A 71,586-nucleotide genomic window follows, 5' to 3' on the forward strand; every position below is an offset into this window, starting at 1 on the left:
CTCGACTAACCAGTGCGTGCCGGTTAACCTAACCCCACAGGCCTATTAAGTCTCAGCACTTCCAGGACTTGTAGATTTTTAATCAGATAGATGAGAATGACAGTCATGCACTCCGGGGGGGGGGGATGAGCATTCATGGATGAAGAGCAAGGTACCGGATTGTTCTAGCAGATTTATTAGAAAGAGCTCTGTGTGATACCGAACATTAAGCAATTAAACAACATAAGGAACTATTTTCCTGCAGGTCTGGGGTGGTTTCCTCCTTCTCCTTCCTTTGCACCAGGCACTGAGGAGCGGCCTGGGCTTGGGAGGTAAAGAAGGGCCTGTCTCTGCTTCGGGGGATGGGGTGGGGGTGGGGCGGGGGGTGGGGAGGGGCTCAGAGGCTGGAAACGCTCATTAGGAGGGGCACACAGTGAGGGCTGAAGTCCAGGCCGGAGGGACAGGGAGGCTCATGAAAACAGAAGCAGGTGCCAAGGCACGCACACACACTGGGAAGCTGGAGCGGTAGGGAGGTGTGCCACCGCAGGGCTCTGCGTGACCTGAGCTCAGGGTTCAGGATGGTGGCCGACAACCCACGTTCTGGAGCGGGGCGGCCAGGGTCTGACCTGGACCTGCCGCCTGCTGCGTGTGACCCTGAGCTAGACGCTCACTCCCTTGTGCCAGGTGAGTCTCTGCTCTCCAGCCTCCGCCTGCCGGGAGGGAGCCCCCACCCACCCTGAGCACAAATGCTTGATGCCACTAGATCTTCAGTTCTCAGAATTCCCAAGTTCTGACTCCAACTGCCCTCGACAACTTTCTGATGATAATTGGGGCCTGGCTTTAGGGCAGACTGGTTTTTATAGAGACTTGTTTCTCACTTTAACGTAATACAACCACTGGCATTTGGTTTTATACATCAGTCTCTGATGTTTGGCTAATGTGAGTTGTGTCCTAGGGACACACCACTACCCGTGTTTCTGGACATGCCAGACTCCAGGTCTGATCAGTTTCCTAAGGAGTCAAGGGCTTGCCAGGAGGCCCCCCACTGGTTCCACACTGTCCTGACTTTGCAGCCCTGCAACCTAAAACAGGAGGCCACAGGACTTTCCTCACCTATGTCTAAGTCTCCAGCTACCCCTCCCCACCAGAGGCCTCGCTGAAGGTAAAGACCCCAGGGCAGTTCAGCTGCAGGGACGGGTCTGACCTCTCGGGAGCCAGGCTGCAAACTTGAGTGTTCCCCAGTGTGGGTCCCTGGCCGGGCTTGTTCAGATATGATTATTGCCCTGCCTCGGGGTTCTGACTCAGTAGTTCTGGGGTGGGTGGAGTTTGAATATTTGCATTGTGAATGAGTTTTGCTCTGATTCTTCTAGGATTCATTCAAGGCAGGTAATTAGAAGTGATATGTAAGCCACTTACTGTCGCCTTCCCATATACTCTAACTGTGGACACAAGCTGGGTTTGTAAAAGGCAGGACTAATAAAAGTCACAAATGCCCTATTTGGGAAAAGCATCTTAGGGACTTTTTTGCAAATTAGTTTATTTTTAGAAGATAGCCACACTCATCTACAGATTCTGTGATTTCCGCTGTAACAGTTCCAGCCTCCAGCCAACCCTACTCTCTTCTGTCTGGCCCCCACAATCCGAACTGGCGTGGGCCAATCTATCCTGTTACTGTTTGTTCTGAATTCAGTGGGTTTCTGGTACACCGACAGACTCCCTTGGTTCTTCTGAAGTCTGAAGTCAAATGAGCAACCGAGGACCTCTGCACAGTCCTGAATGGCGGGGTTTTGCTCCCAGTTCCTGAGCTTGTCGCCATATTTTTGCTCCAAAGTGTATCGCTATCCCACCCCCTAGATTGTCCAGCTGGTAAATATAGTGTGCAGTGTCAAACACATTGAATCCTTAAAGCTGTTTGTCTATTTCATCTTCATTTCAAAAATCAAAATACAGAGAAAAAAAATAAAAAACATGAGGCTAGCATATACTTGTACTCTTGGTGAAATTTAAATGTTAATAAAATAGCATAACCATTAAAAAAAAGTCAATGTTGAACTTGACGTTCTGCTCCCTAATCTGAGGGACAAGAAACCCAAGCTTGAAAGGAGGTGGGGGTCCTGATTTGGAGAAACAGGTGTGGGGGTGATGAAATAAAAATTCATATATTAGGACAAAACAAGGAAAATTTAAATGCAAAATTTTTCTCTGCCTACCTGGGCCTCCTTTCCCCACTCCCGTTCCCCGACGATGCACTGTGCATCTACCTTACCCTTTAACCAGAAATACCTGCCCAACCATAAAGACCAATTTACCTTCTTCTGGCACCAGAAGGTAACATTCCTTTCTCAGTCCTGTAAGGAGTCAAAATGACCCACCGCTCACCTTGAACATGCAGACAGCTTTGGTGAACTTTATGTCCAAAGTCAATACATCACTGCCCTGAAAGAGAACAGGCTGGTCAGGTGACCTGGGGAGACACTGGACCACACCTCATCGAGGTTCCCAGCTTAAATGCTATTCATGACCTTATTAGTGTTACTGGCTATGTTACTTGCAGTCTGTCTGTTTGACATTTCTTGCATTACCAAATGTGTGACTGACCCTCAGATAGAATTAATAATGTTTAGGCAACTTAAGGACTTCCCTGGTAGCTCAGACAATAAAGAATCTGCCTGCAATGCAGGAGACCCGGGTTTGATCTCTGGGTTGGGAAGATCCCCTGGAGGAAGAAATGGCCACCCACTCCAATATCCTTGGCTGGAAAATCCCATGGACAGAGGAGCCTGGCGGGCTACAGTTCATGTGGTCACAAAGAGCTGGGCATGACTGAGGGACTAAAACGATTGATCAAATACATCATTCGAAAAGGTCGATGACTGTCATCGTGCAACTCCAGTTATAGAAGAAACAAGAGGAGCCATGCCCTGGACCAGAACAGACTAGTGGGACAGCCTGTCTAGAAGCCTTTGATTCCTGTTAACAAAACTAGTCCAGTAACAGCACATCAACAAAATCCTCACCTGACCTGGGATCAAGCTTTCCTCAACCTTTGGGACAAATTGGTCACAAAATGCATCCTAAACCTTACTTGAAATTGAGCCCAAAAGGGTAGGGGGTGTAAAATAAAGAATGTTGCCCATCATCCAGTTCTACAAGAATCAGGCCATTACCACAGTGGTTGCTAACCTTCAAAACACCTGGAAGGAATTCAGGATGAAGATCAGGACAAGGGATTTTGTGCTCCAGGAAAACTGATGAGACTGGTCCTCAGATGACTATAAATCCCTCAGATTCCTTAGGGAGAAGATTTTATGAACTCAGTGTCTTGCATCATCCCATACTTCAGTTCAGTTCAGTCTCTCAGTCGTGTCCAACTCTTTGCAACCCCATGAACCGAAGCACGCCAGGCCTCCCTGTCCATCATCAACTCCTGGAGTTTACTCAGACTCATGTCCGTTGAGTTGGTGATGCCATCCAACCATCTCATCCTCTGTCGTCCCCTTCTCCTCCTGCCCTCAATCTTTCCCAGCATCAGGGTCTTTTCCAATGAGTCAGCTCTTTGTATCAGGTGACCAAAGTATTGGAGTTTCAGCTTCAACATCAGTCCTTCCAATGAACACCCAGGACTGATCTCCTTTAGGATGGACTGATTGGATCTCCTTGCAGTCCAAGGGACTCTCAAGAGTCTTCTCCAACACCATAGTTCAAAAGAATCAATTCTTCAGTGCTCAGCTTTCTTCACAGTCCAACTCTCACATCCATACATGACCACTGGAAAAACCATAGCCTTGACTAGATGGACCTTTGTTGGCAAAGTAATGTCTCTGCTTTTTAAAATGCTATCTAGGTTGGTCATAACTTTCCTTTCAAGGAGTAAGCATCTTTTAATTTCATGGTTGCAATCACCATCTGCAGTGATTTTGGAGCCCAAAAAAATAAAGTCAGCCACTGTTTCCACTGTTTCCCCATCTATTTGCCATAAAGTGATGGGACTGGATGCCATGATCTTAGTTTTCTGAATGTTGAGCTTTAAGCCAACTTTTTCACTCTCCTCTTTCACTTTCATCAAGAGGCTCTTTAGTTCTTCTTCACTTTCTGCCATAAGGGTGGTGTCATCTGCATATCTGAGGTTATTGATATTTCTCCTGGCAATCTTGATTCCAGCTTGTGCTCCCTCCAGCCCAGCGTTTCTCATGATGTACTCTGCATATAAGCTAAACAAGCAGGGTGACAATATACAGCCTTGACGTACTCCTTTTCCTATTTGGAACCAGTCTGTTGTTCCATGTCCAGTTCTCACTGTTGCTTCCTGACCTGCATACAGGTTTCTCAAGAGGCAGGTCAGGTGGTCTGGTATTCCCATCTCTTTCAAAATTTCCACAGTTTACTGTGATCCACACAGTCAAAGGCTTTGGCATAGTCAATAAAGCAGAAATAGATGTTTTTCTGGAACTTTCTTGCTTTTTTGATGATCCAGCGGATGTTGGCAATTTGATCTCTGGTTCCTCTGCCTTTTCTAAAACCAGCTTGAACATCTGGAAGTTCACGGTTCATGTATTGCTGAAGCCTGGCTTGGAGAATTTTAAGCATCACTTTACTAGCGTGTGAGATGAGTGCAATTGTGTGGTAGTCTGAGCATTCTTTGGCATTGCCTTTCTTTGGGGTTGGAATGAAAACTGACCTTTTCCAGTCCTGTGGCCACTGCTGAGTTTTCCAAATTTCCTGGCATATTGAGTACAGCACTTTCACAGCATCATCTTTCAGGATTTGAAATAGCTCAACTGGAATTCCATCACCTCCACTAGCTTTGTTCGTAGTGATGCTTCCTAAGGCCCACTTGACTTCACATTCCAGGATGTCTGGCTCTAGGTGAGTGATCACACCATCCTGATTATCTGGGTCGTGAAGATCTTTTTTGCACAGTTCTTCTGTGTATTCTTGCCACCTCTTCTTAATATCTTCTGCTTCTGTTAGGTCCCTACCGTTTCTGTCCTTTATTGAACCCATCTTTGCATGAAATGGTCCCTTGGTATCTCTAATTTTCTTGAAAAGATCACTAGTCTTTCCAATCCTATTGTTTTCCTCCATTTCTTTGCATTGATCACTGAGGAAGGCTTTCTTATCTCTCCTTGCTATTCTTTAGAACTCTGCATTCAAATGGGAATATCTTTCCTTTTCTCCTTTGCTTTTCACTTTCCTTCTTTTCACAGCTATTTGTAAGGCCTCCTCAGACAGCCATTTTGCCTTTTTGCATTTCTTTTTCTTGGGGATGGTCTTGATCCCTGTCTCCTGTACAATGTCACAAACCTCCGTCCATAGTTCATCAGGCACTCTGTCTATCAGACCTAGTCCCTTAAATCTATTTCTCACTTCCACTGTATAATCATAAGGAATTTGATTTAGGTCATACCTGAATGTTCTAGTGGTTTTCTCCACTTTCTTCGATTTCAGCCTGAATTTGGCAATAAGAAGTTCATGATCTGAGCCACAGTCAGCTTCCAGTCTTGTTTTTGCTGGCTGTATAGAGCTTCTCCATCTTTGGCTGCAAAGAATATAATCAATCTGATTTTGGTGTCGACTAGAAAAGCACTAAAACCATTGACCAAAATGTCTGTTTCCTGTGAATAGCAGTGACTTTTTACCAAGTTGAGGGCTTGTTCATAGGTACCCCAAACACCCCAGAATCACCCATACACTGACCTCCCCACCTCTTCAGAATGGTTCTCAGACCTCTCTGAGAAACTCTCTTGGGTTATTATCTTTCCGTTGGCTCAAATAGAAGTTTCCATTTTTTGTTAGATTGACCTTTGGTTGTTTTTGCTTTTATCTATCTTTTGTGGATGGGGTTGGAGGAAAAGCTGAGCACACTCATGGAGAAGGGGAGCTTGGGAGCTAGACAACCGCCGATTCCTGGCTTTGCATGATCTCAAGCAAGTCTTAACCTCGGCCGCTATAAAGTGGGGCCACTGCCACTGTTAAGGGCTGAACTGTGTTCTCCAAAATCCCGTGTGGAAGCCATAACCTCCTCTGTGACTGCGTCTGGAGATGAAGCCTTTGGGGTGACAATTCAGGTTAAAGGAGGTCACAGGGTGAGGGACAGTGCTAAGAAGTAACAAACAGCAGAGCATTCTCTGAACGCACAATGCTTCCCAGGTGGCGCTAGTGGTAAAGAATCGTCTTGCCAATCAATGTGGGAGATGCAAGAGACAGGGGTTTGATCCCTGGATTGCAAAGACTCCCCTGGAGAAGGAAATGGCAGCCCACTCCCGTATTCTTGCAGAGGAGCCTGGTGGGCTACAGTCCACCGGGTCATAACGAGTCAGACACGACTTAGCGACTAAAGGAAGGCAAGCTTCTCTGAATGAGCACAGAAGAAAGGCCATGGGCACAGGCCAGGAGGAAACACTCTGTGCCAGACAGAAGAAGAGGGTTCACCTGGACCCACGCTGACGGCATCTTGATCTGCCAGCCTCAGAGCTGGGTGTAGCCTGGTCCGAGGTCCTTTGTGCTGGCCGCCTGAGCTGACTGAGAAGCCACGAGCTCTGCAGTCCTGCCGTCCGGCTTGGACAGCTTCACTGCCTTCTAGGAGCTCAGCTCATCACAGTCAGCACAGCAGGTGCTTAGGGACACGGATGGGACTGCACACGCGGCCCGCAGTCACCATGGTGATCTGGGAACCAGAAGTGATCCAGGAAGATCCCCTGGAGGAGGAAATGGCAACCCACTCCAGCATTCTTGCCTGGAAAGTCCCATGGACACACATCACTTCTTTCCCTCCAACTTCTCCATACAGCCCCCTCCCACTCGCAGAAGTTGTGTGTAGAAATTCAAGCCACAAAATCACAGCCGGCTCTCAGGATGGTGTCCAATCCCAGGCGTGGCCACTGGGGGGCACCCCACACGCGGCTCGCGGCTCTGAGAGCCAGCCTGGACCGAGGCCAGCAAGGCAGAAGCCAATTCTGCCTTTTCATCAATTCAGCTTGAAAGATGGAAACGGCATGAGTTATTTTCTAGTTAATGCACCTCTATTGTTCTGGTAGGACTGCATTTCTCTTTAATGGTTGAAAATTTAGTATCGGAATTGAGGTGCGCTGTAGTTGTAAAACACATACCAGTTTTGAAGACTTAACACCCATAATATGTGAACTAGTATTGGTTCATTTTTATATTGACTAAAGGATATTTGGTTACACTGGATTACATAGTGAAAGAAAGTGAAAGTGTTATTTGCTCAGTCACGTAGGACTCTTCACGACCCTATGAACAGGGGAGCACGCTGGTCTTCTCTGGCCCTAGAATCCTCTAAGCAAGAAGACTGGACTGAAAGTTTTGCCATTTCCCCCTCCAGGGGATCTTCCCGATCCAGGGATCAAACCCAGATGTCCTGCATTGCAGGCATATTCTTTACCCACTGAACCACCAGGGAAGACCTGGATTACATAAGATGTTGGTTATTTCCCCTGTTTCTTGTGATTCCTTCCGTATGGTTACCAGCTCATTCAAATTACATGTGCAGCCCACAGCGCATTTCTGTGGGAGCCAGACCTGGGGCTGCCCGGGACCCTGGGAGCGGGCTGTGGGTAGCAGCAAAGGCCTGATCCCCAGGTGGAGACTCCACTTGAGGTGATATGCCCTGTCTGGGAAGTCATATATTCCATAGGATGTTACAGAAAAACCCAAATGAACTTTTTGCCCAACCCTGTCTCTAAATATCTATAGATTACATATATACATATATATGTATATATGTGTGTGTGTGTGTGTGTGTGTACAGAGAGAGAGAGGCAGAGAGATTTATCTTAAGGAATTGGCTCAGATGATTGTGGAGTTGACAATTCTGAAATCTGGAGGCTGGAAATCCGGGAAAAGAGTTGATACTGCAGCTTGAGTCTGAAGGCTGTCTGGAGGCAGAACTTCCCCCTCTTAGGGAACCTCACCCTTTTCCTTTTACGACCTTCAGCTGATTGGATGAGGCCCGTCCACATTATGGGAGGCAATCTGCTTTAGTCAAAACTCTATTGATTTAAACGTTAACCTCATCTAAAATGGGCTTCCCAGGTGGCCCAGTGGTAAAGAACCTGCCAGTACAGAAGGGGTGGATTTGACCCCTGGGTCGGGAAGATCCCCAGAGAAGAAAATGGCAACCCACTCCAGGATTCTTGCCTGGAGAACCCCATGGAGACAGGAGCCTGGTGGGCTACAGTCCATGGGATCGCAGAGTCAGACACGACTCAGAGACTGAACATCAAGCACAACATCTAAAACACACTTTCCCAGCAACATCTGAACTGGTGTTTAACCAATTATCTGGCACTGTGGCTGAGCCAAGCTGATACATGGAATTCACCATCGTGTCACCCTGACATCCAGGAGACCCAGAGCCAACACCAGTTGCCTCAGGCTGCAGGTGAGCACTTTCTGGTTGACGGTCTCTCTTTCTTCATATCTTTCTCTCTAGATAGACAGATAGACAGATAGGTAGATAGATATCATTTGCATCTCTACTGATTTAAAATACCCACAACTTAGCAAGTAATGTCACAGAGTCTGAGGCCCCAGTCCGTCGTCAGAGCAAGTCAGATGCAGGTGCAGCCTGGGATGACTGAGGATCTGGGCTCAGCGACAAGACAGGTGGGGAGGCGCATCCTCTGAGAAAGCCGGCTGCAGGGTGCTCCCCTGCTATTAACTTAGTTGATCACACACGCCCCTGAGAGCAGAAACCACAGTCAGACCTTAATTAACCTCTGGGCCGTACACTTAGAGAGCGTCTCACTAACGCAAGTGAACCAGCAAGACGGGCCAGCAGGTCGGCACAGACAGCACCAGAGTCAGCCAGGCCGCTCGCGATGGGCTGGATCCTTGCAGCCCAGGAGGGGAAGGATAACCAGCTCAGGTAAGTGACGGCTGTCAGCCCAGATGGAAGGCCCTGTCACTGGGGACTCTGTCCTGGGCCCTGACGTGGCCAGAATCTCATCGATAAGCTGGTAAGTTAATAAAATTGTCAAGTTTAACAAAGCTTGGAGAGAAGCCTCAACTAGGCGGAGACCCCAAAAGTGGAGATTTGCGGGGACAAATGCGAGTTCTCTGTGTGGGTGCAGAACCCCTCTAGACTTGCCTCAACAAAGCTCCTGGGGTTGCTTTCCTGACCCCTCACCTATAAACCGGCCAGTTTAGCAGAAAGCCAAGCCGGGGCTGCAGACGCGGCTGTCTCACGCACCCGCGCTCTCTGACATGGCGTGGGTTTCACCCCACGTGTCACCTGCACCAGCCAGTCTGATCAAGCCTAAAACCAGTGGACAAGGCGGCAGAGATGTTATTGAACACACTCTACAGGTGCGGCTCAGAGAGGCCACCTGACTGCCCAGTACTAGCAGAGCTGGGGTTGGAACCCAGGTGTTTCTCCCCCAAATCCCGATTTCCTCTCGCTTTGGCTGGAGTCCCAGGAGGAACAGGACACGCCCAGCTGGGGATTAGACGGAGCTGCCCCCTGGCCAGGCTGGCGCCCTCGTGGATAATGTGCCCTGTGGAGTTTCATGCCAAGGGAAAGTGCTGTAGACATCCAGACAGAAGACAAGGGAAGGGAAGCCAGGCTTCCTCACTTCAGGGCACATCCTCGCTTTGCACATGGGCCATGGTCCCCGCCACCATCTGCTGGTCACGGGGCAGCTCTGGCCACCGCAGGACGAGATCCCACAAGGGAGGAAGACCGCCAGGCGAAGGGCTCGGGAGCCCTGGCGGAGGCTGACCGTGCAGGTGGGTCAGGAGGCAGGCCCGCCTCTGCAGTTACCGTCGAGAGATTCACCCAGAGTTCAGCAAAGGCATACCCCGCCTCCACCCAAAAGGCTGCAGCCTCAGTCTCAATATGGGACAAGGTAGTTTTTCAGCCAAAACACGTGCAGTGAGGTCAAGCAAAGGCGCTTTGAGCCCATGAGCATCATAATTTATAATAAAGGTGTAGTAGCTGTGAATATTCTTACCCTAAATATTGTAAAGTTTTCAAAGAGCAGCCATTGCCGAAGACACAAGGGAAACAGGAGGGAACACGGGATCTGTAGGAGCGTTTGTTTCTCCTGGCTGTGTTCCCCTTTGCCTGCTTCCTTTGAGTTCTCTGAATGCTTTCTGGTGTTTCATTTTAAGAGCGCCAACGTCTTCTTGCCTCTTTTTGTGTTATTCTATCAGCAGTGGCTCCGGGGATCACAGTAGGCTTACCTACCATCTCACACCTGCATTCAGGTAATGTTTATAAGCCTCCCAACCATACCGCTTCCTTTCCTCTCCCCCGATACGTTTCCATGTCATGTGTATCCCGCCTCCAGAGTTAATAAACCCAGAAGATGTCATCATCTTGCCTTCAACACACATTTTAAACAATTTAAGAGGAGGGAAAGAGCCTATCATGGTGTCCCAGGTTTTATTATTCACAAAACTGGGAAAGTTATAAACCACAATATAATTTTAATTAATTTCAAAAGGGAGAAATAATGCAGAAAATGTTTTTAAGTATAGTGAAATAAAACTAGAGGTTGACAAAAATCACAAAATCAAAACAGGCCTTCACCCAGAAAATTTTTAAAATCCCTATTAATCAATGTTTGAGTCAGAGGGAAATGCAAAGTGAAATTGCAGAATTACTGGGAAACAACGATGAAAATACTAGATGGAATGTATGGACCACAAATAGAGCATATTCACCAACTTGAATATTTACATCGGTAAAAAGAAAATAAATCCGTTATCTCACTTAGAAAGTTGGAAGAAGAAGAATAAAATAAGCCGAAGCAAAGCAGAAAAAGACTCAGTAAGGATAACAGAAAAAAAAAAAAATGAGTTATAGAATAACAGATGGATTTATGAATAAACGTAAAAAGCTGGTTAGTTCCTAATCAAAGAAAAAAGGAGAAAATGTAGGACCACAGAGGGAGAAGCTACACAGGTCCGATGACCCCAGGCCCTGAGCTAAGTGCTCGCCACGTGCTATTGCACCGGCTCTGACAACAGGCCCATCACAGTAGCTGTTAGCATCATCATTATTATATTTACCCCATTTACGGGTGAGACCCTGAGGCCCTGCGAGGCCCTATGACTCACTGGGTGGGGCCGGAATCCCGCCCCCGCTGGCGCCGGGATGCTGCTCTGGCCCTGATGGTGCCGACCGGTTGGGCGTAGGAGCGCATGCGGACCATTCTAGCGTTGGCCCCGCCTCTCTGTGAGGTCACCGCGGCAATTCCCTCTCTGGGACTGGACCCCTTTAACCTGAGAGTGCTCACAGCGTCAGGAGCAAGACAGCTACTAATAGTTCAAGGTCCCAAACACCTGCCTCTTTCTTAGGCAGGAAAGTGGTTTGCAAGAAGGAAGCTGAAAAGGAGGACATGATACCCAATATTCCATTTTTCTCTTACTGGACTGAGCTAGAGAAGAGGAAACTGGGGATTAGGAAAAAAATGAATGCACGAATGCCCTTTGATCTTTGTTGCCAGTCACCCGCTGAGACTGTGGCAGGACGTCAGCCTGACTGACAGCCCTTCCCGCCCCTCCGAGTCCCTTCGAAGCTGACGGTGATTCTAACTCAGAGCTCCCCTGGGCTCCAGGCCCACACCCCTCCCTGGGGAAGACGACAGGAAGACAACAGACAGGAGAGAGGCAGGCCTCCATCAGCCCACCCACTTTGCAGAAGAGGACACATATAGCGCTGGTGGCCGGGCAGTGGTTCTCTGCTCCATGGTTTTTCTTCAGATCACTATTTCCAGATTGTCCAGGCTGAACGCGGTAACTTTGTGTCAGATAGGGCTGCCCCGAACGTGCCAGTTACATGTTTATCTCCTTCCTTGAGTGTGGGAAGCTGGTCATGCTCCCGCTGTGCCCAGAGCAGGGCAGTGGGCCGTGGATGCGAGCTGAAGTCACTTCTCTCCCCAAAGCCCGCCCCCACCCAAGTCCTTCCCCAGTGCGGGCCCGGGGAGCCCTTGAGATTTACCCCCCTGCCTCCCCCAAAAGCTGTTACAGGACCAGGAATGGCTTTGACCTCAGCCCGGCCGGTGGCTGGGTCTCCAGGTAGGGCAGTGTGGGGCGGGAGAGTTACAGGGGGCTGCCTGACCCTTACTCCTTGCTCCGGCCCCAGGAGGAGACTTCCTGACCCGGGGTGAACGTGCCCCCGGGGACATTCCATAACCCTGGGAACGTTTTTCGTTGTGACTCCTGGAGGGCAGTTTGCTCCAGACGGCAGAGGCCAGCTGTTGACATCCAGCCGTGCGCAGGCAGGCCCAGGACAGACCCACCCGGCGCAGACTTGCAACAGTGCTGAGGCTGGGGCCATGCGTCCACCTGCCAGGCCCACACGCCCAGATTCGCCAGCTCCGGCGGGGCTCACACGGATGAACAAACTTGCAAGGGAAGAGCTGTGTCGGCTTTCCCATCCCCCGAGAATTGAAGAGGAAAAGCTAAAACTTTACAGCACCTCCTGCTCCCTTGGCCTCTGCAGCTCAGCTTGCTCCTTGCCAAGTCTGCATCACATTGGTCTCAGAAAGCGGGGACTCGCAATAGTAGGAACCGGAGCTTATCTCACGCACCCTTGTCCTGCTCCTTGCAATCACCCCGCCCCTGCAAACCCGCAAACCCGCTTCATCATGCCCGTCCGTGGGACAGAAACTGTGACCCCTTTGTGCGGCGCTCAGAGCTTGGCGGTTAGCCCCTCCGGGCCGCCGGCGCAATCAGCCTGAGTGCTCCAGCTCTCCCAGTGCGCTGCTTGGGTTCTCGAGTACTGGCGTCTGCAACAGCACGAGATGAGAACGCTGACCCCACAGGCCTGCTGTGAGGGCCGAGGTCGCGGAAACCCGCCCTGAGCCGAGCTCCTCCAGGGTGCCGCACCCGGGGTCTCTCTGCAGCCTGGAGACACCTGCATCTCTGGGTCCGGTGCGGTGGTCCCCAAGAGCAGTGTCCGGATCCTCCCCCCGCCCTTCAGGGGTGATTGCATCTGGCAACAGATGACCGCCTCCATCTGTGCTGCCCAGGGAGGCTTCCCATCCTCCTGGCGGGCTGCTGGCTTCGGGGCCTCCATGGTCCTTATGCTTCCAGATTGGCATCCAGGCGTGTGAGCCTCAGCCTCAGCTCACCCCATCCCCAAAGACCCAAAAATGCCGCAGGAGGAAACAGCTCAAGCATTTAGGTGTAACCTCCCCTGCTCAGCCCTTTGGCTGCCCTGGGGGTCCCAGCAGGCCTGTGAACCACAGGCTGCAGACGTGAGCTGTGGTCCAGAAGGCTGACCAGCACCACTGATGGTGATGCTGTTCCGTCACCCCTTCTAACTTAGAGTAGCCAGCCCATTGCGTTACTCCAAAGCAGAGACTCCAGACCACCTTTCAGGCCCTCAGACGGGAAGTCGTGAGAAGGTGCCAATCTGCAAGCCAGGGTGAGGGCCCTCACCAGAAACCAAAGCAGCCAGGACCACGATCTTGAGCTTCAGACTGCAGGGCCGGAAGAAGATAAGTTTCTATTGTTCAAACGGCCCGTGCAGGCATGCTTAGTCACTTCAGTCGTGTCTGACTCTTTGTGACCCCATGGACTGCAGCCCGCCAGGCTCCTCCTCTGTCCACGGGATTCTCCAGGCAAGAATACTGGAGTGGGTTGCCATGCCCTCCTCTGGGGGATCTTCCCGACCCAGGGATAGAACCTGGATCTCCTCCACTGCAGACGGATTCCTTATCTACTGAACCACGGGGAAGCCCTCAAACCACTGGTCTGGGGTATTTTGCTCCATGGCCTGAGCTGAGACAGCTTCCATCTCACCTGGAGTGGATCCACAGGCTGTTCCGTCCGCAGTCGCCTCCCCAGCTCCCGTCACACCACCATCCTGTATTCCAGGATGGTCCTTGTGGTCCTCACGCCGGCTGGCTCATTCCTGCCCCCTGCTCCTGCCTCTGCCCGCAGCCTCTTCCCACAGCTGACCTCCCAACATCGACACGCACAGCCCCTCCTCACCACTGACTGAAATCTTTCTCCTGCCGCCGTTGTTGTCCTCTGCTGGCTCTGTCACCTCCTGGAGTCACACTGTAGGTCCGCTTCATCACCCATTCCCAGAGGAAAGCTCTGGGTGGACACTGCCGTCAGCCCTGGGCCCTGATGCCAGGGACGAAGTCGGAGCTCAAAATTGCACGTCAGGTAGGTTCCTTAAAAGCCAAGCGACACGGAATTGACACAGAGAATTCTCACTCGATGCCTGTGACATCCTTACTGTGCGGTCGTGACCCAGGGGCTTCCAGGTCTCCTCGGGACCCGTGAGGTCAAAGCCACTGTCCTGAGACAAAGATGTTACGTGTCCTCTCCACCCTCCTTTGCTCTTGAGTGCCCAGTGGAGCTTCCGGGCACCTCCACAGTGTGCAAAGTCCCGGCAGATGGAACGCAGGGCAGATAGGAGAACGCAGACACGAGGGTGATTTGCAACGATATAAAACAATACCACTCGCCTTGCTGAGTTTGTTTTGGAATACAGTTCATTTTCCTACAAGTGTGTTATTTACATGAATGTGTCATGTGTCTGATTTGACTTTTAAATGGATGAATGTATTTTAGTTTCCCAGCTTTAGCTTCCATTATGATAAATAGCAGCAGTGTCATCCACATTCAACAATATATTTCTGGGGTCCTCAGTGGTGTTCAACAGTGAGCCGAGGTCCCCAAACTAAAAGTTTGAGAAGTGCTGCCACGGAATCTTCTGCAGCAATGAGCAGGATTGGGTAGATTGCTCTGCTTCATTAATCTGAAAGCTCTTATGTCAGCTTGTTACATAAAAGGACAAGTTACAGACCCCTAGTCAAAGCTATGTACTCATGTATGGATGTGAGAGTCGGACTGTGAAGAAAGCTGAGCGCCAAATAATCGATGCTTTTGAACTGTGGTGTTGGAGAAGACTCTTGAGAGTCCCTTGGACTGCAAGGAGATCCAACCAGTCCATCCTGAAGGAGATAAGTCCTGGGTGTTCATTGGAAGGACTGATGCTGAAGCTGAAACTCCAATACTTTGGCCACCTCATGCGAAGAGTTGACTCATTAGAAAAGACCCTGATGCTGGGAGGGATTGAAGGCAGGAGGAGAAGGGGATGACAGAGGATGAGATGGCTGGATGGCATCACCGACTCAATGGGCATGAGTTTGAGTAGACTCCAGGAGTTGGTGATAGACAGGGAGGCCTGGCATGCTGCAGTTCTTGGGGTCGCAAAGAGTCAGACACCACTGAGCAACTGAACTCAACTGAACGATAGACTCCTGTCTATGGCCTGACACCATTTATATAAAATCAGAGAAACCATAATCATGATTTGTTTAGCTGTAATGATACATGCAGGTATCTTCACAGCAAAACGTCTGGTGGGAAAACTGGCCGTAGATCATGGTGGCCACGCTGGGGAGGAGAGCAGATGGAAGGCATGGAAGAAGGGCTTTTATTTTTTCTTACGTGTATTTTATGAATTTTTGTACAATGAGATTTGTTCATTTATTAACACGGGCTTTTTAAATTAGAGGATGGAGGGGAAGAAGAAGCCTGGAGAGACTGGGCTGGTCAGCAGAAGGAGCCTCATGGGGAGGCGGGAGGCCTTACAGACAGAGGGGAGCCTGGGGTCATGGGGTCGGCCACCAGGAGCTCGGGGGGCCTCCCGCCTGGGAGCCTGACAGTCGACGCACAGGTGGCTCAAAAGCTGAGCTGCAGCTGGAGACGCGGGCTTGGTGGGCAGGGGCCCGGTGTCTGGACACGGCAGCTCCAAGGGCCTCCGCTGTGTGGTCACGCCCGAGCCCCGGGCACGGCTGGGGTCTGGGAGCGCGAGCCGGTCCTGGGGGAAGCCTCCAACATGCCGGGGATGGCTGTAGTGACTGCGTCCTTCCACCTCCCGTCACCAGGGCAGCCTCTCTGAACAAGCCTCGTGCCTCGGTTATTGATAGTGTCTTCTGCCTCTTTTGACTTCCCTGGTGGCCCAGACGGTAAAAGTGTCTCCCTACAATGCGGGAGACCCGGGTTCCATCCCTATTGGGAAGATCCCCTGGAGGAGGAAATGGCAACCCACTCCAGTATTCTCGCCTGGAGAGTCCCATGGACAGAGTAGCCTGGTGGGCTACAGTCCATGGGGTCACAAAGAGTTGGACACGACTGAATGACTTCACTTTCACTTTCTGCCTCTTTATAATGAACTTCTGAAGGCAGAATGTGCCAGAACTCACTCACTGACGAGGAAACGTGGGCTCAGACGCTGGGGGGCCCCGGGGAGGACCAGGGCCCAGCCAGGGCCTCCAGTGGGCAAGCGGCATTGGGCTGCTCTCAGGAGGGGCAAGATCTCAGGGGGCAGGGCCCCTCCTGGGATGAGAGCCTTGGTGGCAAGTGGTCAGCAGTGGGCATGTAGCCTGGGGTGGCGGCTTTGGGTGAAAACATGCTGAACTTGGAGCAGGAAGCTGTGACCTTGAGGACAGGGGATCTTCTGGCCCTCTGGATGGTTCTCTGTCTGGTGAAGGGTGGGGAGATGGAGCTGGGTGGGCAGACACACAGCCAGGATGGGTGGCGTGGACAGGTGGGCTCAGGACCACCCCCCTTCAAAAGGGACCAACGTCAACCTTTCCCGGGAACACCACAGCTGGGGGCGGGGTCATTAACAGGTAGAGTCACCCAACCTGAACACTTGGCTTCTTTCCCCGGATAATCCTGTTGTCATCGTCTACACCTGCCGCGGCTTCTCTTTCGAAGACAACAGTCCACACCAGTCCCGCCCAGAGCAGAGAAGCCGGGAGAGGGGAGACGCCCGGCGATGACATGCCATGCAGGTGCCCGCGACAAGGCCAGGCTGGCGGGCGGGTCCTTGGTGCATTTCTGGCGGGAACCATCATCTCCTCTCGGGCGAACCTCCCCCAGAATGTGCCGGGCGGTCTCTGCTCTGCTCTGGGGGTGCCGCCTCGGCCCCCAGCACCGTAGGATCAGTGGTCAGTGCTCCCTCCTGACTTAGGGCTCCCGCCGGCACTAGAGCCTGCTGCCTCCGGAAACGGACCGACACCACGTCTTCAGGTTTTCCGGGGCTGTGGGGATGGCCCGTACGCCTGCTGTGGACATGGGTGGGTTTAAGCACATGAATCCCAACTGCACTTTCAGGCTGGGTTGTCCCTAGAGGTGAAGATTGATGTGGTATTGAAGTGCCGTCAATATTTACCTCTTAGGTCAATAAACTTGATGTTTATCTCAATTGACGATGATATCTGCGGAGAGTTTGTTCTGCTTCCTGACCTTTCATCAAGCAGCCAGTGGGGAGAGCGGGGCGGCTTGGACGGAAGGATCCAGACCTCTGCCTTTACTTCTCCGGGCCCCATCCCCCGGTGGCTGGGGGGCCCTTCCCCTAGCACAGAGGCACCTCACTGCAGTTAGTAGTCCTGTGAGTGGCAAAGCCTGGGAACAGAAGAGAAGGTGGAGAAGCCCGGTTCTCCGTTTGGATGGACTATAGAGATGTCAGCACTGATTTCAGCTGGGGCTTCTTGGAAGCAAATTTCTGGGGAAAGTTACCAAAACAAGCAGATGGCCTAGAAACTGGGACCATGGATGGAAGGATTCTGGTTGCCACGGGCGGTACCCGATGGAGAGTGAGGGCCTGCCTCTCGGCTGGAAGGAGCCAGTGGTCAGGGAGGTCCTGCTCGCCGGGTCGGGAAGAGGGCAGGCCGACGGGCTGGCCCAGGCCCCACCACTCACTGAGACCGGGCCGCCTCCACCGAGGGAGGTGTTTGATTTCACACTTGAGCTTGGCTGGATGGCGGGCGCCCGGACACTTGGATGGTATGCTGGGTGTGTCGGTGAGGGTGTTCCCGGGTGAACACTTGAATCTGTAGCCTGACTACAGCAGACAGTCCTCCCCACGTGGGGGGGCCTCGTCCAACCTGCTGGAGGCCGGGACAGAGCAAAAGCGGGGTGAGGGAGACCCCCCTCCCTGCATCTATTTGCAGCGGGGACCTGGGTTCCCCTCTGCACCCAGCCTGCGTCTCCCACCCACGTGTCCCTGGCAGACGGCCGATCAGGGGACCCCACAGCCTCCGCACTCAAGGGAACCAGTTCCTTACCATGAAGGCATAAACCTGCGCGGTGATCTCTGTTACTGGTCCTCTCGGCAGACTCTGGCTCCCCTCTGTACTTACTGCTCTGAAGCTTGCAGCTCCCATGGCCTCCTGACCCCGCTCGGCGAGGATGCGACAATGACCGCCTGGCCAGTGAAGGGGCCGGTCAGCGTGACCCTGGGGGCCCCAGGACGCTGGCCGCCTCCGGGAAGCCCGCATGGACAGCAGGCTTGACACAGCGGGTCTTAGCCTCAGCATGGACTGAGCCCCCAGGCCTGGAAGCGGCAAGGAAGGCCAGACACGCCTGGGGTCCTGCTCACACAGGTCAGTGGGGTCTCAGCACGCTGCTGCCGCTGCCGGGGACACTAAGGGACTTGCCTAAGGGGGCAGGTGCCCGGCGGGGGGGGGGGCAGGTGTGGAGTCAGGTCACCCGGACTGAATCGCTGTTCCCTCTGGACAGCTGGGAGCCTGGTGTGGGGCCAGCTCCAGGGAGGGGGAGCTCTGGGGACCCGGGGCTCAGGGAGGGGGTGCTCGGGGGTCCTGGGGGCCCCCTGGACAGCTGCGCCGTGGCCCTGTGTGAGCCCATAGCCCCCACCTCTGCCCCACCATCCTCTGCGAAGCTGCCCGTGGAGCTTCCCTAGGTCGGGTGGAGGCGCCCCAGGTGGTGCAGCGCTCCGCCGGCACACACAGCTGCCTCGCCTTGCCCTCCTGGGCCTCTAGCCCTCCCCTGCCAGGGCCCCGTTGGGTTCCCCGGTGGAACCTCCCAGAACAGCCCCACGGCCCCAGTCAGAGCCTGCCGGCAACGGAGCTATTTTGACTGAAGGTCGGGGAGCCGCCCCTGCCGCTGCCTTACCGCCTCAGGCTCTGCGGAGCACCTTGGAACCTCAACCCGGGCCCAGACAGCCTCCAGGGGGCCCGCAGCCCTTCCGGGCCCCAGCGGATGTCCGCAGCTCTTAAGATCTGCACCTCCTCCTCCAAAGTAACACGTCAGGGCAGATGGACTGCAGAAGCAGGCAGGAAAGAACCCAGCGTCTTCTATTAAGCCAGACGGGAAAGAGGTTTGCAAAACTGCAACTATTGCTGTTTGTCATAAAATATTTATGTTAAAATATAAAGGGTTTATGATTATTATTTTTAAATAAATGAAGAAGTGTTTTAAAATGTTCTCAGTTTAATTTTGTAATATGGTGAAACTCTGATTGGTAGTTTCTAGTATGATAGATATCACGGGATACCACTCACATACACGGATGCCCTCTGGGGCCCTCGGGCACTTCTGAGTGTGAAGAGGTCCCGAGACCGAGCACTTGAGGACAGAGCCGAGGACCCTGATCCGCACCCCACCCCCACCCCCAGCAAGCCAGCGTCCTGTGTGCTCATCACCTGAGCCTCTCAGGTGAGATGAGGACAGTAAACACACCCCGCTTCCCATTCTCCAGGCGCTCTTCTAAGTCCTTTGCAAATATTAACTGACTTTTTATAATGCTAAGAAGCGAGCATTGTCATTAACCCTGCTTACAGAGGAGTTCAGGACACTTGCTCCCGGACACGCAGCTGGCCAGGGACAGGGTCAGGGTCCAGTCCAGGCAGGCAGGCTGCGGAATTCAGGCTCAGCCTACGGGCCGTGCTGCTCACACAACCAAAGGCCCAGAGGGACTACGGCAACCTCCCGGGCCCACATCTGCTCTGAACCCCACGTGCCGTTTAAGAACAGTCTGCCACGTCCTGGCCCCGTGGTTTCCAGTCACAGAAGTTACTGTCTCCCATGGCTTATAGATGCCTGGCTTGTGTGTGTGTGTATGTGAGTGTGTGTGTGTGTGTGTGTGCATGTGTGTGAGAGTGTGGGGGGGGTTGTGTGTATGTGAGTATGTGTGTGTGAGAGTGTGTGGGGGTTGTGTGTGTGTATATGAGTGGGTGTACATGTGTGTGCATGTGTGTATGAGTGTGTGTGAGTGTGTGTACGTGTGTGTGTGTGCATGTGTGCGAGAGTGTGGGGGGGTTGTGTGTATGTGACTGTGTGTGTGTGAGTGTGTGTACATGTGTGTGCATGTGTATGAGTATGTGTGAGTGTGTATGTGTGTGTGAGTGTATATGTATGTGTGAGTGTGTGCATGTGTGTGAGTGTGGGGGGGTTGTGTATATGTGAGTGTGTGTGTGAGTGTGGGGGGTTGTGTGTGTGTGTGTGAGTGTGTGTACATGTGTGTATGAGTGTGTGTGAGTGTGTGTGTGAGTGTGAGTTTGCTAGGGCTGCTGTAACACACCATGACTCAGTGGCTTACTCACAGAAATGTGTTTTCTCACATTTCTAGAGGTGAGAAGTCCAAGAACGAGGCATGGGCAGAGCTGATTCCTCCCAAGGCGTCTCTCATTGCTGCGTAGATGCCTCTCCTCCCGTGTCCTCCCGTGGCCGTCCCTCTGTTTGACAGTGTCCTGATCCCTCTTCTTATCAGGACACTGGTGAGAACAGATCAGGGCCCACCCATGAATCCTCATTTGCCTTAATCACCTCTTGAAGCCACATCCCGAGGCACTTGATACTTGACTGTGAAATTCTCACCTTATTCAAAACCTCAGATGCTTGTCCTCTTGGGCTGAGCCCTTCTTTGCCTCCTGGGGAAACAGAGGAGCAGCCGGTCTCCTGACACTTGCCTCTCTTTCTTGATCCAGCATCTTTCCCTCTGCAGGGTCATCTGTGTAAGTGACCAGCAGACTTTCTGGGTTAGCTGGTTAGAGCCACAGGCAGGGGCCGCTACTCAGATGAGGAGGCGGGGATGAACCCCCCAGGTAAGCAGAAGCACTGACCGGGGCTCAGAACCAGAAGCCCGTGATTCAGAAGTTTTGCTTTAAGAGAAAACTCTGAGAAAACCCTGGGAGAGGGGAGGTGGGAGGGAGAGAGACAAGACAGAGATGGGAGAGGCAGGGGGCGGGGACAGCGGGCCTTTCCACTTTGGGAAGGGAGCATGTAGGGAAACAGCTTTTCCAGGAAGCACCTCCCGGCTTTTGCTCTGCTTCTCCATAAGTTCAGTTCAGTTCAGTTCAGTTGCTCAGTTATGTCCGACTCTGCGACCCCACGGACCGCAGCACGCCAGGTCTCCCTGTCCATCACCAACTCCCGGAGCTTACTCAAACTCATGTCCATCGAGTCAGCGATACCATCCAATCATCTCATCTTCTGTCGTCCCCTTCTCCTCCTGCCTTCAATCTTTCCCAGCATCAGGGTCTTTTCCATTGAGTCAGTTCTTCGCATCAGGTAGACAAAGGATTGGAGTTTCAGCATCAGTCCTTCTAATGAATATTCAGGACTGATTTCCTTTAGGATGGGCTGGTTGGATCTCCTTGCAGTCCAAGGGACTCTCAAGAGTCTTCTCCAACACCACAGTTCAAAAGCACCAATTCTTTGGCACTCAACTTTCTTTATGGTCCAAGTCTCATATCCATACATGACTACTGGAAAAACCATAGCTTTGACTAGATGGACCTTTGTTGGCAAAGTAATGTCTCTGCTTGCTTTTTAATATGGTCTCTAGTTTGGTCATAACTTTTCTTCCAAGGAGCATGCCTCTTTTAATTTCATGGCTGCAGTTACCATCTGCAGTGATGTTGGAGCCCAAGAAAATAGACTAGAAATCTTTTCCAGGAAGCACCTCCCCACTTTCACTCTGCTTCTCCATAAGTAAATACTTCAAAACCCAAGGTCAAGATGTTAGTACAGCTCTAGCGGTCATGGCTGGCTTACTTAATCAGAGCCATGATTTCAGGCAGCTGGCCACCAGGAGAACATGAGATCTCAGGCCGGCTGCCCCTCAACCCCACGTGAGGGGGACTCACTCACTCCCGACCCTGGAGGCTATTTTTATCTACTTGATGTGGTGTGATTAGTAAAGGCAATTAAGCAGTCAGATCAAAGCTGAGGGCCGCAGCCTTTTAGATTCTCTGTAACAACCCTGGAAAGGTTTGCAGAGATGAGCCTGGGGGAATCGAGCGTGCCATGAATAAACATCACCTGAGAGGATCAGGATGCCCTCATCCCACCCCTGGAAGAATGCTCGGGAAGGCAAAAGCAGAAGTGCCTCGGGGAGGGGAGGGCCAGCCAGGAGGGAAGGTGGACGTCCCGCCTTGTTTGCCCGTGCCTTGCCCAAGTAGCATGGGGCACAAGCTACCAGGGGAGGAGTGAACCCTTGAGAGCCAGGGGCACACCTGATCTGCTGTCCGAGTCCAGTGAGAGGTGCCACTTCCTGCTTTTCTGCAGCATAAACTGAAGGCAGATGCAGAGGGGCCTCTGAGGCCCACCCTGTATTTAGTTGGGGTTTTATATACATAAGGGGCTTCCCAGGTGGCGGTAAAGAATCTGCCTGCTAATGCCAGAGACGCAAGAGACGCAGGTTCGATCCCTGAGTCAGGAAAATCCCCTGGAGCGGGAAATGGCAACCCAGCCCAGTATTCTTGCCTGGAAAATTCCATGGACAGGGGAGCCTGGCGGGCCACAAAGACCCTCCGGTCCTGTCCTGCACAGGGGAGTGTAAGTGCGAGCGCTGGACGAGCGAACAGCATTGGAGAATCTCCACCCCTTTCAACACGGGAGCCACTGAGGCCCTGCGGGCGGCCAGGCCCGCGGAGGGAGAGGAAGGAGCAGCACACAGAAGCGGGGAGAGCTCTGACCGTCGCCAAGGGCCGCAGAGGGTGACCTCAGCCGTCTGCTGAGTGGGTGCCAGGAGCCACGCCGGCCAGGCCACTAAGCAGCCCGGGGCAGACACCTGGGCGGGCCAGGCACCTCCTGGAGACCTTCCTGGGGGTGGTGGGGGGAAGGTCAGGGCAGGTTCAGGCTGTGAAGACCCCACGGGGAAGCCCCCAGGGGGCAAGGGGTCACTGACCAGAGGAAGCAGGCATGCAGAGCGCCCAAGGAGTCAGAGAAGCAGAGGGGAGCAGAGACAGAGAGAGAGAGGCAGAGACAAGGGGTGCCCGAGGCAGGGAGAGGAGGAGGGGAGAGGTGGGTGCTGGGGGGAGGCGGGGTGCGGGGGCTGCTCTGGCTTCTGTGGTTCCTAGGCCCCCGGGCACGGTGGTGCCTACCACCCCGGTCCCTGAGGCCCTTTCCCTGGCACGGAGTCACCCAAGCTCTCGGGAAGGGAGTGGCTTCATTTTAGCCAAAGGTCCTGGTTCAAGGTGGAAGGTCAAACTGCAGAAACTGTCCGCTTTGAGATGAAGGGAGCCCTTTCTGGGTACAGGCAGGTGGACGCAGGACGGGGTCACTCTGTGCAAGGGGGTGAGGGGCACGGGGGATGAGGCCCCGGGAAGGGGGGGCACTCGAGTGGGAGCCAGCCGGTGTCTCTCTCACATCGGCCCCAGCAGCCTCTGGCCCAGCGCCAGGCGTGCCTCTACCGAGACAGCAGGGACACCGCTGGGGAGGGGGTCTAGGGGCCGGTTTTAAGGTGCACACGTCCTAAGATGTGTGTACAGCGTGGCGACCGCAGTTCGGACATGGGGCTGCATATTCAAAAGCTGCTAAGAGAGTAGGACAACCTAGACAGCATATTAAAAGGCAGAGACATTACTTTGCCAACAAAGGTCCATCTAGTCAAGGCTATGGTTTTTCCAGTAGTCGTTTATGAACGTGAGAGTTGGACTATAAAGAAAGCTGAGCACCGAAGAATTGATGCTTTTGAACTGTGGTGTTGGAGAAGACTCTCGAGAGTCCCTTGGACTGCAAGGAGATCCAACCAGTCCATCCTAAAGGAAATCAGTCCTGAATATTCGTTAGAAGGACTGATGCTGAAGCTGAAACTCCAATACTTTGGCCACCTGATGCAGAGAGCTGACTCATTTGAAAAGACCCTGATGCTGGGAAAGACTGAATGCGGGAGGAGAAGGGGACAACAGAGGATGAGTTGGTTGGATGGCATCACTGACTCCATGGGCATGAGTTTGAGTAAGCTCTGGGAGTCGGTGATGGATAGGGAGGCCTGGCGTGCTGCAGTCCATGGGGTTGCAAAGAGTCAGACAGGACTAAGCGACTGAACTGAACTGAAAAGAGTAGGTCTTAAAGGCCTCATCACAAGGAAAACAGAGTCTGTATCTGTGTGAGGAGACGGTGTCAACTAGACTTATGCTGGTGATCATTTCACAATACAGAAAAATCTCAACTCAGCTCACCCTGTAGACCGGAGATGGACTCGACATCATATGTCAGCTTGACCTCAACTGAAATTTTTAATTTTAAAGAAGAAGAAGAGGAACAGTGAGCATCACACACTCAAACACTTATCTCCTGGGGAAGTGAAGCAGGGCTGAACCTCAAGGCGCCAACTGGCCGTGAGCTCTGATCCTGGCCAGACGAAAAAGCAGAGAAAAGCCTAAAATGCTGGCCGTCTGGTCCCCCCGCCCCACCTCCTGACATTCGGCTGTCAGACTCCGGAATGCCATCTCCCCAGGACTGACGCTCTGTCTGTCCACTCAGCAACTTCTCCAGCACACTGCGTGGTGATTGGCTGAGGGGGAGTGGAGGTGGGGGGTGTCCGGCCAATGAGCTGTCTGATCCTGTACCCACGGAGGCATACTTTGTGGGGTCAATGAGACTGATGTTCATGAAAATGTCTAAACTCTGGTTATCTTGGCAATTCTACATGACACACCCTAAACAACATCAGTCTAGGCAAAAGGGAATGAATTCCCTGTTAGGCAACCCAGCAGGCTCTACCACCAACTGTCATGTCCATGTGTGTCAACAAAAGCCTTGGTCAAGAAGAATATGTCACTCAACTAAAGACCCAACAAAAGGGATGTTTAGATCAATGATGACTCATTCATACAATGGCGTAGTCTGCACTCCTTATGAGTTATGTTCGGGGCGGGTTTTTATTGGCACAGGCAATGCCCATGAATCTTAATGTGAAAAAGATTAGAAAAAAATTGTCTCTACAAACAAAAGAAAGAAACACATTGACACCACAAAAATATTTAGGTAGAAGGAAGTTCTTGCATGTGGCCAATTCCTTCATGACTCCAACAATGACTAATTCTACCCCAAACCCTCATGATAAAACTACATGGAGGGTCCATTTTCTGCAATACACCATGGATCACCACACACCTTTGCTTCTTAAACTGGCTCCAGATTAACCTCAATCCAAGGTTCAGGAATTTGTGAGTGTCACCCTCACCTTTTCCTGACAAAGGTCCATCTAGTCAAAGCTACTGTTTTTCCAGTAGTCATGTATGGATGTGAGAGTTGGACCATAAAGAAGGTTGAGCACCGAAGAATTGATGCTTTTGAACTATGGTGCTAGAGAAGACTCTTGAGAGTCCCTTGGGCTGCAAGGAGATCCAACCAGTCAATTCCAAAGGAAATCCACCCTGAATATTCATTGGAAGGACAGATGCTGTAGCCAAAGCTCCAACCCTTTGGCCACCTGGTGCGAAGAGCTAACTCATTGGTAAAGATCCTGATGCTGGGAAAGATTGAAGGCAGGAGGAGAAGGGGATGACAGAGGATGAGATGGTTGGATGGCATCACTGACATGAGTTTGAGCAAATTCCAAGAGATGCTGAAGGACAGGGAGGCCTGGTGTGCTGCAGTCTGTGGGGTCACAAAGAGTCAGACACGACTTAGCAACTACACGACAAAAACCCTCGCCTTGATCCCTGTTATGCTAGCGGAAGAGGATGAAATAGCCCGTTGAACATCCCTGTTGAAGGGCGTGGCCCAGTACAGCCTCCTGGGCCTTCTCTGCTCGTGTTCGACTGGACTGTCCGCCTGGCTACCTTGCCGGGGGGCTCTGTCCATATGCTGAGGCTCCTAAACTCCCTTGTGCATAAGAATCACACAGAAAGGTGGCAGACTGCATCTTCCCAGCCCCACGGAGCACAGACCCTGACTCTGCAGGGCTGGGGGGCGGGTAGGGGGCAGGGCTGTACCTGTTAACCCAGCACCCCTGGGGATTCAGACACTGGGGCCTGTGCACACCCCAGGGCACCACACAAGATTTAACAGGATGCCCCAGGCTGCAGTCTGGATGCCACTCCGTCTGCGTGTGTTTCTGCACCTGGAGTCTGTCTTCTGGAGGATCAGCACCCTGGCTCTGGCTCAGCACCACGGAGACCGAGGGCATTGACTCCGATGAGGGCCGGAGCAAAGATGAACGGGCCTCAGCCACTGCAAAGCATGGGATTCCTCAAGATTTAACAAGAAGCAAGTCATGGGGACAGCGCTTACCAGGTGGCGTGGCGGTAAAGAATCCGCCTGCCAGTGCAGGAGACACACGAGACTCGGGTTTGATCCCTGGGTCAGGAAGATTCCCCTGGAGTAGAAAATGGCAACCAGCTCCAATATTCTTGCCTGGAAAATTCCACAGACAGAGGAGCCTGGTGGGCTACAGTCCATGGGGTCACAAAGAGTCGGACGTGACTGAGTATAGCACAACACACAGAAGTCATGGGGCCAACTCCAGAGCGAGGAGTTAACTGCTGGCCCAGAGCCCAAAGTGAGGGGCGGACACGGTCATCCCTGGCTGGCCACGATGGCTGCTTTGGCAAGGCCACCTGGTCTTTGCATCTTAACCAGCAGAAACCCAAACTGCATCATCCGAGTTTGGTCCAGTGGTTGGCTGAATAATGACCCTCAAAGGGTCCATGTCCTGCTCCCCAGAACCTGTATCTGAGGTTGCATGGGAAAAGAAAATTAATGATGCAGATGAATTCAGGGTGCCAGTCAGATGACCTTAAGTAGGGAGAGTCTCCAGGGCCCTGAGGAGGGGAAAAGGGAAGCAGGAGGAAAGTCAGAGGGAGACCCTGCGGCAGGAGCCAGGGCAGGAGCAAGGACCACAAGCCAAGGAACGTGGGCGGTGGGCCCTAGAAGCTGAAGAGGGCCAGGAGGCAGTCCTCCACTACAGTTTCCACCGGCAGCCAGCTCTCCAACGCCTTCCTTTTAGCCCAATGGGGACTGAACTAGACTTGTGGATGACAGAAGCGTGAGATAATTTGTTTATGTTTGAAGCCGTGGGATTTGTGATAATTTGTTAAAGCAGCAAAACTCACAGAGCCCCCCTCACTCACCCCAGGACCGTGGTACCAGGGTGCAGAGAAGTGATGGCGGGGACAGGAGGCTGTACCTGATGGGTCTGTCCCGCTTTCCGGCCTAACGTTGGGCTGTTTTCTGTTCATCCCTACGCTTGGCCATCTATTTGTTTCTTGCTGGCTTTATATCAACACAGCCCAGTAACACCATTAATATCACTGACAGCAGAAATTGGCGATGCCCTTTGCGCGTTTCCCCAAAGCAGACAAACAGAGTCCTGGGTGGTGGAGTTGAAGCAGAGGCGGAAGCTTGAAAGGTTTATTACGGAGCCTTGATGGTGTTCAGGGCTGAGAGTGCCTTTGAAGTAACTACCCTCCCATCTGACAGGTGAGTAAACAGCTCCAAGGGATCAAGGCCAGAGGGCGAGCAAGAGACAGCTCCCGGACTCAACTCTCACACTTGATTGTGCCTTAGCCACGGCCTTGGGCCTCTAATCAACTAGCATTTCAGGTCAGACATTGAAAAATTGCTTGTAAAGGACTTGAAAACACATTGCCGAATAATTTAGATATTTGCTGGCGAATCTTAGACCATCGACAGTGATGAAGTTAACTTTAGGCCAACTGGTATCTCGTCCTGCGTCACTTCCATCCTGTCTGACTCTTTGTGACCCCATGGACAGTAGTCCCCAGGCTCTTCTGTCCATGGAATTTTCCAGGCAAGAACACTGGAGTGGGTTGCTATTTCCTTCTCCAGGGGAATCTTCCCAACCCAGGAATCGAACCCACATCTCCGGCGTCTCCCGCTTGGCAGGTAGGTTCTTTACCACCAGTGCCACCTGGGAAGCCAGAGGTATTGGTATCTGAATTACCTCAAATTCTGAACCTGGTTAAGTGTAATAAAAATCATTCCAGCCGTGTTTCCAGAAGACTTGTCTGGGATGTTCTGGCCTGAAGGACTTTGCAACAATCGAATGCAAGTTCTTTCCTACTAGAATGTTAAGTGTTTTCCTGTTAAGCAAACACTTGTCTGATATTTCACCAATTGCAAAAATAAAAAAAGCTTTCTTCAGGTAACTTTGGACTTGACACTGGTCAGACCCGAGCTTGTTGGCTTCTGCTGGGGCCTGTCCCTGGTATTACCATTCAGTGACTTACCCGCCGAGGGTATTTATGCTCTTACAAAGGACCAAGAAAATAAGAGATGTCAGCCAGGGTCGTGGGTCAGGCAAGGAAGGCAGGGCCTTCCTTGATCTGGACAGAACCCCAGATCAAGTTTAGCAAACAGCAGGCCCTGTCGGTGTGAGCTGGGCTTCCTTGAGGAATGAGGGTGGTGCTGGGTCACAGGCAGTTGGAGGGAACTGCCCACCCAGGAATGAGGCCAGGAAGCCCAGGTGTGGGGCAACAGGTTTCTCGGCCTCGGTGACCTCTCCGCCTGTTGTTTTCTTGGAGCGACAGGCCTCGACCTGGGTCAGCTGCTCAACCTCTTACTCATCAGAGAATTGCACTTTCAGCCCAACGCAGTGCCTCCACGCTCCTACCAGGGCACCGTGCTACCTCCTTGTCGCAAACTAGATCATCCAAGAAAAGGCAGACACGAGAAAGCACAGCCACACTCAAAAACACTGAAATGATAATCATGGAAAACGAGTCCTCAACGGGACTGCGTCTTAGCAAAGCGCGGACTTGGGCATCCGGCGCCTCGTCTGACTTCTGTGATGACCCCTGAGATCGCTGTGGCGTGGACACCCCCTGCTCCACCTGAGGGCACCTGTGGGCCAGGGACCTGGGCTCAACCCTGCACCTTTTCAGCAGCGTAAGTGTAAGGAGAAAACCTAGAGAAACTGGTGGGAAGCATCAGTTCGGTCTCAACCTCCAGATTCCACTTCCGGTCGTCAGATCCCTGTCTGTCTACAGCAGATGTGGCTGTGGGACATGGTTCTTTCTCAAACTTTACTACCGGCTTGTTTCAAATAAGACATTCCAGACCCTGCACCCAGAGGTTCTGCTGGCTGGATCTGAGCTATAGTCACCGTTGGTTTCGTTGTGTATTTGCTCGGTTGTGTCCAACCCTCTGCGACCCCATGGACTGTAGCCCACCAGGCTCCTCTGTCTGGGATTCTCCAGGCAAGAATACTGGAGTGAGTTGCCATACCCTCCTCTAGGGGATCTTCCTGACCCAGGGACTGAACCCCTGTCTCCTGTACTGCAGTGAAGTGAAAATCACTCAGTCGTGTCAGACCTTTTGCGACCCCATGGACTGTAGCCTGCCAGACTCCTCTGTCCATGAGGTTCCCCAGGCAAGGATACTGGAGTGGGTAGCCTGTCCCTTCTCCAGGGGATCTCCCCAACCCAGGGATCGAACCCAGGTCTCCCGCATTACAGGTGGATTCTTTACCAGCTGAGCCACCAGGGAAGCCCCCCTGCCTGCCTTGCAGGCGGATTCTCTACTATCTGAGCTGGAAACCAGACACCTTCATTTCCTGTAAGACTCCCAGACGCTTCTGGTGCCGGCGGTCACTGTCCACACCAGCACTCTCCAGAGAGCAACAGTGATGTGCTTGGTAAGCACGCTGGGAGAGCAGCTTATGCGGGGACTGGGCTGAGCCAGCGGGGGCAAGGTCCCACGGAGGCGGCCCACACTCAGGGACGCATTCTCTGGAGTGTCCCTGGAGGAATAGCACTGGCCGCCCCATCAGGATTCTGACTCACGCCCGTCATAAACACCAGAACAGGGTTTATGGTCAGCTGTGGATAGAAATGCAGACCAGATATCAGAGTGCCATCCTTCTTCCCCATGCCTGGGAATTATTTTCCAGTATTGGCTCAAGATAGACTCATTCTTTCAAGGGTCAAAGTTCATCAGCATCTCTTTTTTTTTTTATTATCATTATCACCCACTCTGTTTCCAAAAAGCATTTCAAGCAACAGCAAATTTTAGTCATCTGTTATCATTCCAAGACGCCATTCTTTCCAGTCTCTGTTGGGCCACTGTATGCATTCTGTCTGTCTGCCTCCGTAAGGGAGCACCCGATTCTTGACCCTATCTGGGGCCACCTGGAAGAAAGAGTCCATCTCTCAGGTTCTCAAGCGTGAATTGTGTCTGTGTCCAAGGTCAGGTCAGTGAGATGGAGATAGACTTGCCCTGCAGATCTTCCAGGAAATGTACTTAAAGGTAATATCTTCCTCGCCCTCTCTTCCTTCTGGCTGGAACATGAACCTAACAGCTGGTGCTCTGGCAGCTCTATTGGGCAATAAACTAAACTTGGGACTGGAATAGTAGCTTAGAAGGAATGGAGTTCCCTAAACCCAGAGGCACCCTTCTAGCCGTGGACCCTATGTTTCCAGGTTTCTTGACTATGAGAGAATCTTCAATCTTTCTCATGCTGTTATTAGTTGGAGTTCTCCTTTACTTGACTGCATAGCTAATTCTAACAGATTTAGAATTTTGCGTTTTTCCTCCTGTCTCAAGCAATGTTGGGGTGTGGTAAATTGCTTCAGTCTTTGTGACCCCACGGACTGTAGCCCGCCAGGCTCCTCTGTCCATGGGATTCCCCAGGCGAGAACACAGGAGTGGGTTGCTATTCCCTCCTCCAGCAGATCTTTCTGACCCAGGGATTGAACTCACGTCTCCTGAGGCCCCTGAATAGCAGGCAGACTCTTGAAAATTGAGGTTCTATAATGCTGAGGGTACCGGGACATAGAGGGGTAGTGAGGGGGTAAGATCTGCAGGTGGCGTGCTTAGAAATCCTTCTTTATTTCCTTTGACTCGATTCAACACTTCCTAGGTATCTTTGATATAAGTGTGATAACTTGAGACTAAAGCACTTAATGAACAAAAAGCTTTTTCAAAGATGTCTCATCTGATTCTGCCCGTGGCTCTGAGCAGGGGATGCAGCTGTGGCTTTGAACCCATGATGGTTGAGGAAACCAGTTCCCAGAAGGCGGCCTATGCTCTTCGCGGGGCTCCTGCACTTTCTGCACCACCCCGCCGTCGTGGGAAGCACAAGAGGCCTCATTAGTGAAGCGGACAGTCTCCAGCATCTACTTTTGCCCCCTCCAGCGATGCAAGACTACGGCCGGGTCTGTAACAGGCCTGGCTTCTGTGGTCCACCCAGGCCTGTAATCTCCATGAACCGCCCCCTCCCTGAAGTCATCCATCCTGACTTCCGCCTCCGCAGAGCAACCTCTCTGTTTACAAGCTCCCAGCAGTCCTGCAGCCCCCATGCCACTTCCCAGCTTAGCGCCCTCCACCCCGACATCTCCATAGCGTTCCTCAAAAAATTATGGTCCAGCATCCCATGTCTAGGCTTACTCCTGAAGAAACTGAAAGCAGGGTCTCAAGGAGATATCTGTGAGCCACACTCTTTATTCACAACAGCCAAGAGAGGGAAACAACCAGTGTCCATGGATGAATGAATGGATACGCGAAATGTGGCCCATCCAGACAGTGGGATATTTATGCAGACTTTAACAGTAAGGACATTCTGACACCTGCTACCTCCCGCCAGTGAAGGAAAATGTAAGAGACCTGGGTTCGATCCCTGGGTCAAAAAGATCCCCTGGAGGAGGGCATGGCAACCCACTCCACTATTCTTGCCCATGGAAAGAGGAGCCTGGCGGGCTACAGTCCATGGGTTGGCAAAGTCAGACATGACTGAAGCGACTTAGCAGGCACACACACACACAACATGCATGGACTCAGAGGATAGGCTGCTTAGTGAAACAAGCCGTCATCAAAGGACAGATACTATGTGATTCCAGTTACACGAGGTCCCTAGTGTCGTCAGAGTCACAGATAAGAAAATAGATGGTCGGGGCCAAGGACTGGGGGAGGGGGAGTTAGCTTCACGGGGACAGCTTCGGGTGAGGAACGTGGCAACGTCTGGAGAGGAGTGCTGGTGAGAACCGCACAGAGCGCCCGCGGGTCAAACCACAGAATCCTGCGCTGGAAGGTGGCTGGTTGCTAGGTGCTACGTGGTGTGTATTCTATCACCACTGAAAACAAAACCCTGAGCTCGTCTCTCCCCCAGCCTCGCTCCCTGCCTGCATTTCTGACCCACTGGACGGCATCACAGTGCTCCTGCTTGCTCGAGTCAGGGGTCGCAGATGCAAGCCTCACCCGCACCCCGCAGGTCCCCGGGTGCCGCACCCCCCGCCCGTGGGGCGGCCTGCGCCTCCCCTCACCCAGACCACTCGGAGCCTCTGAGCTGCTCTCCGGAGCCCCATTGGCTGCCCTGGGTCCACTAGCCGCACTGTCGTCTGTGATTCCTGCTTCCAGCCCTCCTGTGACTCTTCCCTAAGTGCTGTCCCCTCCCGCGTCCAGCACCTGCTCAGCATCGGTCCCCAAAGCACCCCCGGAGCTCCCCGCCATCCTCCCCGAGGCGAGTAAGCCAGCCTGGCCCAGGTCCTGGCTTCCTCGGTCACCTTCCTACCACCTGGAAAGGACGCAGTGGCCCCAACACGCACCGGTTAAAGCACTGAGCTGGTGGAGATATGCTGACAGCCACTCTCCAGCCTTCCTGTCCTCCTCCTGCGCGGTGAGTTCCAGACCAGCATGGCAAACCTCGGGGCCGAGGGGGGCCATGCGGGCGCTTCCTCAGGAGTATGGACCTTTCTCAGATGACTGCAAAGAAATTCATTAGCTTCAGAGACCCAGGGTGCTCTTAAAACTTAAAAGCAATCCTGATCATGAGTGTTGAGAAAGCACATTCATGTATACAAAACCAAAGGTGGCAGCTTGGATAAGAAGAATCTAACGTAAAAGACCTCTGAGCAGCGCTCTTTTGAGAAACTTTAAACGCGAAAGGGGTTATTGACGTGTTCGCTGCATGTAAGGAGCACTTGTCAAGCCCTCAGTGCTAGGGGCTGAGAACGCAGAGGGCAGGCCCCTGACTCGTCGGGTTGCTGGTGCCTGCGTGAAAGACAGCGGCCCTCGTTCCTTCTGCAACTGTCTGCTGCATGCATCTGTGTACCAGGCATCCTTGTAGGAACCGGGGTGAACACAGCGGTGGAGACAATGCCCTTGTTTTCCCAGAGTTTGCATTCACGGAGGAAGGGAGACAATTCCCTCGAGGGTAGTTAATCACACGGGACAGCTGCAGGTGGTAACCAGGGACGTGAAAGGAAGATAAAGTCAGGTGAGGGGGGGCTTCCCCAGTGTTCCAGCGGCTAAGACACCGTGCTCCCAATGCAGAGGGCCCAGGTTCGATCCCTGGTCAGGGGACTAGATTCTAAATGCCACAACTAAGAGTTTGCATGCTGCAGCTAAAAATCCTGCAACTAAATGCCACACCTAAGGCTGGGCACAGCCAAATAAATAAATACACACCAACATTTTTTTTAAAAAAAGCCAGGTGAGTGAGTAGAGATGGGGAGGAGCCTCTCGGAGGAAGAGATGTCCTAGCCAGGATGGAGTGATGGGAAGAAGCTGGTCCAGAGGCGGGAGGGGTACCGGGCATGGAGATGCTGCTGAAAGAGCACCTGGATCGTTGCGTCGAGGGGGGGAGGAAGGGAGCTGCACCCGGGTCCCCTCGGGCGGTGTCTGCAGGCTCTGGACTTGTCCTGTGTCCAGAACGCCAAGGGCCTCAGGGAGGGCCAGTGTCAGGATCCGACTCATGCTTGGGAAGCTCACTCTGGGGGCTTGGAGCAGAGGTGGGCTCCAGAGGAGCTGAGACTGACATGAAGACTGAGGAAAGGCACAGATCCGGGGGAAATCAGGATTGCGTCTTGCACATGCAAAGTGGCGGAAGCCCCCTGTACTCCAGGGAGGGGCGCCCAGCTGCTGGCTGGGGGGTCAAGGAGGAGAGGACGGGGAGGTGTGTGGACAGCCTCGGAAGAGGGCCTGGGGTCATCACGGCGGGTCAGAGCCGAGGGGCGGAGGAGGGCGGCCTGATGGCTGGAAACACACAGAAGCAGGGTTTGGATCTGGTCAAAAATCACACTTGAGGTTTTTAGCCGGCGGAAGAGAGGCGAGGCGTGCCCGGCGACGGCAGACTGACCGCACGCGGAGCCAGGACAGCAAAGCGCCCTCGGGGAGGTTCAGCAGGACTGGGACGGAGGGGCTGGGGCGGCTGGGGAGGCCCGACGGCCAAGGGGCGAGGCTGCGCTCGCGATCGGCCCTGGCCCAGCAGGGGCCACCGAGGCACCCCTTCTGTTTCTTAACTGACCCAGGAAAACGGCTGACCTGTCGCATTCCCGTTCAAAGTCTCTGGTCCTGTGTGTTTGACTCAAAGTCAGAGGTGGCGGCACACAGACACGCACGCCGGAAGCTCCACACGTGTGTGGATTCTCTCAGGAAACGCTGAGAGCTGCGAGTGTGAACACACGCTCCCCCCGAGGCAGGGCGGGAGGGGGCGGGCAGTCCAACACCAGGCGCTGTTTCAGGCCCAGGTTCAAGCCCCAGGTCCTCCCCACGCTGAGCTCTTGCTCTGTGCCAGCGCAGGGTGCCCCCCTCGAGCCCCAGACACCTCTCTCTCCTTCCTGGGGAGGGGAGTCCTAGGCCCAGGTGCTGGGGGGCTGGTTCCCCCCAGGGCCTCCCTCCCGGGGCCCCAGACAGCGTCCTCCCCTCTGCGTCCTCCCCTGGTCTTTTCTCTCTGTATCTGTATCCCGCGTTCCTGTGAGGACACCAGTCCAACTGCATCAGGGCCCACCCCTGTGGCTTCATTTAACTATAATCGCCTCTTTAAAGACCCCCATCTCCAAATGCAGTCCCATTCCGAGGTCCTAGGGGTTAGGACTCCAGCCTGTGAATTTGTGAGTAGGGACGTGAAAGTGAAAGTCGCTCAGTCGTGTCCAACTCTGTGACCCCGTGGACTATCCGGTCCCTGGGATTCTCCAGGCCAGGACACTGGAGTGGGTTGCAGTTCCCTTCTCCAGGGGATCTTCCTGACCCAGGGATCAAACCCAGGTCTCCCGCATTGCAGGCGGATTCTTCACCGGCTGAGCCACCTGGGAAGCCCCGTGAGTAGCGGGGTGGACACAACTCCACCCATAACAGGTGTTCTATCATTTTAATCTGCCCTGAAACCCTGGCTTCGAATTCTCCCATGCCCCGATACCCCCGGCCACAAGTCCAGGAGTCCCAAACACACGTCTCCCTGCCAAGCCCAAGGCAACCACAGACCACATCCTGACAGAAACCCCAAGCTTGCTCAGCGACATGCTCCCGGCTCCCCGGGTTCAGTGCCTTGAAAGGCGCTAAGGAGAAGACAAAAGGGAAGCTGTGGCGGGGGGCCGTTCCTCTAGGGACACACAGTGGCAGGGGCCAGCACCTCCCCCAAAGCACAGCCTCTGCTTTTGGCTCAAAAGACCTCGAGGACCCCCCAGTCCACCTCTGGCCAAGCTGCTTAGCCCAGGCTGGGTGTACAGGTCCAGTCGGCCAGCTGTAGAACCTCACCCCCTGGGAACAGGTCACTGGTCCAGGGTTGGTGGGACACAGCTGGACCAAAGAGAGTGCCCCCCGCCCAGTGTCAGAACTCTGAGAGCCAGTCCGGGCCCCTCCGTCATGGCGACGCAGGGACAGTAAGCGGCCCTGTCTTCTCCCTGTAGAGAAGGCAGCTGGGAGGCCCGGCCCAGACAGGGTGACATGTAGACGGAGGCAGAGACGCAGGCGAGGGGAGCTCTCGCAGCCTCGGAAGATGGCCATGCCCCTGCATCTCCTGGAATCACACGACTGTTCCACAGAATTTCCCCTTCTATCAACATTATTTGAGTTGGCTTTTCTTTTATTCATGCCAAAGGAGGGCTCCCAGGTCCAGCCATAAGTAAAATGACTGTGGCACGACTTTTCATCATGGTGTGAAAACTCACCGCGTCCTTCAGGGTCTCTGGCATTCCTCGAAGCCACCCCTGGCCCAGGTCAGCCAAGGTGCAGGAGGGCAGAGACCTACAAGGTCTCTCAGGACCCCGACGACCATGAGGTTCTCCAGCAGGGACGGGGTTGTCTTGAGAAGCGTGGGATCCAGGCACATGACCCACATCCAGGGGTTGGGGTTTGACTTGACGTGAGGGTCTCCCAACTGGCCAGCTGGAACTTAGCCAACCAGCTGTGGCCAGAGGTGGACTAAGGGTCTTCAGGCCTTTTGAGCTAAGCTGTTAGGCAGTTTCCAGGCTGTCTGCTGTGGCCTAGGCCGTGTGCAGTCATGGTTAGACTCTGAGCTCCCAGCAGCAGGCTTTTCTCACTCAAGTGTGGTTTTTGCTCCAATTATGGGTTGAATTCTGTCCCCCTGTGAAACATTCATATGGCGAAGTCCAAACTCCCAGAACCTCAGAAATAGAGTCACTGAAGATGTGATTCGTCAAGGCAAGGTCACACTGGAGGAGGGTGGCTCCGAGCCCACTGTAACTGTCGCTTGTAGAAAGCCTGTCCTGCGAAGAGGAAGGTGCACACCCAGGGGAGACAGCGTGAGGACGCAGGAAATGGGCCCTCCCCCCGCCAAGGGACCCCCATGATGTCCCGAGGCTGCCAGAAGCCAGGAGGGAGGCCCAGGAGAGGTTCCCCCACTAGGATTCAGAAGGAGCCCCTGCCCCACCCCCAGCCCCAGGGCCGGGAGACAAGCGTTCGCAGGATTTAAGCCACGCCTTCGCGGTACTTAATGTTTCGGTGGCCGGAGCAACTCATGCAGCTCCCTTGTCAAGCTTCCCAGGTCTGGAGTCAGGGGTCTTATTTGTGATAAGATCAAAGAGGCTGGAGAAATCTCACCCCCCACCACCCGCCCCACTGGGGTCCAGGTTTGAAGGCTGGGCAGCTGGGGCAGAAAGGATCGTGAGAATCTACACAGGTGGGATGTCAGCAGGTGAAGACCAGGGCTCTGGACGCCTTGAGGGGGAAGGACAGCAATAGTGGCAATGAGACCCGCAGGCAGGGGGAGAGGGCGGGGTCCCGGCCAGCAGAGCAGCAGTCGGAGCAGCGCCGGGTCTCCAACCCCTGGATTGCGGGCCCTCGAGGCGGAGCCATGGGGAACGTGCCCCGGGGGTGGCACAGAGAAGCCCGCACAGTAATCTTGTGTTCCAGCCAGCAGCCAGCCCCTGCCAGCTGACACCTGGGCTCTGAGAAGGCCCCTCCCCTGCCACGCCTGCTCCGGGTCTGGGTTCTGGGCTCACCGTGGAATCAGGATCGCGGGGCAGGGTGGGGAGAGGGCAGAGCCAACCGTCTCCAGCCCCCAGCCGGCCACGTCTCATGACCCAAGGTGGCGTGACTCGGTGAGTGCTCCGGACTGGCATCACCACCCCCGCCGCGCTGGGCGACCGCCAAGTTTCCGAGAAGAGTTTCCACACTTGGCTCGGCCGGGCCAGGGAAGGTTGCACAACCGGGAGGAGAGAGCGGCACGCCAATGGCTCCTGGAACCCAGGCCGCTGCGGGAAACCAGGCCAGACGCCAGCGGGCAGGGGAAACGGGCACCCGGCACCCGGCTTCTCCGCAGGCTCCAGCATCATGAGGGCAAGCGCCCTCGGCCGGAACCTGGCCCTGCCCGGCGGGGTCAAGAGTGCTGAAGCCCAAGGGCACCTGCAGGGTGTGAAGGGGTTACCATGCCAGCTCTGCAAACGGTGTTCAGAAAACAAACGCTGGGACTCAGGGACTCTACGAGGTCCGTGGGCTAGAATTTGCTGCTCGAATTCCGTGGGAGACAGCGATAGACGGCAGGTCCTGCCCCCCCCCCCCGCCCCCATGACACATGTTAAAACAGGGCGGGGGCTGCTGGAGGGTTGCACCTCCTAAAAACATGCACTTTCACAGAAATGCACTCTTTCCACACCAACCCCTCAGTGGAAGGGCCCCCTGCGTGTCCCCAGCGTCCACCTGAACTGCAGTCCTTCCCTCTGCAGAGGCTACAGGGACCTAGCTAGGCTGTTGCAGCAGAGCCAGAAACAGGAACGGCATGAACTGCTCTTCATTAATAATATTCTAATTTGCATGATTAATATGTCATCGTTAATAAACACAAGCGACGACAAAACGACTGAACGAAAATGCCACCCGCTGAGCAAAAAGGATCAGACAAATAAGGGACGCGACACGGCCAAGTGAGTAGGAGGCACGGCCTCTCCTCCCGACAGCGTCCGAAACGCTCGCAACATCACCCTCGTTGGGACAACAGAGGAAGCCAGAGACAAGTCTCCCAGACCCTTCTATGGAGGGCCGAGCTGCCAGCGAGTCACCACGAGACAACTTCAGTCATTCCAGACAAGGCCACTCCCACCTGCTCCAGGCTCCATCTGCACCTCACCCTGCCCCCACCGGGAGGAACATTCCAGGCCGAGTGGTGCCACCATCGTCTCAGATCTGAGTCCTCCTCTAGCTGCCAGCCTCCATGATTTATGGCCAGAACTGGGTGCAGGGTAGTTGCTAAGGGCACAGGAGACCTCAGGGAGCAGATGGGAAGGGATTCAAGGAGAACCAGAAATGGCCTTGGACCTAGAAGGGCCTCTGTCCACGATGACTGGCCAGAGCTTTCACTGGACGTGGGGCCAGGAGCCTGGTGCTGGGTGCAGAGGGTGAACCACACCCTGGAAGGGGGGGGTGGGGAGCCATGGGGAAGGGGGCCCCATCCAAGGGAACTTCTGGAAATAAGGGGGAATATTCTAGATATTCTAGATCCACAAGGTCCAGCACGGTTCGAGCAGCTGAAGTGTTGCCAGGGTGATTCAGGAGCTAGATTGTCCTTTGCAGTTCATTTAGTTAACGTGTGGCTGTGGCCACTGCACCCACCAGGCCGGAAAAGACGCTCCTGCTCTAGGAAGGAGGCAGCCTGGAACCCCCGGCCCTTCCTGGCCGTGTGACCTTGAGCGACCATTTCACCTCTGGGTTTCTCTGCCGGAGGCTTGTGGGGGTCAGGTCAGCTGATCCTTGGGGTCCACACAGGGCATCCTAACTTAATCTCCAAACTGCCTGCTCTGTTCATATTTACCACCATCCCCCAGACCCACGCGGGCTCCCCACCACCTCCTACATACTGCCTCCAGGTCCTTGCAAGCCGCCCCAATTGCCCACCGCGGCCCCCGCAGCCGCCACGTGACTCCAGTCATGCCTGCCCCTTCCTGCCCACGCCTCGTCTCCTGGCCCATCCCGAGGCCCCTCATCCCTCACCCAGTCCTAGCTGCAGACCCACCTGTAACGGGAGTCTCTCTCTGCCTCCGGGGGTGGAGGGGGCGGCCTGCATCTTGGGCTTGGCTTATTTACCCCTCCATTTCTGTTAACTTGCGATTATGTTGCAACCTCATGGCAAGAGCAAAACAGCGGCTCCCAGGTAGCTGACAGGGGAGGTGGAGGTCTGGACAGGGGGCAGAGTTGGGAGGAATCTTGCGCTGTGGCCTCATGAGGCTGTGGATCCTCCCACTCTGCGTTCCTCCTCCTGACCTAAGGACAGCAACCTTCCCCCTGCACTGGCCGCAGGTGATGAAGACCTCTGGCCAAGGATGTTTTTTGTTGTTGTGTTCAATCCATGAGAAATAATGCCTCAAATGGTTTTTCTCTCCGCCTCATTTATTAAACTGAGTCTGAGCTTACAGTGGAATAAGGATTGTAGGAGTGTTTTCCATACCATCTCCTTTCTGTTTGGAATTCTCCCTGTCTAACCACTTGTCATTCCTTCTCTCACCTTCCTGATCTTCCCCCTCATGGTTCAGAGGGTAACGCGTCTGCCTGCAGTGCGGGAGACCGGGGTTTGATCCCTGGTTTGGGAAGATCCCTTGGAGAAGGAAATACTCTTGCCTGGAAAATCCCATGGACGGCGGATCCTGGTGGGCTACAGTTCATGGGGTCGCCAAGAGTCAGACACGACTGAGCGACTTCACCTTCTCCTTTCATCTAGGAGGAGGCGGGGGAAGAGGAGAAGGAGGAGCAGGGTGGAGCAAGGAGCTCTGGAACTGTCTGCATTCCCTCTGATACAAAGGTAACAGAACTGGCTCAGCAGACAGATACTGTTCCATACCCTGGTGGAATTTTCTGCAGCCTGTGTGTACAAGGTGGCCACAGCGAAGGCTGGGAGACAGCTGGACGAGAGTCTGGCAGTCCACAGCGTGAGCACAAACCCAGGGCTGGTCACGCTGGTCACTTGGACTTCCACATCCTTTCCTGGGTTTCTGCCGCACCGTGTATATAGGAAGCTTCCATTCATTGACAGAATTCTGTGCCTATCAGGACTATCTGTGTTTCTGAGCTGCGGCAGCAGGCCCACAGCACCCCACCTGTCCTTCCCGGTCCCACTGTGCCTGCCGCTGCCCCTGGAGCTGGTCACAGTGTGAGCCCACACCTCCCAGCCCCGGTCCCTTCCTCTGCATCCGTCTCCCTCTTCCACCTTCCCAGACCAGCCACATGTGTGAGGTTCAGTTTTCTCGTAGACATCTTTAAAAAGTTTCCAAGAAAGGTGAAATCCAATTAGTATAACATGTTGTTTAACCCAATTCATCCAAAATATTTTCATCTCATCGTGTAATAAAACATTACATGTTTGGATTATGTGCAGGGTATTCTGAAGCTCCAACACTTTGGCCACCTGATGTGAAGAGTCAGCTCACTAGAAAAGACATTGATGCTGGGAAAGATTGAGGGCAAGAGGAGAAGGGGACAGCAGAGGATGAGATGGTTGGATGGCATCACCGACTTAATAAACATGAGTTTGAGCAAACTCTGGAAGATAGTGAAAGACAGGGAGGCCTGGCGTGCTGCAGTCCATGAGGTTGCAAAGAGTCAGACCCAACTTAGCGACTGAACAACAACAATAACAGGATATTTTGCAATTTTTTTTTTTTAGTGTAAGCTTTTGAAATCCAAGGTGTATTTTACACTCTCCAGCCATCAGTCTGGACTAGCTAAATGTCAAGTTCCCCAAAGCCTCATGTGACTTGTGGCTGATGTAATAGACAAGCATCTCTAGTCTATTTGATTGGCTGTTATGGATTGAATGTCTGTGTCTCCCTAAATTCACACGTCAAAGCCCTAAACTAACCCTGTTATTGTTAATTAGCCGCTCGGTCCTGTCCGACTCTTTGTGAACCCATGGACTTGCAGTCCTGCCAGGCTCCTCTGTCCTTGGAATTTCCCAGGCAAGAATTCTGGAGTGGGTTGCCATTTCCTCTCTCCAGGGCATCATCCCAGACCAGGGATTAAACGCACATTCAAACTTACACTTATGTTTAGAAAGGATCATGAGGGTGGAGCGCCATGACGCGATTAGGGCCCTTACTAGAAAAGACACCAGAGACATTCGTGCATCCTCTCTCTGTGTTTCCCTCTCTCCCACATGGGGACCTGGTGAGAAGGCGCTGTGTGCAGGCCAGGAAGAAAGTTCTCCCGAGAACCCGCCTAGGCTGGTACCCTGATCTCGGGCTCCCAGCCTCCAGAACCGTGAGAAACAGACGTGTGTTTCCTAAGCCAGCCAGCCTGTGCTGTCCTCCTAGGGCAGCCAGAGCAGACTGAGGTGCTGCGACAGGACGAAACGTCCCAGAGCAGGCCCGTAAAACAGGCCTCTCGCTGGAGGGCTGCGGCAGGAGCAGCAGGTGTGATGGGGAGCTGGGTCAAGGCTCCTGGAGCCCCGGGCCTCCCCAGACTCCACCGGAAGCCGCTACCCAGAGAACCGGTCCCAGCTTCTCAGTTCATGAGGCTGGCCATTCAGGGGGGCAGACAGGAGAATAACTGCCCCTTTTTGCTATGATGACTTGTTTTATTGTCTAACCCCACTGCATGTTTGGGGAGAAAGCGACAAGAGAGCCACAAAGAAGTAACTGAGAGATGGAAATGGGAACTGAGGAATCCAGGCAGAAACACGATCATGCCTGGATCAGGCAGAAGGAACCTCCTGCTTCTGCTACTACCTGCTACTGACAACCTAGCAGGGTAGAGGGTTTTGCTGTTGAAAGATCATCGACCAATACAAGCAAGAACCATACCCAAGGTGAAGATCGTTCTGGTGTCTGAGGCTGTACTGGGGGGACTTCTCCTCTACCAGCTGTTTCAAGTTGTGCCTGGGTCCACATATTGGTTTGTTCCATGTGTTTTCATATGCTACCTTTTCCTACCGATAAAACAGAAAAGAATAAAGAAAAAAAAATAAAGGTGCAAGGTCTTGGAAGCGTGTTTAAAACTAATTGCTCAGTTCTAACCTCAGTGACCAAAGAGACCTAAGAGACCCAACCAGTCCATCCCAAAGGAAATCAACCCTGAATATTTGATGGAAGGACTGATGCTGAAGCTGAAACTCCAATCCTGTGGCCACCTGATGCGAAGAGCCAACTCCCTGGAAAAGACCCTGATGCTGGGAAAGACTGAGGGCAGGAGGAGAAGAGGACGACAGGGTGAGATGGTTGGATGGCATCACAATGCGATGGACATGAGTTTGAGCAAGCTCCGGGAGCTGGTGATGGACAGGGAGGCCTGGCGTGCTGTGGTTCATGGGGTCACAAAGAGTCGGACACAACTGAGCAACTGAACAACAACAATTTAACAAATCTAAGTGACAGAAAAGTCTCAAACTTCCTCAGGGTCAGGATTTTGAGAGTACAAAGGGAAATCTATAGAATTAAAGAAAGAAAAGAAAAAAAATTGCCTCAAGTTATCAGCCATCACACCAGGGGTTCCTACGGGTCAAGTTAAGGCACATCAAGGGACTCCCATGCTTCAGAGCCATAAAAATGTTGGAAAATGATTAGCCAAAAGGATTAGAAATGCCTGGCAAGGTCAAGGTACCAGGAAAAGTCCTTACGTAAAAAGATAGGACACTGGGATTAGTCCAAGCACAATCTGAAATATCTAACACTCACAGCTGGCACGGGAGATGGTGAACTTGGCAATGGCATTGGAGTGAAACGTGCAACCGGGCTCACCCCTAACACCCTGATAAGACTTAAACCGGCTCTGAGTCTTTGGGGGGAGTACACATAAGCCTCTCTGAACAGAGTAGACAAGAGTAAGTTTAGAAGAAAGAAAAACTATTATGAACTGTGGGAAAGGTCTCCTGGAGAAATAACCAACTGTGAAGCAGGGACAGCCCTGCTGATCTGAGAGCTGGCCAGGAACAGCTGCCAAAAGGCTAAACCACAGGAAAATAATCTGGCCACAGGGTCAGGGTGAGGCTAGAGGAGAAAGTCCAGGTCTCTGGAGGCCGCGCGGTCATGGAACAGTGCTGTTCAAGAAAAGCAGGTCAGGACGGACCGCCTGCCCCCAAAGGTCCATCCAGCAGCGATCCAGCCGACTGCACAGACTCGGCCCGGAGGTCTGGCTCCATGACCTGACATGTGCTCACCGCCCTGGGACCGGCTGACCCCCGTAGCACAGGGAGCGTGTCTGGCTACCCGCCTCCCCTCCTTCCTACATCTCCTTTGGAGGCGTCCTCTGTCCGTCTGAGGACACACGGCCTTTGGGGGCTTCCGGGCTGACTCCAGGCCTTCTCTCCCACTCCATCCGCTCCCGGTTCCAGCCTCTTCACTCTGCCTGTCCCTAAAGACCCCCTCAGGAGCCGTCCTTCCCGGGAGGCAGGAGTCATGCTTTCTCATGGGGATCTTTCAGAGACAGTACTCTTTAATCCAGAGGGTGGTCCCTAATGCTGTGCGTTTCAGACATGGAACAGGCCCAGAGGAAGAGTCTCTCTTAGAATAAGGAGGCTCCTTGTGTTCTTGTAAGCCACAGTTTAAGACTGGTCCTGCCTAGAGTACAGTTGAGTAAAGACTTTGGACAATTTGTGTTGAGAAATATTCACGTCAATTTCACGGAATATTTCACCTTAAACTTCTGTTTGTATCATAATTACTTTTTACTGATTACAAATGTAATGCAACAGCATTGTTCAAAATTTTTTCGTGGAAGTGTTTAAATTCACCCCTAAGAGGAACTTCCTTGGTGGTCCAGTGGTTAAGACTCTGAGCTTCCAATGCAGGGGGCAAGGGTTCTAAGATCCCACATACTGAGTGGCACAACCAAGAAAAAAAATCATCTTCAAGAAATACAGCCTCAGTTTACATCAGAATTCTTCTAGCTCTTTGCATAGGTGTGTGCACACACATATACACACACACACATTTATAGATCACACATAGATAGAGACAGACGTATATACAGTTATGTAATGTATAATTGCAATAGAGCTTCCCCGGGGTTCAGCAGTAAAGAATCCACTTGCAGAAGAATCCGGTAAAGAATCTCCCAGGAGATCTGGGTTCAATACTTGGGTCAGGAAGATCCCGTGGAGAAGGGCATGGCAACCCACTCCAGTATTCTTGCCTGGAGAATCCCATGGACAGAGGAGCTTGGTGGGCTACAGTCCCTGGGGTTGCAAAGAGTCAGACAGGACTGAAGCAACTTAGTACACACGCATGCATAATTACAATGAGGAAACTATTCCAAGCTCCAATTTTCCAGGCCACCGTTTGATTTTCTTTTCCTACGTCAATGCAGAGCAGCTTCACACCTGTGCTGGAGACAGAGGACGGGCGGGGACCATGGGGGACACATGTCCTGCTGCTGCCCGAGGGGTCACATGGTGACACGCGTGCGGCACTCCACACACGTGTGCGGCACTCCACACACGTGTGCACACACACAGCAGAGTGCTCTCACGTGGTGATGCACGTGGACCTGGGGCTCAGGAGTACGATAACGATCTTTTCTCAGGCATACGTGGCATCTATTCCCACACCACTAGTCTTGGAGCGCAGAGCCAAGAGGTCTGTGCCAGGGAGCCCGTCGGAACTGCCGGGATGGGCAGGGGGGCCTGCAGCTCCTCTGTCCATCATCTCTTTGCGTGGGTTCCTTGCGTCAAAACCAACTCCCCCAGTTCTACTGGAGACGACCCACGCGCAATTTCCCTGGTTCTGGGGGACCACATAAAGGAAGCATCACTGAATATCTTTAGGGTGAGTGGAGCCACCCAGCGGTCCAAAGGCCCAGCCCACTTCCCGGCCCCCAAATTCTCCCCCACGTCTTTCCGGGCCCAAACTCCTGCCATTCGAGTGTTCATCAGGACCAGGCTTGTGCGGCAGGAGTAAGGACTTGTCCCTGCTTCTCAGAGGGATGCTCAGGCCAACCCAGGTATCATCATGGACCGTGGCTCCTGCCTTAAGGGTGGGGGTGGGGGAGGGGGTGGCCCACCGTGTGATGCTGTGGGCTGGCATCTGCTCCACTCTGATTTAGGGCATGGCCAGCGGGGCCGAGAGTGGTCCCCCCAAACTCCTAGGACCTCAGACCTGCCCATCAGGGACTCCGTTGCAGCTGAGGCCCAGCATGGCCCCCACGGAGCACCCTGGCATTTCAGCTGGCAGAGAGATGTCTGGGAGGAAGCTGGGCTGGCTGGGCCCCGGTCCCCAGCCTGGACCATGGCCCTGGGAGCTGTCGTGTGAGATGGAAGCACCATCATCAACAACATCAACATCATCAAAAAGGTCGCTTCTCCCAACCAACACACACACAGCGAGCCCAGATGTCAGCCATCTGTCCGTCCCCCCAGTCTCCCTCCATCCTGCATCTCAGGGGCCCCGTGTCTGCAGAAGATAAATCCCAAGGATGTAGCCTCTCGACCAGAACCCAAATCAAAATCACCATCTTTTATCTAAGGATGACCATCAGCCTGCCCTCAGAGTATTCCACTGCAGACCACGATGGGTCCACGGGCCAGAAGCTGGCCTCTGCGGGCCTCCATTTGCTGGGCTCCAGACAGAGCCAGGCCTGCGTCATCACACATGGAGGCAGCCAAGCTCTCCTGAAGTCTCACTCAGGACCACGGTCAGCAGAACTCGCAGCTTTAAAGGGAAGGTACGCCGAACCTGGAGCCAGAGTATCTCTGTGCAAGCTCCGCTGTGTGACCCTGGGCAAGCTGCTCAACCTTTCTGCACCTGCCACCTCAGCTAGACCTGTGTCTTTCCGAGGGCCGGTGTGAGTCTGGGGGAGCTTGCTCAAAGGGCTGAGCCCCATGCTTGGTGTACTTGAGCGACTCAAGAAAGGCACTGCCTGACCTTCCCTGAGAGATCCGGCCGCCCAGGGCGAGGACTGTCCAGCAGGGGAAGAGGCGGGTCTCGGAGAGGACGAGAAGACAGAGAAGCTGCCTCCAACACGGCGGTGGTGCCGGGTGCAGGGGAGTAATGGGAGGCCGCCTGCTGCCCTGGATGGAACCAGTTCTGATCAGGGGACCATGGAAATCCTGGAAATCACCATTTCTAGTCACTCATGCTCAGGTGCAATTCTTGACCCAGAGCCTTGGTCCAGGGACATGTACACTCACATGCATGTTGTGCCCACACACACACATATACATGTGTCCCATATGCATGTATTCACATGTATGCTCATGCCCTCACATATATGCATGCATGTGCAATGCACAGATGCGTGTATACATAAATCTACGTGTGGACATACTATACACACATGCATGCACATATGCACCTGCAAGCGTGTATACATATGCACACATGCATGCATATGTGAACATGTGTGAACTCTCGAACACATGCTGTATATACATGTGCAACATACTTGTGGATACCCATACCCGTGTATGCACAGATGTGAGTACCTACACAAACACAGTGTACTTACATGCAGACAACCAACACACATGTACACTGTGCGCACACACATGCAAACACACTCACAGCCTATGTGGACACTCATATACACGCTTACACATGCACACACCCAGCCCTGAGGACACACTGCAGATGCATGAGGTGGTCATTTCATCAGAGAGGGGGTAAGAAGGTGCATGTAAATGAGGCAGAGAAGGGAATCAAGGACACCCCCCCTCCGGCCCTGTGCCCGCCACGTTACCGGAGGGCTGTGATCAGCCAGGAAGAGGTGGTTGAAGATCCTACTGAGGAATCGGCAGTGATGGGCAGGTGTCCCCCCACCACCGATTCACCCCGCTGCGGTCCCCTAGTCCCCGAGTCCTCCTCGATGCCCACGCCCTCTCTGCTCTGCTCGCCTGAGTCCTGCTCAGTGACCCCCAGGCACAGCTTGCCGCCCCTTCCCCGCTCTGCAGGCTCGGGCACAGACTCCAGCCGCTGCAGACCCACGAGGAGCGAGCTCCTGCCTCCCCCGAGGCATCTGCACAGCACAAACCACGCTGACTCAGCTGCCAAGGAGAGATAGAGGCTGTACCCGGGTCTCTGCTCCCAGCCCTTCTGCGCTACAGTGAAATCTTTGCATGGGGTCACCTGAAGTTCTGCTTTAAAAAAATGGTACTTTCAAAAAAATACATTGCACTAAAAATGATCCTTGTGATGTCCCTGGTGATCTGATGGCTAAGACTCTGAGCTCCCACTGTAGGGGGCCTGGGTTCCACCCCTGGGCAGGGAGCTAAATCCCACAAGCTGCAACTAAAGATGTCGCAGAGCACAACCAGCATTTTGAATGCAGCGCCAAAGAGCCAGTGCAGTCAAATAAATACATGTTTTAAAATAGCCCTTTCGGTAGATTCTGAATGCAAATGGTCTCTCCTCTAGATTACAAGGAATAATAAGGATGATATATTACAACATCCTCTTAGTATCATCCAGCCTCCATTGTTAAAGATCATGAATTGCTTCTGTTTTCACTTTGCAGATCTTTGCAGAGTCTAATACAGTGACCACAAACACTGTTTCTTATGTATATTCATTGATGTATAATTATTTATAAATTATTAAATATAAATTTTTCCTCCAAGCAGGCTTGATGGATCTTCCAGTTCTTAGGCCCTTGATGGATGGCCTGACACTGGGGAGGGAACTTCTCTGGGAATTGATGGCCTCTCATTTATAGCTTTACGTGGAAAAACTATGGATGCATCTCTGGCCCATGAGATATAAGTGAGAGTCTGCTGGTGGGGCTTCCAGGAAATCTTCACTTTCCTGATACAAAGGGACAAACACAGTTTGTGTAAGCCTCCATCTCCTTCCTTTCCCCAATTATCACAGCTGGAATATGTGAATGATGCCTGGAGTCTGCAGCCCTCTTGAAACCATGAGGTGATGGACAAACCTCAGATGGAAAGCTCACACTGTAAGGATGGCAGAGGGCTGGATGTACTGCACTGCTCCTCCAGACTCACCGTCCACTCACCTGCACTCGGCTCAGCGCCCTAAGATGTTGGCTTGTGTTGGGCTCAGGGCTTCCTTACCCTCTGGCTTTCAGTTGTTTTATTCAAAGAGGAAGTTGAGAGGCACGGCTGGGAGAGTGGAGGCGGGCAGGACAGCCAGGTTAATTTCTTGCTCCCCCTTGGCTGTGTTCCTCTTCTGGAAGCCACAGCTCCTTTCCAACGGTCCTCCAGTTGCTGCTGCCACAGCTGCAAACCTTTCCATGTTCGGCTTACAGCCCCTGCCTCACCCCGCCGGGCTGGAGGTAGGGACACCTGCTTCTACACCCGCTTCCCCAAGCCCTTCCCACCCTTTGTACAGGAGATCAGGCTTGTTTCTGTCTCCTCACCCACTGAGAGTGCCATCTTCTTTAGCTTTCTTTTTTTTTGGTGGAGACCCTGGGGACAGCTCAGAAAGAACAGTGCTGAGACCCCACGGCATTGTTGAGACTTGGGCTGATCCTGCACGGTCTCCTACAGACCCCATGCCATGGGATGAACCAGCAAACCGTCGTGATCTCGATCACTCAAGTGTGGTTTGCTCACACCTGCCACTGAACGCACTCCCAGCTAGTCCACCAACAGGATAATAAGATGGGCTTCTCAAGGGGACAGCCTATCAGGGAGTGGAGCTACACTTACAAGCAATAAAGCTATTTTGGGAATTTCCCTGGCGGTTCGGTGGCTGAGACTCTGCACTCCCCATGCAGGGAGCACGGGTTTGATCCCTGGTCAGGGAAGTAGGTCATGCATGCTGCAACTAAAGATTCCACATGCCACAAGTCAGACCCAGCATTGTCGATTTAATTAATTAATTAAAATAAGCAAAAAAGAAATGAAGCTATTTTGGGGACTTCCCAGGCAGTCCAGTGGCTAAGGCTCCATGCTCTCAATGCAGGGGGCCTGGGTTCAGTCCCTGGTTGGGGAAATAGATCCCACATGTCAGAACTAAAGATCCCATATTCCACAACTCAAACCTGGCGGGGTCAAAGTAATTAATATTAAAACAATGAGAACAAGCAAATACAGCTCTTTTCATAGGAGTTCTACTAAAGAGGAGGACAACAGGAGGCATGCAGGATGCTGTGAGGGGACTGTCACAGATGAGAGGCCAGATGTGAGCGTCTCAACAGAGGGACACCGCGGCCGGCCCTGCACCCGTGAGCGCACGTGGGGACAAGCTGGCAGGCGGGCGGCTTCCCCATCAACCCCCGCCGGGTCCCTCTCAGCCCCAGCTGGCTGCATCTGGGGCAACTAGGGCAGGGTGGGCGTGTGTACTGGGACAACAGCCAGGTGGCTTGGGCCGCAGCGACAGGCACTGCTAAGGCGACAGACCCCAGCCCAGAGAGGTCCTAGCAGAGGAGTGGCTTCCTGGGGAACGGACAGAATTATGTGGGGCGGGGACCCTGGTAAAAGGCCGCCCCTCCTGCCGTCATAGGATATACGCGTGCTCAGTGGTGTCCGACCCTTTGCAATCCCATGCACTGTGGCCAACCAGGCTCCTCTGTCCATGGGATTCTTCAGGCAAGAAGACTGGAGTCAGGGGCTTCCCTGATGGCTCAGGGGTAAAGAATCTCCCTGCCAGCGCAGGGGGACATCGGCTCGATCCCTGGTCCAGGAGGATCCCACCTGCCCCCGAGCGACAAAGCCTGTGCGCCACAACTATTGCGCATGCGCTCTGGAGCCGGGGAGCCACAAAGACCGAGTTCACGCGCCAGGACTCCTGAAGCCCGTGCACCTAGAGCCCGCGGTCCGCAACAGGAAACACCCCCGCCGTGAGACGCCGACACACACCGTAACTAGAGAGTAGCCCCCACTCACCGTCACTAGGAGCAAAGCCCGCGCTGCAACAAAGACCCAGCACTCTCAGAAACAAATAAAATTATTTAAAAAAAAAAAAAAACTGGAGTGGGCTGCCACTTTCTTTTCCAAAGGACCTTCCCAACCCAGGGATGGAAACCGCGTCTGCCGCGTCTCCTGCGTCGGCACGCGGATGCTTCACCACTGCCATGGTACACGCTCTGCAGTTACTATGCTGTTTAGCCAAGTAAGGAAGTTGGTGACACAGGCTGGAAAAGCTGTGGATATTTGGGCTCCTGGGATCACAGGCGTGGTGTAGTAGTTCACTGAAAAGAAGGTTTGCAAAATGAACTTTTACAAAAGTCAAAACCCTTGGTTAAGATAGTTCTCCAAGGGAATGAATGGATTCGGCCCTGGAAAGAGCCTCAAGCCGACTGGAAGAAGAAGGGATAAAAGCACTGTGAAGTTTGAGAAAACTTTTAAAAATTTCCCTCTCGAACGGGCTTCATTCAAGTTTAACTGGGTGTTTTCCCTCTGGTTTTCTCTCCTCTATTCTAAGAGAAAACAGGCTTTTAAGTGTGTGGATGTTCATGCAGAATTGGGACTGAGAAGCTGACCCTGTGCCAACAAGCATGTGGTGAAACAGCCAAAAGCTTCCGGAAAGCAATCGACAGTTTGTTTTTCTCAATTAAGGTTAGGAACACAGTGCACGTCTTTCAGATGTCAATAACATCTGTGTGGCAACTCAGTCATTGACATCAAACATCACCCAGCGGCCCCTACATGCTTCTGCCCTGAGAATCAGCCAACACATCCCCTCTGCCACACCCCCTAAGCCATAGACCTCTCCACCAGGAGGCGTTTCTTTTGGAGGCATCTGTCTAGTCGCACAACGCTGGGTCTGAGACCACAGGGAAAGGGAAGGAGGGAAGCCTTCTTCCCCTTCCTGTGGTCCAGCTGGTCCCCTCTAACGCTGGTCCAGGGCAGAGCAATGCCAAGCTCCAGGGCGAAGTGGACACCATCCAACAAGGCTTTCTGAGCATCTCTTTATGACAAGTACTGTGGGGAACCACAGAGGCTCAGACACAAACCTCAGGTTCACAGGGTTTTTAGTTTAATAGAAAGCACCCACATACCACCAGCACTGATTAGTAAGTGCTTAAGAGTCAGACAAGTGTGGTCAGACAGCGAGGAGGGGGTCCTCTCCTCCCGAGGGGATCCCCGTGGGAAGCTGAGTGGAGCCTTGAAACAGTCTCCCAGTTCTGGAAGCACAGCGTCAATAATTACAAATTAATCTTCATTTTTCCTTCGTAAGATGTTACAGCATGAAGCAAACTGGGCGTATGTCGTCCTAATTATTTAACACCTAGTGAGAACTATCTGCTTCCTACTGTGATCCCACCAAGGCAGCCCATTAAGGGTAGGGCCTGAACACCCAGCACAGAATGTAGACAGAAGGGGTCCCCAATAGTCTGTTGATTGATTATCTGATGACATTCACTGTGTAAGTGCTACATGCAATATATAAACTCATGGGCAATCTTGACTTCCTAATTCATAAGGAAATTCATGAGAGAGATGGATTTTTTTTTTTTATTCTCTCCCAACTTGGTTTGCTAGTATCTGAAGGGGAAAAAATCCAGGAAAAGATAAGACTGAGGGAAAACAGTGTAATGTGTATTTTTGGATGAATATTTTTATTCAGGAGTTTATGCTTGCCAAAAGAGTGCTCAAGTTCACACACCAGAAGACAATTCAAAAGAAATCACAAGGGATTATCATGAGGTTTCTCCTGAGGTCTTGCTCCTCAAGGTGCAGACCGCAGACCACAGACCTCCAGCCACAGCGCTGACTGGGACTTGCTTAGGATAGAGGATCTGAGCCCACCCAGCCCTGCCCAGCGAGCACTGCAGGCTGCCAAGGTGCCCGGTTGATGTGAAAGAACCCCGAAGTCAGAACAGCACTGTTAAAAAAGCAGCCGCTGTGACAAGTGCAGACACCCGCGTAGCCCCTCTTCACTCACCCCTGAGCAGCATGCTGGACTCACCCGGAAGGGGACCTCCTGACCATTTCCTGGAAGGCACCCTTCCTTGAATTTGCTGTGTTGACACCTCCCAGCTTGGGAAAGGGCCACCACAGGTCCAGTCAATAACACTGAGCCAAATAAACGCTCCAACACAACCCCCGGAGGTCATCACTGGGGAGGGCAGGAAGCGAACCGCCGGCCAGACACTTTCCAGGGGACACCCGTCCTCCAGTTTCGCTCAAACCGTTGAGTGCCCCAGAGCAGTCATGTTTCATGTAGCAAATCTGCTTCGCTGCATCAGAAGAGCTTTTATTTTTGCAGCTACGTTTTTACTCTGAGGGATCCTAGAGTCGGGGTGGGGGCTGCAGCAGGCTGGCAGGGGGCTTGTGGGGTGTCCTGAGCTGTTACCAGCAACCCCCCCCCCAGGCGTCTGCACATTCTGAACACCCTCCATGGGCACAGGACCGTTTAGGGATGGATTCTCACGAAGAGTCCGAGGCCGCCAGATGGTACACGCCGGAGAGCATGGGAGCCAGGCGGTGCAGGTGCGCCTGTGTAACGGGGTGAAAGCAATTCATCTGGGGCGCGCGGGTGGGGAGGGGCTGAGGGGCGCCGGGGCCAGGCCCAGCACGGCGCTGCAGTGCTGAGCGGTCAAGCACAGCGGAAGAGCGCTTCTAACCCGGCTTGGAACGGGCAGTATTTTAATTACAAACGCGTGCACACACATGTTCTCTCTTCTTTCTGGGAGTTTATTTAAAAAAAAAAAAGGCTAAAATCTCCAAAACCAAGAGGGGAGAAGGATCAGACTGTTAGAGCTGGAAATGGCTCCTGTCTCATCTGGTGATTTCTGGGTTGTCTCCTGACATCTGAAGAAACTGAAGTTCAAAGGAGTCTGTAACTTATTCCAGGTCATCACGTGGTGTGTGGCTGAGTCACAGTCAGAACTCAGGGCCTCTGATTCACAGGCTGGACTTCCCCCACACCCACGGCCTTTCAAATTAAAGACTCACCACACACATATACCACACACACACCACACACACACACACCACACACATATACCACACACACCACACACACCACATACACACCACACACACACCACACACACACCACACACACCACACACACACCACACACACACCACACACACCACACACACACCACACACACCACATACACACACCACACACATATACCACATACACACCACACACATATACCACACACACACACACACACCACACATATACTACACACATATACCACACACACATACCACACACATATACCACACACACCACACACACACACACACCACACACACACCACACACACCACACATACCACATACACACACCACACACACCACACACACACCACACACACCACATACACACACCACACACATATACCACACACACACACCACACACACCACATACACACACCACACACACATACCACACACACCACACACACACCACACACACCACATACACACCACACACATATACCACACACACACCACACACAGACCACACACACCACATACACACACCACATACATATACCACACACATATACCACACACACACCACACACATATACCACACACATACCACACACACACCACACACACCACATACACACCACACACATATACCACACACACACCACACACACCACATACATATACCACACACATATACCACACACACACCACACACACATACCACACACATACCACACACACCACATACACACCACACACATACACACCACACACACCACACATATACCACACACATACCACACATACCACATACACACCACACACACCACACATATACCACACACATACCACACATACCACATACACATCACACACACCATATACACACCACACACACCACATACACACCACACACATATACCACACACACACCACACACACCACACACACACCACATACACACCACACACATATACCACACACACACCACACACACACCACACACACCACATACACACCACACACATATACCATACACACACCACACACACCACACACATACCACACACACCACATACACACCACACACATATACCACACACACATACATACACACCACACACATACATACACACCACACACATACCACACACACCACACACATATACCACACACACACCACACACACCACATACACACACCACACATATGCCACACACACACCACACACACCACATACACACACCACACACATATACCACACACACACCACACACACACCACACACACACCACACACACCACACACACACCACATACACACCACACACATATACCACACACACACCACACACACACCACACACATACCACACATACACACCACACACACACACCACACATATACCACACACACACCACACACATACACCACACACACACACACACACACCATACACTGCACGCCACACACACATACACACCACACAAACACCACACACAAACCACACACACATACACACCACACATGTACCACACACACACATACACACCACACACACCACACACACACATACACTACACACACACACTCACATACACACACACAGACACTACACATATCACACCACACACACACCACACACACATATCTGTTGTTAAGGACCTACAGAAAGTTCTGGTAATAAAAACGACACACTAGAGACATAGTCATAGGAAGCACAGAGCAGAGAAGTGTTGCTCTCCTCAGGTAAGGGGAGAGGAGGAGGAGGAGTCTAAACTAAACAGTATTCTGTTTCCTCAGCAAGAGTCTGATGTCTGAAGCCCATTAACAAAAATATTTAGAGTTCTCCAAGAAATGTTTTGGAAATAGGAATATTTTAAATAAACTAGCAATAAAAACCAGAAAACAATGCTTACTGTTGAAAATACAGCCTAGGGCGGGAGATTACAGAAGATGCCTGCCAAGTGCCATGTAAAATCACATCCTGAATGAATGGTTCTCAAAGTGTGGTCCCAGGTCCCAGGCGAGCATGTCAGCTTCTTCTGGGGATTTTTCAGAAATGCAAGTGCCAGGGCCCCACCCTACCACGGGACTGGTTGAGGGTGAGAGGGACCCAGAGACCTGTATTTTCACAAGTCCCCCACTTCCTCCATCACTGTTCCGATACAGGCTTTGAGAACCTCTGGCCTGATACAAATGAGGTTTCTGGGTAAGGTAGGTCTGGGATAAGCATAGCTCCTGCCAGACACCTATTTATGTTCCCTGTGGTCTGATGGTGTCCTTTCATTGGCATTTATAATCAACTATTTTTACTCCCATGAAAACCACAGGCTTCTCTCTGGTTAAGATCATTGTTACCCAGGTCAGTGATTGAATTGTGAGTAACAACATCAACTGGAAATAATTTTCTACTAACATGCTCCACTAGCATCAGTGTTATGTGTTGAAAAACAAATTAAGAACAAAAACAGTCATGAAATGTTGCCTCACTCCATATCAAGAGCTGAAAATTGAGACGCGAATTAAAAAAACAACAAAAGCCACTGGGGCTTCCCTGGTGGCCCAGTGGTTAAGAATCTGCTTGCCAGTGCAGAGGACACGGGTTCAATCCCTGGTCTGGGAAGATCCCACATGCCTCAGAGTCGCTAAGCCAGTGAGCCGCAACTACTGAAGCCAGAACGCCTAGAGCCTGTGCTCCACAACAAGAGAAGTCACCACAACGAGAAACCTCACGCTGCAGTGAAGAGAAGCCCCGCTCACCACAACTAGAGGAAGCCCACCCAGAGCAACGAAGACCCAGCACAGCCAACAATAAATAAACCCTAAAAAAAAAAACCACTTGGAAAATCCTGTGTTCCCAAGCAGACAGGGAGTGGTTTAATGCTCCATAACTGGATGCCTGTCCCCAGGTTGCATCAAGGTACTCCTGGATCCACATGTCCTGGGGTCTGTAAGGAATGCAGAGTCTCAGGCCACCCTGAGAGGCCTGAGGCCTGAGGCCTGAGGCCACCCTGGTGCCCACCCCACCCTGGCACCAGAATCTGCATTTTAACAGGATCCCCGAGGAATTTGCATTCACATTAGACTTCGAGAACAATGCATTCAATGAGACATGGTGAAGTGTTCGGTGACGTGCTGGATTTCCTAGTCTTTCACCTTCTTGTGCATTGACAAACCAACTGCTGTCCAAAGAGGTATACTTAAAAAAAAAAAAAAAAAAAAAGTATACTATTATCCACACAGCAATATTGCGCAATTCTTAAATGCTTTCTGTAAGTATGGCACTGTAGTAAGCATTTAAAAACAAAAGAGGAACTTGATTTACCCTTTCTAAATAAACTGATTTAAATTAAAATAACAACTGACCACTTTTTCACACCATGGGAAGGAGATTTTGAAAAGTCTCTTGAAGACAGAAAGAGTCGCTCACTCGTGTTCAACTCTTTGTGACCCCGTGGACTGTAGCCCACCAGGCTCCTCTGTCCATGGGATTCTCCAGGCAAGAATACTGGAGTGGGTTGCCATTTCCTCCTCCAGGGGAGCTTCCCGATCCAGGGATTGAACCCTGGTCTCCCAGATTTGCTGGCAGATTCTTGACTGTCTGAGCCACAGGGAACCCCTTGAAGACAGAAAAGTGAAGTGAAAGTGAAATCGCTCAGTCGTGTCCAACTCTTTGCAACCCCATGGACTGTAGCCTGCAAGGCTCCTCTGTCCATGGGATTTTCCAGGCAAGAACACTGGAGAGGGTTGCCATCTGTTTTGAAGACAGAAGCCTACACCAAATTTATTTAAGGGAAATCTGAAATTTAGAAAGCAGAGGGGAGAGAGAGGTGACTGGGGGCCTCTGAGCACAGAACATGGGTGTGGACAGAACTGAGTAGGGAAGTAAGAAAACAGGCCAGCCTGGGTGTCAGGCGGCCTCCATGAGATCAAGTTGAGGCTGAGCTCATCTGCCCAGGAAACCGGACGCGGCTGCCATCGCGGTTAATTCCACAGACTCTACCAGGCTGGGGGTGGAGGGCGCGGGCAGGGGCACGGCCCGGCAGTGGGGCTGAGGGAAGCGGGGAGCCCCTCGGTGGGGTGAGCCTCTCCCGGCACTGCTCTGCCTCCCGGAGATGAGAGCTGGGAGGGCAGGCGGCTTTGCCCCGCGATGCAAACCCATGTTTTATGCAGCAGGGCCTCAAAGCAGCCCTGCTGAGCAACCCAGGGGGGCCCCCTCTGCTGGGAGGGTGGCTCCCCGCTCAGAGTAAACGCGGCTATGATATTCTCTTTAGTGAGAAAAATGCCCTCGCCATCTGCTGCATTATTGATGGCCTTCCCGGGGCCTGGCCTACTATTCGGATGCCTCTAATAGTTTCATCTTTGCGTTTGCCTGCAGCTTGCTGGGCTTTGTTTTCTAACGTAAGTACTGGGACACATGTGCTGCACCCTCAGCACCTTGCTGGTCCATGAAAGGTGTGGGTAGCCCTGGTTTAAGGATAACACGTACTGACTGCAGGAACATAATAAAATCCTTATATACGAGGCTCCATCTCAAATGCCTTTCTTACCGCACACCCTTCAGCACCAGTTTGGATCAACCACATGACTTGTGGAGACAAGTGTCACCAGCGCTGCCTGAAGGGAGCAGACCCCCTCTGCTCCGGACTGTGCTCAGCCGTGTGGCCGTCACAGGCCTGTAAGAGACCCCCCGGCCCTGCCTGCACCCGCAGGGGGCCCGTTACAAAGACTGCGTGCCTGGCAAGTCGTGTCCGACTCTATGAGACCCCATGGACTGTAGCCCACCAGTCTCCTCTGCGCATGGGATTTCCTAGACAAGATTACTGGAGTGGGCTGCCATTTCCTCCTCCAGGGGATCTTCCCGACCCCTGGGTGTCTTGCGTCTCCTGCACTGGCTGGAGGATTCTTTACCACTGTGCCCCCTGTAACCGAGTAAATATGTGAGGGGCTGGAGACCATGGCACCAGGAGCCGACATGACCGAGAAAAGGGCTTTGTGCGGCTCCCAGATCCTGCCACTTCCTCTTTATCATGTGTGCAAATAAACAACCTCAGCATTGTGGGGTTTACACCAGTGCATAAGTAACACACACAACAACTGTAGTATAAGTAGGGTGGGGTAAACAGGCTTTTTTTTACAGTTGCAAATCTTTACATTTATGTGAAATAATACATGTTATTTCATATAATACATATAATAATATGTATAATTCATATAATATATATAATAATACATGTTATTTATGTGAAATAACTCTAAAGAGACAGGGACCACCAGGAATGTTCACTGTAACCCCTTGAGCAACCACTTGTTCAGTCGCTTTGTGACTCTCTGTGACCCTGTAGACTGTAGCCCGCCAGGCTCCTCTGTCCATGGGATTCTCCAGGCAAGAATACTGGAGTGGGTTACCACTGCCTACTCCAGGGGATCCTCCTGGATCAAGGATCAAACCTGGGTCTCCTGCATTGGCAGATGGATTCTTTTAACACTGAGCTACCAGCGAAGCAAACACTAAGAAAATGCAAAAAAGATACAGTGCCAATAGATAATAGATACATTTAAAGGGAATTCTAAAAATCAACCAACTTTTAAAAAAGGACAGTCAGGCTACAAATACCAAAATAATGGACTTCATATCACATCAATAATTAAAATAAATGTAGAGGATCAGACTCTGCAAAGAAAAGACAGATATTCAGAGTGCATTTTAAGAAGGAGACCCAGTTGACACGCTGTCTACAAGAGACGTACTTTTAACACACAGATAAGCTGAAAGTACAGGGTGGGGAAAGGCGCATACCATCAGTTACTATGTCAACATCAGATCAAAGGCACTTGAAGACAGAGTGTGCCCAGGAATAAAGAGGGGCATTTCATGATAATGAAAGGGTCAATTTGTCAGAAAGTCCTAACAGACACAAAGGTGTATGCGCTTCATAACAGAGCTTCGAGCTACGTGTGGCAAGACTGGACAGACGGAAGGGGGAAGTAGACAGAGGCCCAGGGAGCCTGCGTGCGTGCGGGTCAGCACACAGACACAGGGCCCCAGGCCAGCAGCCCCGGGTGCATTCTGCACAGACCGCGTACAGATCAAGAGCAAAACCCTTCCCCTCCGGAGACGAAAGCTCCCGATGCAATCAGGTGAACGCAGATGAATGCGATCAGGTCAGCCGGGGAAGTCCCCTGCTCCTCGCCGCTTGCCGGGGGCTTCTTGGTGGTGAGTTTGGCTGCAAGAGGCGTGTTGTTTTCAGCTGCTGATGGGTGGCTAGGTAAGCTGACACCGACCGGGCATGTCAGGGGGTCGCTCTGGAGGTGGTCCCATCTCCCTCAGAGGTGGAGGTCATCTGCTCCCTAGGTGAGGTCACAGGGCGTCCGCACACCCAAGACTCCTTGTGGCTGGTCCTGCTTGGGGCGACCCTCTGATCGGAGCATAGCAATGACCCTGAGTATGGGAAGGCGGGGACTCATCTTCTTTCTCAGCTCGTAATACAGAGAAAGTTTACACCCAGGAAACGAGTCCAATACTCAGTGATAATCACTGAATTACAATTCCCCAAACTTTACCTGGGATTCCCTGGTAGTTCATCTGGTAAAGAATCCACCTGCAATTCAGGAGACCTGGGTTCAATCCCTGGGATGGGAAGATCCCCTAGAGAAGGGAACGGCAACCCACTCCAGTATTCTGGCCTGGAGAATCCCAGGGACTATATAGTCCATGGGGTCACAAAGAGTCGGACACAACTGAGCAACTTTCACTAATTCACTCAAACTTTACTTATTGCAAAGGGAAGAAGTCCACTAGCAGATTAAATTACTTTCCAGCAAAATTAAATATATAACGAGAACAAACTAAATCTAGCCCCAATGAATCTAACAATCTAACAAACTAAATCCAGCCGACAATCTAACTAAACAATCTAACAAACTAAATCTAACAAACTAAATCTAGCCTGAAATCTAACTAAACAATCTAACAAACTAAATCTAGCCTAAAATCTAACTAAACTAACAAACTAAATCTAGCCTAAAATCTAACTAAACAATCTAACAAATTAAATCTAACAAACTAAATCTAGCCTCATTAAAAAATAGCAACCCAATGTCTAAAAGCATGAGCAGTGGAAGGGGTTCCTATAAAATCACAGTTCAGCTCTGATTTAAAAAAAAAACAAAACAGGGAACCAGGAAGTCACTGTGAGTAAAAAGCAGAACAAGAGCCATCTGTCCCAGGAGGGACCGACTGAAGGTGAAGAGGAGAGGTGAGAGTATCAGTCATTATTCCCTGCTTCCATCTGAGAAGCCAGAGCAGCACTGCCCCAGAGAGGAGAGCGGTGAGGAGTATCAGTCCCACAGGCAGAACTCAGACTGGCCGGTAACACGTGACCAGGTGCACTTTTGGCAGGATGTGCAGTTCAATTATTTTATGGGTGAGTGTTGGAATGTGTCCTGAGGAAACAAGGATAAAGATGCACCTCCATATTTAGCTATGGAGATACTGGACTTCCCTGGTGGCTCAGTCAGTAAAGAATCTGCCTGCAGTGCAAGGGACTTGGGTTAAGATCCCCTGGAGAAAGAAATGGCAACCCAGTCTGGTATTCTTGTCTGGGCAAGTGCCATGGGCTCCACGAGGAGCCTGGCGGGCTACAGTCCGTGGGGTCATAAGAGTCAGACACGACTTAGAGACTAAACCATCACTGCTATGAAGATACCGTTGAAGCTTTGTTTATGATACTAAAATGTATGAGGCTCTCTATAGATGTCCAGAGATAAGACATGCTAAGAAATCACACACACAAACACACTCACACATACTCACACACACACACAATCTATGCAGCAGGAAACTTGTTGCTGAAAAATGTGTTTTTCTTACCCTGAATGATGTTTACCCTGGATTGTTGGAGGTGGGGTTAAGTTGAAAAACAAGACAGAATATTACATCCTATAGAGTTCTAATAGTAAAATCTTTTTCTTTTTGGCTGCGCTGTTCGGCATGTGGGATATAGTTCCCTGATCCGGGATCAAACCAGGGCCCCCTCCATTAGGAGCGCAGAGTCTTAGCCACTGGACTACCGGGGAAGTACCATAGTTAGAAGATCTTGTCCGTAAACTTACATGTGTGCTTGTGCATATAAGATGCTATCTGTGACTGTTCCTGGGTTTGAGAATGATGGGTGATTTCTGTGTTCCAGTTTTTACCTCTGAGTTTTCTACAGGAATATAACCTACTCTCCATAACCCTATTGTACCTGGTAACCAAGCCCAGTAAAAAGACAAGCGCAAATTTGCGTCTGCTTGGGGCCTTCCTGCTATTACGGGAGAGCTCTCCTCCTGTGACCGTAACCCCCCTACCTCGGGGCACTCAGTATCCAGCCCACTAGGGATTCAGGAGAAGTGGCCGTGTCCCTCACTTCTCCTGGGAAGTCGGCAGCACCACAGCAGCCCTGTTGGGGCCTTGAGGATGGTTTTCAGAAGCGTCAGTGTCGTCGCTGGTAGCTTGAAGCGAAGGCTAGCGGTCTTGCAGAGACTTCTGGAAGCCTCTTGCTGGGAGAAGAGGTGGTGGTGGTCCCACAGAGACCCAGTAGGACTCGGGTCTCCTGGGTTGTTTAAAGAAAGAAGCTTTGCTGAAAATACTCCCTAGAGGGGAGGCCAGGGTGAAGAGGACAAACAGGGAAGGGTGGGCGTCCACAGACCAGCCGTTGAGGGTGGCCGTTCCCACCCCAGAGCCGGTGGAGCTGCAGGGGCCCCAGGGGGCACACACGGTCACAGGCAAGAAGGGAGCAGGAACAGGGCACCCCGGCCTCCTGCCCCCCACCCTCCCATCTCTGGCCAGCACCTCCCACTGGCCAGAGCCTGCCCCAGGCAGCCAGCAAGCGGGAAGAGCAGGGAGATGCAGCCTGCAGGGCAGACCTGTCTGCGGGGTGAGAGCGGGTGGGCGGCGCTGGGGGATGAGGGACTCAGGGGAGCCTCCCGAGAGGACCCAGCCAGGGACGACCCCCAGGGACCCCCAGGGACCCGAGAGCACTCTCATAACCCAGCCTGCGTTCTGTGTGCAAAGGCCGTTGACGTTCAGAAGTCAAGCACTGGGAGAGCAAGGAAGAGAGGGCATCAAAGGCGAAAAAAGAAAAAGAAGCTTAAAGGGCAGATGACTCGTAACAAGGGCCTTGCAGCCCCACAGGTGGTGCTGAGCGCGTGGCAGCTGAGGAGCCAGGAGGAGGGCCCCCTCTGTAACCAGGGGCCCGGAAGGCAGGCTCTGCTGTCACCAGACGCAGAACGGAAAACCGGGTCACGGTCAGGTGTGTCTTCTTCTTTTTTCCCACATTTAAACGACTGTGGTCAAATATACATAAAACTTACCATTTTAACCACATTTAAATGCACTGTTCAGCGGTATTAAACATCACCACCATCCATCTCCAGAACCTTCCTAAATTGTAACCCTGTCTCCATTAAACACCAGCCCCTGGTAACCAACATCTTAAGTGTGCTCAGTCTATCAGTCATGTCTGACTCTCTGTGACCCCATGGACTGTATCCCGCCAGGCTCCTCTGTCCATGGGATTCTCCAGGCAAGAACACTAGAGTGGGTTGCCATGTCCTTCTCCAGGGGATCTTCCCAACTCAGGGATGGAACCTGTGTCTCCTGCATTGGCAGACAGATTCTTTACCACTGAGCCCCCTGGGAAGCCCAACCACCACCTACTTTCTACAAATGTGACTCCTCTTGGGACCTCATATAAGTGAATCTCAAAGTCTCACTGTTCTTGTGGCTCTTCACTTCAGCATAATGTCAAGGTCCATCCCTGATGGGGCAGGTGACAGAATATCCTCCCAACTCCTTGTGAGGACCACAGTTTGTTTATCCATCATCCATCGATGGGCACGTATGTTGCTTGCATCCCTTGCTATCGTGAAGAACGCTGCCGTGAACACAGTGAGCAGACACCTGTTCCAACTCCTGCTTTCCCTTGTTTTCAGGGATAAATCTGGAAGTGGAATTGCTGATTTGTATGGTAATTCCGTGTTTAACTTTTTGACAAGTCACTCTTCTGTTTTCCATGACGATGGTACCCCTGTGCATTACCACCACCAAGGCGCAGGGTTCCAAGGCTCCACATCCTCGCCAACACCGGTTCTGTGTTGTTGTTAATAACCAACCTCGTGGGTGTGAGGTAGCATATCACAATGGGGTTGATTTGCGCTTCCCTGGTGATGAGTGATGTTGAGCCTGTTTTCGGGTGCTCGTTGGCCAACGGTAAGGCTCCTTTGCTTCCTCCATCTTGTATACACGATCCTGTTGAAATCTGCTTGGGTCCAGACCCCCGGGTATCCAACTGCCTTCCCGCCATCAGCCACTTGCTGCCCATGGCCCCCTAGACGTTCATGTTTGACAGTAAACCCACTCCTCCCCCAACCCCCGACCCCATAGCCCGAGCTCCTTCTTCTCCAGGATCCAGAGGCATGAGCTGGATGGAGGCACTGCCACCCGGACCCACGGGGAGCCTCACCCCTTCCTCTGCCTCCCCAGGAAATTCCAGGAAACTTTCCCATTAGGCACCCGGGCAGCCTCTGTCCTCCCTGTGTTCCTACCATCACCTACTTTGTCCCCTGAGGTCCATGGCTCCTGTCCTCCCAGCTCACCCCAAGCCTGGCTGGAAAACATGATGCAATTTTTCTACTTTTTCTCTTTCTTTTTCATCTTGAACAAGAGTGCATATGAATGCCCCTTTTTTTTTTTGTTTAAAGATTTTGTTGCCGATGCCAGAAAGTGACGAGGGATTAAAAGCAACAAGCAAAGCAAGCCTGAACACTGGAGGCACTGTCCCTAGGCTATAACTGTCGCTCAGGCCTTTGCATCTTTGGCCCTGAGGCCCGGGGTCTCTGCCCGACCCCGTCTCCTGGCCGCGGCTGAGCAGAAGACATGATGCCCCCTCCTCCCTCGCAGACCCTGGACTGAAAGGCGACGTGGCAGGGGTCATGGGCTCCGTGCCCCCTGAGACCTTCCAGCAGGTGGCTCATGCTGACGGGCCACAGCCTCCACCAGCTGCACCCCGTCCGGGGCCTGGAGCGGACAGAGGACACAGCGAACCCCACATTCTGCCCCAGGCTCCCAGATCTCGGCTCCCCTCCGCCCCACCACATGAGCCAGCGCTGTGGCCCATCTCCCCACACAGCTACTACTGCCCCTGCTCTGGGCCCATCCAGGTCTCCACTCTGACCGTCTCCTGGAGCAAACAATGTGAGTATGACCCCCTCACCCCGGCCCCGAGCTCATGGGACGCCCCACATCTGGAGCGGCAGGCACCCTAGGGCTGCACCAAGTGTTTCCAAACAGAAATTCAGTTCTGCTAACATTTATCAAACAGGTTGACAGGGGCACCTCCGCTCAGGCGGAGGCCACACCTGACGTGACGTGTCCGGGCGCACATGGTCACACCACTGTGAGGAGCGTGACATGTGTATTCAGTCCAGAGCACCACAGGCCCTGCTCACAGCTGTGCCTGTGTGCTGCTGGTTTCCTGGGGCCTCTGGGACAGAGACAGACCTGGACAGCACATTAAAAAGCAGAGACATCACTTTGCTGACATAGGTCCGTCTAGTCAAAGCTATGTTCTTTCCAGTAGTCACGTATAGATGTGAGAGTTGGACCATAAAGAAAGCCAAACAATTGATGCTTTTGAACTGTGGTGTTGGAGCAGGCTCTTTAGAGTCCCTTGGGCTGCAAAGAGATCCAACCAGTCCATCCTAAAGGAAATTAACTCTGAATATTCACTGGAAGGACTGATGCTGAAGCTGAAGCTCCAATACTTTGGCCACCTGATGTGAAGAACTGACTCATTGGAAAAGACCCTTGATGCTGGGAAAGACTGAGAGCGGGAGGAGAAGGGGACGACAGAGGATGAGATGGTTGGATGGCATCACTGACTCGATGGACATGAGTTTGAGCAAGCTCCAGGAGATGGTGAAGGACTGGGAGGCCTGGCGTGCTGCAGTGCATGGGGTCGCAGAGAGTCAGTATATGACTGAGCGAGTGAACAGCAATAGACACCTATCCTCTCACAGTTCTGGAGGCCAGAAGTCTGAATTTGAGGTGCATCAGACCGTGCTCCCTCTGGAGGCCCTGGGGAAGGGTCCCTCCTGCCCCTTCCGGCTGCAGGGGCCTGGGGCCGTCCTCGGCTTCCTGGGCTCACAGCTGCACCCTTCCCCAATCTCTTCCCTCATGGCCTGGCCTTCCCGGGCATCTCCTCTCTCTGTGGCTCTTCCCCTCTTCTTGTGAGGACACTGTCGTGCTGGGTTAAGGGCCAGCCCTGCTCCGGGATGACCTCATCATGACTAATCACAGCTGCAGTGACCCAGTTTCCAAAGAAATCCTGTATTTGTCTTCTGAGGTCCCAGGAAGGACATGGATGTGGGGGGACACTCTGGCCCAGGGCACCCAGCTACAAGCCCACCACCCCTCGAGTCACAGGGACCTCGAGGGTGGGCCCAGGCCTCCTGCAAAGCCACTCCGGCCTAAGCAACTCCATCTCAGAGGAGCCGACTGGCCCAGCCTCCACCTCTCTGACCCCTGATCCCACAGCCCTGGCGACTCCTCTGCACCATGGCTGCCGCCCAGCCCCAGAGCTACTCCGTGACTTGTTACTGTCTTCAGCTGCTGTCCCTCTGAATCCTCCTGTCTGGCTGGAGTCTCTCCTCCTCCAGACTCTTGTGTCTAATAACGTGTGTGTAGGTGCCGGGTCATGCCAGTGGACAGAGCACAGATGCCCACATGGAGGAGGGAACGCAGAGTTCTCTGCCTGACGCCCCGTCCTGGGAGGGCAGGGGGGGTCACCATCCCTCCCGAGCCCACTCTCGGCTTCCTCCTGGCCCTGTTTGGACTCTGAGACCCCCACAAACCACTCCTCAATGTGCCATCCTTCCAGCCCTGAAGTTCTTCCTTTGTTCCACCTGGAAAAGCCCAGCTTCTCATGCCCGGGATGGTGGCACAAAGGACTCACCTCACCACCCTGCAGACCTTGTGGAATCACATCCCAAAAGGCCAAGGAGGCCCTGCAGGCTGAAACGCAGGCTGCTCTCAGCCCGGCAGCTCCTCCCTCCTCCCCCAACACCTCCCACACGCCTGAAACCCTTGAGGGCAGGCCCATCCGGTGGCCCACTCGCCTGGCCCCAGGCCTTCCTGAGGGCGCCTTCCTGAGGGCACCCTCCTGGGGGCAGCAAACATCCTCACCCAACATCTGTCCAGCCTCTGCAGGCTCTTTGGGGGAACTGCCCACACTTTCTCCTCTTTCTTTCTCCCTTAGTCTACTGGAATCTTCCATCAGTGCTGAAAAGCATGTCTCTCTCCAGACCACGCTCTGCTCCAGCCTGGTTCTCCCCTGCTCATCCATACCTGCCTCCTCATGAAGCACCAGCCCAACTCTGCCGTCCCCCCAGCCCACATCACTGTGCCCTTCTGCCAGGAGTGAGCCTTTGTCTCTGCCGACCCCTCTTCCTGGAACACACCTCCCTGGGTTTCTTTTTTTTTTTTTAACACGGAAGAGACGTCTACAAAGTTTGCGTGTAATCCTTGCTCAGGGGCTGCGCTGATCTCTGCATTCTCCCAGGTTAGTGTGCACGCTGCCAAAGGGAGCGCCTCCCTGGCTTTCTCAACCATCCTTTCTTCCTGCTCTGGGACCTTCCACCTCAGTGCCCTCTGCCGCCTCCCGGCCTCCTCTCCACCCCCAGGCCGTCGTGTCTTCATCCTTCGTCCCACGCCCCCTGCCTTGGCCCGTCCTCCCCACTGGCTCCGGTCACCGTAGGCAGTGGTCTCAGTGAGACTCACCAACTTTCCACATCAAAGCAGTTTGAAACAGGAGGGAAGTGGGCAGGGCAAAACTTTTGAAGGAATGACACAACCCGAGGACACAACAGAAACTGATTAGAATCAAGTCTGTCCAAGATGGCAGACAAGTCAACTAGACCTTGATCCTCAGAATAAGCTCCTTGTAACAAACATCAGCAGGCTAAACGGCACACCCAGAGGTGCCATGACAGTTCCAAGGTCAACCATCAAAGATCAAAAGGGGGGCGGTGGCCCAGTTCCTGGAAGTCTCCACCCCACTCCCAAAATATTGTTGCTCTTGTTCTGTTGCTAAGTCACATCCAACTTCTTGTGACCCCATGGGCAAACTATTAATAGTTGGAATAATCCTCCCGCTCATTAGCCTATGAAATCACCCAGCCCATAAAAGCTAACCACACCACATTTTGAGAAGCACTCACCCTCTGTAGTGGCCCACACTGTGTCTGTGGAGCGTGTTTCTCTCCAAATAAACCCACTTCTTACCTCTCACTGTGTCTCTCACTGAATTCTCTCTGCAATGAGACATCCAGAGCCTGAACCACTCCTGTGATCTCGGGCGGAAGACCATGGTTTTGGCTCAGCTTGAGTCCCGGAACATGGGTTCAGGGTTTCCCAGGTGGTGCTAGTGGTAAAGAACCAGCCTGCCAGTGAAGGAGACTAAGAGACTCGGGTTCAATCCCTGAGTCGGAAGATTCCCTGGAGGAGGGCATGGCAACCCACTCCAGTATTCTCGCCTGAAGAATCCCATGGACAGAGGAGCCTGCTGGGCTATGGTCCGTAGGATCACAGAGCCAGACACGACTGAGTGACTTAGCACACATGCTCATGGGTTCAAGTCCCAGTCTGAGGTAAAGGGATTCTGCATCTCTCTCGAATCTTCTGTTCCCTCTCTGAGTACCTCTGACCCACCTGGACCTACAGCAGCAGCCCTGGCCCCCTCCCACCACTGCAGAAGCTGAGCTGCTCTGTCGGCATGGACCCTGGCTGCCCAGTGGATACACGGGCGCGCTGAGTACCAGTCAGGACAGCAGAGGACACAGTGACTGCGAGGAAGACGTGACCAGCCAGAGAAGGGAGTCACAAGGCTAAAAGATACTCTTTCTTTTCTCCAAAAACATGCTTCTTTCTTGCAAAACATGTTTCCCCATAACCCATATGGGCGACGTCATTGCCGTGACCAGCCCAGGGGATGGGTTTCCTGACAGCGGTGGCCATGCTGGTAAGGCTCTGCCCTGCGTCTCCCCCCTCGCCGGCTCACTCACCTCATCCGCTCACTCTTCCGGGGTGACACTGACAGGAAAGTCTCAGCGCATGAGCTGAGGTGCTCCCCAACATACCGGAATACCATCCTGCTATCAAAACAACACACACACTTCACACCCACGGGGACAGCTAGAATCAGAGTCAGGAAACGGCCAGCACTGGCAGGGATGTGGAGGAACCAGAACTTCCCACACGGCTGGTGGGGATGTAAATGGTGTGGCTGCTTTGGAAGAGAGTCCACAGTTCCACCGTTAAAGACAGTTGCCAAAGGCCAGCAGGTCCACTCAGGAGAAGGGGAAAGACATCCACAGAGACACGCACATACAAATGCTTGTAGCATCATTATTCATCAAAGCCAAACAGTGGAAACAACACAACTGTCCATCCACTGGTGAATATACCAAATGCGGTGCTTCCATAAAATGGGACACTACTCACCATAAAAAGGAAGGAGGCATGCGTATCTGTACAATGAGGATGAACCTTGAGAACGCTGTGCTAAAGTGGCAGAAGCTAAAGACAAAAGACCAAAGACCACATATTATATAATTCTATTTGTATGAAACTCCAGAACAGGAAAACCTACAGAGACAGAAAAGAGGTTAGCAGTTGCCCAGGGATGGGTTTTTCTTGGGCTCCAAAAATCACTGCAGATGGTGACTGCAGCCATGAAAATAAAAGATGCTTGCTCCTTGGAAGAAAAGTTACGACAAACTTAGACAGCATATTAAAAAGCAGAGATATTACTTTACCAGTAAAGGTCTGTCTACTCAAAGCTATGGTTTTTCCAGTAGTAAAGTATGGATGTGAGAGTTGGAGAGTTGGACTATAAAGAAAGCTGAGCACCAAAGAACCAATGCTTTTGAACTGTGGTGTTGGAGAAGACTCTTGAGAGTCCCTTGAACTTCAAGGAGATCCACCCAGTCCATCTTAAAGGAGATCAGTCCTGAATATTCATTGGAAGGACTGATGCTGAAGCTGAAGCTCCAATACTTTGGCCACCTGATGCGAAGAACTGACTCACTGGAAAAGACCCTGATGCCAGAAAAGATTGAAGGCAGAAGGAGAAGGGGATGACAGCAGATGAGATGGTTGGATGGCATCACCGACTCAATGGACATGAGTTTGGGTAAGCTCCAGGAGTTGGTGATGGACAGGGAGGCCTGGCATGCTGCAGTTGATGGGGTCACAAAGAGTCGGACACGACTGAACTGACTGACTGAGGGCTGGGGAGTGGAGGCTGGCAGGGTGGGGTGAAAAAGGATAAAGGGAATGATGTTTAGGCACAGTTTCTTTTCGGGTTGATGAAATGTTCTCAAATTGACTGGGGCTTCCCTGGTGGCTCAGATGGTAAAAATTCTGCCTGCAATGCAAGAGACCCAGGTTTGATTCCTGGGTCAGGAAGATCCCCTGGAGAAGGGAATGTCTACACACTCCAGTATTCTTGCCTGAAGAATTCCATGGACAGAGGAGTCTGGTGGGCTACAGTCCACGGGGTCAGAAAAAGTCAGACACAACTGAACGACTTTCACTTTCTTCTCAAATTTACTGTGGTGATGGTTTCACAATTCTGTGGATGTACTAAGTGCTATGGAAGTGTACACTTTAAATGGGTGAATTACATGGTTTGTGAATTTTATCTCAATAAAGCTGTTAAAGAGTGATGACATAGTCAATGCTGACTCAAAGATACTCACAAGCTCCAAAGGACTAATTCCACTGTATATGAAGTATGATTCTCCTTGTGTTTTGTTTTAAACACACATACATGCATAGGAAAAATATCTGGAAATACCCCAAGAAGTTACAGTGAGTATCTCTAGGTGATGGCCTTATGGATTTAAATATATATTTTCACATACTTTCTGTATGTTTTATAATAGGCACGTAATCTCTTACTTACCTGGCAGGGGAGATACCATGATCACGAAGGTGGTTTTCCCAGGGCGAGGCTTATCCATTGCACTCCGGATGTGCTGACCCCTGCGATTTCCCCAAATGTGGGAAACTCGACTACATAATTTGTGGTAGTGGAAAAAAAAAAAATAATAATATAATCACCTACCTTATTTTTTAAAATGGATTAAATAGGTTATTTTTAGATGGCTATTAATGTTATTATTAAAAGTATATCAGGAATAGAGACTAAAGTCCATAGATTGCTCCCTGCACACACAACATCTCAAAGTCCTTAGAACACGTCCCCCTGCTCGCACCGCCCGCCCCCCCACACACACACCCGTGATCCCACGATTTGTCTATGTCCAGAAGACCTACTCAGCATCGCGCCCTCAGTGACTGGTCTGGGGAGACGGCACAGCACTGGACTTAGTTCGTAAGCAACGGAAAACGCCCCTTGCATAACAGCACATCTATAATTGAGAATGGTAATAAATGGTACCCTCATGAGCACATTTCCTCAGATACTTAACTCCGAGTCACTGGCTGGGGCTGGAGAGAACAGATCCCATTATGCTCAACAGAAAGACTCCATCAGTAACAGCCTCACTGCAGATGATGGCATTTCAAACCATCGAAATTCCTGGATATGGTTTCTGGTAGCGAGGCTGCGGGCTGCAAGGCAGTCAACTCAGCTCCGTCCATTGTCATTCCGTGGACTGACTTCTTCCTTCACGGGCCCAGACTCCAGAGGCTTTAGGCAAACCACACTCCTGGGGGTGCAGTGATGAACGACAGGTGAAGGCAAGGCCACAGACAGCCCTAGCAGGATCTGGCAAAACGCAGCCCACGGGACTCCCTCCTGCCTTCTCCCAGATATGCGGGGTCTCTGTGTAACTCCAGGAGGCCCCTGGTTCAGAGTGGCACACGGGAGAGGGGATGGAGAGGCAGAGGCAGGGCCGTATTAACCTCAGCTTGGCTGGAGAGAGAAAGGTAACTGAGTGAACAGACCTTGATATACCAATTAGCTAACAGAATTGATAGCACTTTCCCAAACAGTAGAGAGGCAATGCAGGATCTCATACTGTTTTTATAAGGTATGTACTTGGTATTAAAACAAAGATATTGGGATAGTCTGAATGTCCAGGCAGAATGGCAGAGGGAAAAAAGATGAAGGAAACAATCTCAGATCCCACAAGACAGGCACACTGCAATTTGTGCTGTCGGAAATTCCTGTAAACAGCAACTTGGTTGGTAAACACTGACCTGTCACCTCGTTGTCTTAAACCTCATACATCTGAAAATATCAGGTTTTGAAAGCAGATGTGCGGAAGAGAAACTTCCTGCATTTTCTGCTGTTTCCCCGTTGAATCCATGGCACGCCTACATTTCAGAGTTATGGCCATGAGGCACATTCATCTCCGTGAGGTTAAGAGCTTGATTTATATCAGTGCTTCCTAACCTGTGTGCATGCGACTCGAGTCTCAGGGTGGAGTAGGGGAGACCCAGCATAAGCTTCTGATGGTTGAAGAAGGAATGACTCTCAAGTTACACAGCATCCATCATATTAGCGTGCCATCATTTATCGAGCAAGTTTCCTTCAGTTGATAACTGGGCCAGCTTTTTGGAACTTCGTGGGTCCCAATGTTAC

At 52.4% G+C, this 71,586-nt stretch overlaps 1 protein-coding gene and 1 non-coding gene across 2 annotated transcripts; one reads left to right on the forward strand and one right to left on the reverse strand.

The window, feature by feature from the left end:
• Positions 1-15,406: 15,406 nt before the first annotated feature.
• Positions 15,407-33,666, reverse strand: LOC133073111 (uncharacterized). The gene is made up of 8 exons (XM_061166580.1): positions 33,531-33,666; positions 23,374-23,413; positions 23,262-23,289; positions 18,895-19,013; positions 18,048-18,187; positions 17,500-17,870; positions 17,153-17,385; positions 15,407-17,045 (listed from the first exon to the last, which is right to left on the reverse strand). Exons 1-7 carry the CDS (start codon positions 33,664-33,666, stop codon positions 17,233-17,235), a joined length of 987 nt encoding a protein of 328 aa, XP_061022563.1. The 3' UTR covers positions 15,407-17,045; positions 17,153-17,232.
• Positions 33,667-69,931: 36,265 nt separating this feature from the next.
• Positions 69,932-70,099, forward strand: LOC133073230 (U1 spliceosomal RNA). Its single transcript, XR_009696933.1, has one exon. It is a non-coding gene; the product is annotated as a U1 spliceosomal RNA (small nuclear RNA).
• Positions 70,100-71,586: the final 1,487 nt, after the last annotated feature.

Source organism: Dama dama, chromosome 18 (assembly GCF_033118175.1).
Source record: "Dama dama isolate Ldn47 chromosome 18, ASM3311817v1, whole genome shotgun sequence".
NCBI classification, from domain to species: domain Eukaryota; kingdom Metazoa; phylum Chordata; class Mammalia; order Artiodactyla; family Cervidae; genus Dama; species Dama dama.

Excerpts from the sequence above, each read along its gene's own strand:
- LOC133073111 (XM_061166580.1), bottom strand. The coding sequence starts at position 33,666 with ATGAGTCGGATCCTGACACTGGCCCTCCCTGAGGCCCTTGGCGTTCTG. Across the intron at positions 19,014-23,261 it reads CGTCCTGCGTCCACCTGCCT|GAGGAGGTGCAGATCTTAAG; the intron begins GTACCCAGAAAG and ends GTTACTTTGGAG. Across the intron at positions 17,386-17,499 it reads TAGGCCATCTGCTTGTTTTG|GCTTTGCCACTCACAGGACT; the intron begins GTAACTTTCCCC and ends TTCTGTTCCCAG.